The following is a 72,089-nucleotide window of genomic DNA, read 5'->3' as shown; positions in this document are numbered from 1 at the left end:
CCCCTGTTCAGCCACGCTGGCTTCTCTCTGGAAGGGAGGGCTGTCGGGCGCAGCTGGGCTAGGCTCCAGCCGGTCAGCTATGTGGCACTGCTGCTATTGTTGCACAAAATTCTTTCCTTATTACACATCTCTCTTCTCAATTCAATAGAAAGTACAGTTCTTGGGATTTTCTCTTCTTGCACTTGAAGGAAACCAGAAAAATGAAGCTTATTTTCTCCTCATTTGCTGAATCTGTAGCTGGAAGCCACTTTATATAGAGTTTATTGTAAGAACACAGACAAAAGAAAGAGAAATTTGATCAATCACATAGGATGAATATTCAAGCAGAATCCATAATTTACCAATAGAGAAGTAAGTTGAGCTGATTGGCTGATTTTAACGAACTCTAATTATGTGGCAATTTGCTTTAAATTGGTTGTATAAATTTAATGATTAGTCTAATAGTGTTCCTATCATATATGTCAAGGGAAACTTTTGAAGCTGGAACATTAATCTTTTCTGGCAAATTATTAAAATCTTGGCAAGAGCAGAAATGAGACAAGGGTAAAATTCTCTTTAAGACTCTTCTTTTATCTGTACATTGGGGGTAATATTTTCTCAGCCTACATACATAGGATGATGAACAGAACTATTATTTTTGAAGTCATTAATCACTCTTTAAAATCAAGTGGAAAAGCTTTGTAAATTATAAATCAATGAATCTCAATGGAGGTGGGGAAAATGGAAGAACAGGAGTGGTAGTCACCCAGGTTTTCAAGTTAAAGAAGACTGTTGCCAGATTTGAAGACACTGATTCATGATCCTTTCCCTCAGTTTTAGGTTCTGAGGCTTCTAATTCCTGGTTAATATGGCCCCAAATAAGACAGAATTTTACATGATCAATTATCAGTGAGTTGGCTCTCTTGTGTATTTAACAGCTTGAATATTTCAGGCCAAAACAAATTCAAAAGCAAAAATAAACCCTGTTTTTGCTAAAAGCCAATCTGAAAAAAATTTTTTTTTAAAAAGTAAGATGGTGGCCCAAGTTTTCTAAAGCATTGTAGCTGTGACAGTCTAGCCCAGTAATTCCCAAAGTGTGGTACCTAAATCAGTAGAATCAGCATCACTTAGGAAACCTGCTAAAAAGAGAAATTCCAGTCCTCTTCTCCAGACCTTCTGAAACAGCACAGAATGTCAGGATCCAGGCCCAACAATGTGTGTTTTAACAAGCCTTCCAGGCAATTCTGGCACATGTTCAAGTTTGAGAACCACCGACCTAGTCTAATTCTGTTGACTACTTGGTCATATCGCCTGTTTGAGCAATGGCAATTGTTTCTCAGTCTCTATTTCTCTCTCCTTCGAATCCCTTCTTCACATTGTCACTAATTATCTTCCTAAAGCATCATTGTAATCACTTCACCACTCCTGTCCAAGTGTCTCAGAGGATCCCGTTACCTACTGCATATGTTTATATAGAAGGATCCTCACTATCGAGTTTAACCAACTAGTTTTCCAAAGGTGACTCTTCTGGAACAGGGAGGTGAGGTAGGGAAACTTGGGCAAATCAGATGATAAATCCATGACACCAAATGATTGTATTTATATCTGGTTAAAATGAGCAGTTTGGGGAGTTGGGGAAGATATGGAAGAAGGAAATGTCAAAAAAGGAAAACACCAATCTGGGGTGTGTGTGCAGAAGGGGCAAGAACTCTTAGGATCCAAGCCTACGGCTATTTGGGGGTAGTCAGACCCCTTTTTTATTTTCTTGGGACTAGCTTATGGGATGCACTAGTTTTCTAGGGCTTCTGTGCAAAGCATCAGAAACTGCGTGACTTAAACAACCGAAGTGTATTGTCTCCCAGTTCTGGAGGCTGGATGTCTGAATTCAAGGTGTTGGCTGGACTGATTCCTTCTGAGGGCTGTGAGGGAAGGATCTGTTCCACACCTCTTTCCTTGGCTTGTAGGTGGCTGTCTTCTGCTGTTTCTCCATATTTAGTATCGTTCCTCTGTCCGTATCTCTGTGTCCCTTTTTATAAAAAAGACACCTGTCATCTTGGATTAAAGCTCACGCCAATGCCTTCATTTTAACTTGATTACCTCTTTAAAAACTCTACCTTCAAATAAGGTCACATTCTGGTGTACTGGGGGTTGTGACTCAACATTCAAATTTGGGAGATTACTATGTTTTTCTTTGCCCTTGGATGGTCTAATACCTCTCAAGGAGCGGTGTGAAGGAGAGTAGTGAGTGGGACAGGTGCCATTCAGAACTTAAATAAAAATCTTCCACTTGGGAAACAACTCTGATACTAATTCTAGTCTAGAAATAAAAAATACTAGCACTGAAGGCTCTTTTTAAAAAAATTAAGTTTATTGGGGCGACATTGGTTAATAGTATTATGTACGTTTCAGGTGTACAGTTCTTTAACTCGTCATCTGTATATTACATTGTGTGCTCATCACCCAAGGCCTCCGTCTGTCACCTTTACCCTCTTCATCCTCCCTCCACCCTTTCCACCTCTGATAACTACCCTTCTGTTGTGTGTGTATGGGTTTGTTTTGTCTGTTCGTTTGTTGCTTTCTGTTTTATATCCTACACATGAGTGAAATCATATAGTTGTTGTCCTTTTCCATCGGACTTATTTCACTTATCACGATATGCTCAAGATCCCCCTAGGTTGTCACAGACTTCATCCTTTCCTATGGTGCGCTTTGTGAGAACTTCTGGCCTGATTTCATCGTTTTGACAGAAGAGCCCCTGTTGGAAGGAGCTGTATCCACAGTCACAGATCAGGTCAGGCTTCTGATTTCAACTCCTGTGCTTTGGAATGTCCCACATTCTCGAGAGGCGAGGTGACTGGCCCGACGTCAGGGCAGAGCTGGGGCCACCAGCTCCTTTCTTCTTCCAGAACTCGGTGCCCTTTATGGCTAGTGCATTGTGCCGAGGGTGTCCAGTGTGCTTCTGAGCACGGTACATGAAACATTTGTGCGCCTCACTTTCCAAAGCCATCTTGTCACCTGAAACAACGGTATTATGAACTATTGGAGGTTTCAGGTTCTTTCCCTCAAAATGTATTTCCCCCACATATTGACTGTATAATATTTTCTTGACTTCATAATTTCTCTTAACTTGTTGCTTGTTAGAACTCTTGTAACAATGATACAGAAAAAAAAAAAACAAACACTTACCTAAGTCGTTTCCAATCAATAGTCATCTATTTCCTGCAAATTGTTACAGAAAAAGAAAATAGATTCAGTCAGCTTTTAGTCTTTTTTTTAAAAAAAAAAAAATACTCACCTGAGGATATGTTTATTGATTTTAGAGAGAGAGGTTGGAGGAGAGAAAAAAACATGATGTGATTGTCAAGGGCAGGGGGGAAAAAAAGGACACATATGTAATACCCTTTGTAATACTTTAAGCAATAAAACAATAAAAAACAAACAAACAAAAAACATGATGTGAGAGAGAAACCTGACCACTTGCCTCCAGTACATAACATGCCCTGATTGGAGATCAAACCAACAACGTAGGTATGTGCCCTGATGGGGAATCGAACCTGCAGCCTTTTGATGTATGGGATGATGTTCCAACCAACTGAGCCACCCAGCCATGGATAGATAGCTTTTAATCTCTTTATTTTTTTAAGACCCACAGCCAAAGAAAAAGTTTTGCCTTTGAAAAAAAGAGAAAAAACCCTTATTAATTTAGACCTAATTTTGAATTTGTGATTATATAAGTACATGAAATAATATAAATAAGAGCATAAGAGGAAAGATTAATCAAAGGAAAGTTTTTTCCAAGTTTACAAGAAGCAAGAAGGTGAAGAAATAATTCTCTCCTGTTAATCATTCTATCCCTAGCACCTATTATACTAGTAGTTAGTAGCAAATAATATGTGCTCAATAAATTTGTGTTGAAAGAATGAATGAATAAATGAATAAGGGTGTATACTTACAATATAAGTAGATGTTGGCAATACTTGGGCTGTGGCTGGATATGATAATCTAATTTCAAATCTTGCTTTGTTATTTATTAAATTTGAATCTCAATGAAGCAATTCTCAGTCTAGTTTTAATTACCATAGTTTCTTTAAAGCAATAAGCCAGAATTTCATTAAAAGAATTATAATACCCAAACTTCATTAATTCATACTCCTCTTTTCCTTTATTTTGTATGTCATGGTGAAGTCTAATTTCATTGAAATGGCCCAGAGGGAAGTAAGCAATACCAAATAGGAGAGAAGAAAACTGATTAAAGAAAAACTCCAATGTTTACCAGAATCCCTGTCTTTCTTTATGAAAGTCAACTTCACCTGAGAGAAGAAAGAAAACATATTTTCAGAGAATTTAGATAGATGAGTGTGGCTGCCTGGGGTTGCCTGAGAAAATAGTTTGGAAGCACAAAAAATAATCACTGCTTTAAAGATAAGAATCATAAACATCTCCTCTGAAACAGAAAACTCCATTTCCCACACGGAAGAAGCCACTTTTATATCAAGCTGGTTATGCAAATTCTATCAAAATTGTACAATATAGCTTACTCAACTTTGCTTGACCCCAGAAGTGAAATAAACACCTAAAAATGTGGTGTTTTAAAAATTCTTGTTTGCATCCTTTATTTTAAACTTCGGTCTCTTTTATGTTTATGATTGTGTTAGATGAGTCTAGATGAGTCCCTGTGCATGCATAATTTTATTACTTACAGGCAAAACTAAAATTGACATTCTGAGACAACTCCACTTAGTCGCCTCAAATGGTTAAAAAAGATTGGCATTGGCCTGGCCTAGCTGCAGCCTTCCCTTACCCTTTAGTTAAAAGCCAAAGCTAATTATAATCAAGCGAATGGAGGAGAGAGATGGAGAATGGTTTTCTTTCCCTAATTGCGTCTGTTTTATTTAGGTCTACTCTCTGGATATTCCATAAATAATCACTGTTTTATGTCATTCCTGGTATCAGGACTTATTTTTGTGCTTATAAGTGTTGTATTTTTCTCCAACATGTTCAGCATGCTATTGCTTTTATAGCAACTTGTTTCTTTCCTAAACCATAAATACATTGTCCTTGGGCCCATTCTCTCACATTAAGCAAATATAACTTCTCTGCTTCAGTACACCTTGCCTTCATTGTTAGCAATGACATTCTATTGGGCCTAATGGAAAACCTCTATATAATAGTTAGATTTATATGAAGATGATAACCAGCAAGGTTTTCTTGGAATTGCTGAGTGTGATCAGAATGTCATATTTTGCTACTGCAAATTATTAAGAGCTACTCTTTATTAATACTTCCATTTTACCAGGTATTCTGCATGTATTTGTAGTTAATCTTCACCACAGCCTAAAAATGTACTTTTCTTTAAAATCACATAAATATAGATGAGAAAAATCTAAGATTCAGGTCAGATAGCCAATAGGATCCAAATGAATTTTGCCTACCTCTGAATCTCAAGGTCTTTCAATCAAGAGCTACCTCTCATATGGTCTCTAGTTCAGGAGTAAAAATAAAACTTGTAAGAATATAAGTCACTCTAAAATGCCTCTTTAAAATGCCATTTCCCTGAATATTGATAGGAGCTTCTACTCAATGGTGATTACTCCTAATTAAGTGAAAAATAGTAGGAAAATTTTAAAACAAAAATAAGTGCTTGGTAAAAGGGAAAATATTCCCTCCGACTATATGCCTTCGTGGCACTTATAAACTTGCAGTTCTTGCTGAGTTCTGGCCAGAAGTGAACAGGGTAATAGAAATGAAAGCAGAAACAGATGTGGGCAAGTCTAGGTGACCTGCCAAGTGAAAGATAATGTTCTATACAGATGCAAACATGGATATAGTGAACAAAAATCTTAAAGGCATAGTTATCTCCATTTGCCAGGTACCAAACAATGAGAAAAGTACACATCTTCCAGGGGTGGCTCCTTAAAGCTAAGCTCTAAGGGTTTGGCATATAGAATTCTATTTCCATTCCGAAGTGTCTTCAGCTTCCTTTGCTAAGCATTATGGGACCAACGTCTTAACTGATTGCAAATGTTTCTGTGGTAAACTTTTCCATGGGACTCACCAGCTGGGCTGGGCAGGGCTTCTTCTTTTGCAGTAAAATACGGAAAGTGGGAGTGGGTAACAACAGAATCATCCTGGAGGACATCATTGTAAACAGTTGTCAATGAATCTACTTTCTGTATTTGCTAAATTTTAAGTGCAGGGTGCTCAAAAGGAGCAGGTAAAATAAAGTCATAAAAAAAGTACTTGGACTCCTCGCAGCCTGACTACTTCCAGTGGTTTAGGAGTGCAACCCAGAAAAAGTATGAGCCGTTTCCAGAAAAAACAGTCTAAATGGCCAAACCAAGCAATTTACTTAAAGTGGGCAAAGCAGAGCTGGAAGCCATTACGAATCTGAAGCCAGAGACAGTATTCTCCTTCCTCCTCTCACTGGTGGACCTAGGAATTGAGCTTTAATAAGGAATCAAACCCTGAATAGATGGCTGGGGAAGAATTGAGCTCTTAGCAGTTAATCAGTTCTGTCATCTGTTGTGTATCTTCATTAAGAATTGAAATTCTTCAAAATAAGCTTTCCCCATCAGGATTCAAAGACAGAAAATCTATTACGACTATTTCTGGATGGTCCTTTTATATTTCCCAGGGGTCAAAAGTCTTCATTAAGACACACAACCATGCTCAAATTGGACTTTCCTGAGAAGGGCTTTATTTTTTAAAGACATCGTTAGTAGAAAGACAGCAGGGTTTTACTTCACAGAGTAAAATTGTAGACATAACAGGTGGCCAATTAGCACGTTAACCTAAAATATTTATCTGCTTTGGTTTTTGTTTTTACTTTTAATCAAAGGTGAAGAGTGAAATTATTCCTAAGAGAAGTCATTTTTCTTTGTTCTCCAGCTAACGTCAGAGGAGGTCAGTTCCTGTAGCTCAAGCTCCAGGGCTTCATGGGTGAGGTTATTTTTTTACCTTTTCATTAAGAAGGAAACCACAGTGTCTGAGCACAGCAGTGCGTTCTGACTGGCATGGGATGAGCCCTCCCATGTTAGTGTTTGTCACATTCTCTAAAGGGAAGGGCAGGGATAGGCTCAGTCAAGCTGATTTGCCTTTGGTCCTCCCTGCATCATGTCACTTCATTGCCTGTGGTATGTGGAATCTCTCCCTTATCTTGGGAATTCTCTCCAGAGGCCTGAGATCCTTTGGGAGGCCTCCCTGTGGCAAGAATTCACGATCTGTATCTCTCTTATCTTATCCCTTAGGGATGGCTGGTAAAGCTATACATATACATATACATACACATACACATACACATACACATACACATACACATATACATATACATATACATATACATACGGTCTGGGGCTTACTCCAGAGGAATAAATCTCTAATCTCTAAATCTGTTTATATAGCATTTATGCTGAGCTAATTTGAGAATCAGAGGAGATTTAGAGGGTTGAAAAGAGGGCATTTTCCCACTGCTTCTGAAAGGACATCAAGTGAAAGGGTGCTGGGTAAATGGCATTCACCTGCTCAGCTCTGTATTTGGTCCCCGGTGTGACTTACACATTCCTTTGAGAACCACCCTGGCAGACGTGGTTTCTTGGGGATATAGAGGTTGGCAACAACAATCCAATGAATAGCTATGGACATTACAGGTCTGCGGTTCACATCTTATATGTCTTGCCCCATACATCTGAATTCTAATTGGGGGGAAACACACTTGAAAAGGTGAAAATGTGAATAGTGTGGGTTTTTTTTTTTAAACCATAGTTTTGGAAAACTGAAAAAATTTACTGAAGTTACCACCCTCTTCAACTAGTAACCATCTGAGTCTTCAACTCGAGTCTCTATTGGAATCAAGGTTTTAAATGCTCTGACAGCACTTTCATATTCAGGAAGCAAGATCTCATATGTTCCAGCAAACCCTCAGAGTCCCTTTGATGCTGGATTGAGTTAAACCTCTCATCTCCTACTCCCAGCAAGGTATTCTCTATATCACACTGATGGTCAGTCAGTTCAGTAGCCTATCTGAGGACATCACCATAAGGGTGTACATCCTCAGTTGCAGCAAAAACACATTTTACGTATTGAGCCCAAACTGTACACTGACGAAGGTCTGCAGTGCACCTGTGTGCTGTAACCGGTGAGAAGCCATCCCCCAAAAGCCCCCACTTTCTGGCCCTCTCCAGCCTCAACATGAAGGAACACATCAGCAGGCATTTGAGTGGTAAAAGCCTATATCGCAGTGCATCTTTTCTTAACTGATTCTGATGAAGAATTGTGAAGGGTTTGAGATTTTACCCTGCTCTCTAACTAATAAGTAAGACAGCCAGTTTCAGGATTACTGATAGAGGACAGAGATGCCCAGGTAAGAAACAAAGGACTGTTTATTACTCACTAGAATACCAATGGTCAGAGTGTAAGCAACTCTTTTTTTTTTTTTTTTTTTTTTACTGGTTCCCTGAGCTCTCCAGGATGATGCAAAGCAAAAAGGGCCAAATGACACACCTGCATCTGCGGTAGGTTGCATTACAGAAATGAATCCTGAATTTAGGGAACCCAAATATTTCACACTGGGCAGTAAGCACTCCTGTGTTTGCTCTCAGGGAGGCATTATCTTTAACTCACTAGTGCACAAAGTATCTTCCTTTGCTCCAGAGGTTGATGCTGTCTTTTTCCCCATAAGGCTGTTTGCTATAGAAACATCCTTAAAAATATAGTTCAGAATAAAAGAGCAATCAGTGCTTCTGTTGCAAAATGCGCAGAAATGTGAGCCCCACAGAGAATCATCTCTCAATAATTTTTACATGTACAACAGAGCTGGTAGTACATTACTTTTGGATGAAGGAGAGTAGAATTATTTCCAGCCGGGACTCTAATTCCATGTCACCTTTCTGTAGGGTTGTTCTACTTGGAATGGGAGATTAAAGATAAGACAAATGTTAGAAGAGTTCTTGAGTGCTGAATGTATGCAAGGACTCATAACTTGTCAGTTCTTAGTAAATGCTAAGTAGTGGAAATAAATGATTCTCCACTAACTGGTGACCTTTCTTTTCAGGTTATTGCTTCTGAAATCATGCCTCGATAAACTACCCGTGGGTAGTATACCTAGGTGTCATCTTTCCAACATTCAAACATTACCCAACCGCTGTAAGATCATTAAAAATTTTAAATCCTCCTTCTACTACACATCAGGATATTAACCTTACCCCTACAGGTAGATTCTAACTTCAAAAATTGGTCCTGTAATTGTCACTGTAAAAAAAGAAAATCCTTTTATAGACTGAAAAGTAATTATTATTTTGTCGGTTCAGAAGTTTATAAAATTAACCTTTTAACTAATGAAAAATGATCTAATGAGTTCTAAACTTCAGCGGACTAAAAATACAGAGGAGGGGAATGGAACTGAGTTATTAAGGGGAGGCTCATGTGAGGAGTGAAGACAGGAGAATAATGAAAACAGGGCCTCTGATGTAAAAGGGCTACAGGTCACTCTCCTCTCTGGAAAAAAACACCGTTTCCCAGTGGGACCCTTGTCTGGTGAGCAATTAATTTTAAAGTTTTATCTGTTCTGGGAAATGTAAATATCAACACAAACACGATCTCCCTTCCTCTTTCCTTATGTTCTCCTTTTCCAGGATAGATCAGGTTGTGAGGTTAGAATTCAAACAGAGTTCTCTCTGCTACCCAAGAAAGAACTGGTTGATGAATGGCCTAAGAGAGAGAGCGCAGCTTCCGGCAGGGAGAAGGAATGCCAGGGAAAAAATGACTGCATTGCATCGGACTCAGGTTATTTTTCCCCGAGGAAAAGGACAGCCTCGGCCTTCTCTTTTGTGAGTCAGCCAGCCGTGGCTCTTCTGGGTCTCCACCATAAAGTAAACAATTTCCAAGCTGCTTTCATTTTGGAAAACAGGGAACACCCGAAGAGGATTTAGAGAAAATAGCCAGGCTCATCAGAGATACCCAACTTCCCTCTCTTTTCTCTGTGGAATTCTTAGGGAGGCCTTTTCTTTGCAGTCTTAACAGGGATGGACATTCTTATCTTATGCTGTTCTTGTGGAACATACATTAATGTTAGGAATTAAGCTCCATGTAAAATTCAGAGAAAGAAATGCCTAGTGTATGTTGAGATAGAAACTTTCTTTAAAGACACCGTTTTCTTTTCTTTGTTTATATTGCTGGAATAGACTTTTGTCTTCCTTTTAAAATTAGATTCCAGTTGGTTATGAAACTCTTTTTCTAAGGACCATCTTTTCTACATGTTTCTGTCCAAAGGGTAAAATTTATTTGGTTTCTAGAAGGTTATTTTGTTCAATACATATAGTATTTCTCTTCTCTGCTCATTATTTTATATCTTTGGTGGTGTTTTTCTCTTCAAATATGTCTCCTTCTGTTGGTGGTTACTATAGAGCCTTGTTAATGGGGAGATTATGGAGGTGAACACTGTCTATGACTTCAGGAGTTTATAGTTTAGAACTGGGCCATCCAATACAGTAGTCACTAGCCACATGTGACAACTGGGCACTTGAAGTGTGGCTTGTGTGAATGAAAAACTGAATTTTTACTTTGACTTACTTTTAATTAATTAAAATTTAAAATACCTCAAATTTTAAAACATTGATTACAGGTGGAAGTGATTTTTTTAAAAAAGAAAGAAACAGAATCTTAAGATTTATTTCACCTGTTTGGATGGACAGATTTATCAAATAAAAGAATAAGATACCCAGTTTAATTTGAATTTCAGACAAAAATAAATAAATTTTTAATATAAGTATATTCCTGTTGATTACCTGGTAAGTCTGCATATTTTCTTTATGCCTTTTAATACGACTTCTAGAAAATTTGAAATGGCAGATATGGCTCCTATGATATTTCCACTGGATAGTATTGCTCTAGAATAAATATTATTAGTCTGACTTTCCTATAATAAAAACTTCATGAAGCCAAGCACATTTGTGTGTGTGTGTGTGTGTGTGTGTGTGTGTGTGTGTGTTTTTGCTAACACAAATGCAGTTGATTATTCAAATGTAAGATTTTTAACATGATTTTTCCTGGGAATCAAACTGATTGGCTTTAGAAGAGTTGTTTAAAGTTAGAGGACAAAAATGAACTGGGGTTCTCTCCATGAATCCTGAATTCTCTTAATCCATCACTCTTTTCCTTCCCTCCTTAACCACGTCCATGCATTATTATTTCAGTAACACTATGACCAACACCACTAAATACATTCACCTTTGGTTTTTCATTGCACCCATCAGGCCTAAAGTCACTCCCTGATTAACCCAAAGATCTGTCCTTCTGTGTTTGCACCTAACAGAGGGCTCATTGGATCTGTTATAAATGTATAATTTACAACTGCAACTGGACCTTTTAACTTGCTGCATGTTTTTGGTTCATAACCACCAGCATTTTCTTTTTCTTTTTTTAAAAAATACTGTATTTTTTAAATTATTATTTTTTATATACTTTATTGATTTTTTTACAGAAAGGAAGGAAGAGGGACAGAGAGTTAGAAACATCGATCAGCTGTCTCCTGTACCACCCCCCCCCCCCCGGGTACATACCCGCAACTGAGGTATATACCCTTGACCGGAATCAAACCCGGAACCCTTCAGTCCACAGACCGACGCTCTATCCAATGAGCCAAACCAGTTAGGCCCCACCAGCATTTTCTTAAAACAGTTCCAAACTCTCTGTTCTCCATTATCCTCCAATTTCTTTATCCTTTCCACTGCTCTCAGAAGATGATGTTTTCACAGAGAAAAATGAAAATGATTAGACAAGATTGTGATCTCTCATCTTCCCATTTCCAAACCTATCTCTGCCTGAATCTGTATCTAATCTATTCTCATTTCCGCCTGCTTAATAGAGGAGTTGTTTGCATCCTCTGAAAGCCAATCTGCTCCCTTGCTCTTTAGAATTGTACTACATCTCTGTCTCCCTAGCCACCTCCTACCACCACTGTGGAGGGAGATTGGCCTGTCCCCATCACTGAGCTGTGACATTTCTTGTTAAGATCAACAATGGCCTCCATGAGTCTAAATCCAATGGACATTTTTAGGCTGCTTCTTACTGGACTTGCCTGTGGTGTTTGTTATTGTTGATCATTTCTTACTTCTCTTGATTGTGTGGACACATCATTTTCTGCTTACTTTCTACCTCTTTGTGAACTTATCTTCACAGGCTCATCCTTCTCTTTCCTGACTTTATTTATTTTTTTAAAGGTTGACAATAGCATTTTACTCATCTTTATGAGACCAAATTACATATTTTAAGCCAATTGGAAAAATATTTACTCTTTTTCTAATACTGTTGAGACATTATTTGCAGTTTATAAATTCAAAACAAAATAGCACTGTATGCAAAGCATCAGGACAATGCCTATTACTAAGGCTTTAAAACTTTCACTTCTTACCCTCTTTGGCTTATTCATCAGATTTCCCTAATGGAACATTTCAAATCAGAAATATAAGGATTCTTCAGTGCTTGAGGCCCTTTTTTACTTGATACTCTGTCCCTCAGCTCACTCATTATGCCTCTGGCTTTCATTACCACCTATACAGAGATGACTTACAAATGTGCCACTGTCGCACACTCCAGACCCATATTTCCCCTTCAGATTTCAGGATTGAGCTCAATATGTCAAAACTGAATTCATTATTTCTCCTTCTCCTCCAAACTGGTTCTTTTCAGGCATTATCTGGTTCAATGACCCCTGCCCTCTCACCTTCACAAAGTTCAGACTTGCACTGCAGTCTGACATCTCTCTCAGCCTCTTCCGACATTTTCCCCAATAAATCTATTGCACATTTCAGTCCATTTCAATGTCTATTTTTTTTTTACTAATACACAAGGTAAAGAGGGACCTTCATTAGAAGATGAAGTAACAAAGAATATAGCTAATACTATATTCGATCTCATTGAGCGCAGTTCCTTTATTTTCATAGACAAGGATGGGAACACTCAGAAATTTTTAATTGGGATAGAGCTGAATAAGACCTGTCATATTTAAAGTACATAACTGTAACCTGCATTTCACAGCCTATAAATGTAAAATATCCTCAAAGTTAGATCTATTCTGCGTATGTTTGTAGACACTTTTGAAGGTTAAATTAATTTTAATGTGAACTTTAATTATATATATACTTATATATATATATATATATCATACACATAGAAAACTGCATAAATTATGTGTGTCATGCTCAATGACTTTTCACAAAGTAAATACACCTATAGAACCTCCCACAACAAAATACAGAACATTACCTGTATTACAAACGATCCCATGTCTTCCCTTCAAGTCATGAGCACTCCTTCCTCTTTGATGGAAACAACGATCATGACTTCTATCATCAAAGGCTAATTTTTAATTTACCTCTATGAAGTAGCTCAAATCTTGGTTTTTCATAGACTTATATTGCCTTGAACAAGTAGGTGTGTGTGTCTATAGCAATTCACCATGAAATCCTTTCTCTGAAATCATTTGGTTCACTATTTCATTGCTAGAGTCAGGATCCTTTCCCTATCCTGACCTGGTAATATTTTGTAAAAAAAGACATGGTGTCTTTGCTAGAAATTGAGCATATTCATTCTCCTGTGTCACCTCGGAAAAGTTATTTAACACCTCTGAGATTCATCTTGTTCATCTGTAAAATGAGCATAATAATATTAAATACTAAGATGACCATCATCATGGAATAAGTTAATGCATATAAGAGTCAATCATGGTGCCAAGCACACAGTATAACTTCAGTGAATGCTAGTTTTGTGGGAGTTATTAGTAGTAGCACTAATATACAAAAGTTCATACCAGAACCTTTTAGAGACAGTGTGTTAAATTAGTGACTTTCTAGCCAGCCTTTGGCGAAAGACTTCGTTTTTGAGTGTTTGAGTTTCTCCTCTTTTCTAAGGAGGCACAAGGTAAAGGAACAAGTAATGAACTTCTTTTGTAAGTATTGAACTCTACAGAGGAGAAGATAAAGATGTCTTTTAAATATACAAATTATTTTTTTGTTTCAAAGCACAGCAGTGCAGAGGCAAGTCACTATCATCTTGAGAGATGGCCCTTTTTAAAGAGTAAAAGTCATATTGACTTATGCAATTCACTCAGAATATTTGGATTGCATTCTAATATAAAAACCTCTCTCTATCCTAGAAAAAAAAATGATGTTTAGAGCTAATATAATTTAAAAGTTCAAATTTAGCTTTACCTAAAATAATGAAGTCAGAAAGGCACAAATATATGTGTGCTGTTAGTTATAAATTGTAGGGGTTGGGATGTAGATGCTAGAGAGGAGTCAGGAATCCTAGGATGCATTCTCTTTTCTGCTGTTCAACTGTATGACCTTGGGCAACTGTTTTGTGGTTCAGTCAACTTGCCTTTAACATGAAGTTGTTAGTTCAATAACTTTATAATTCTTTTGAGTTTACCACTTTTTATAACATCTTCCAATGAAAAAATTTAAACATATCTGTTAATTGTTGATGGAACAGAGATTTAGAGGATATAGAATCAGTCAAAACAAAGACTGAAAACTGAATTTAAACTCGTGTGCGTGTGCATATGGGTGCATGTGTATTTGTGTATGTGTGTTTTAGAGTGGTTCAGACATTGACTAGAAAGGAGTTTGTATAAAGGGAAAGAGGATACTGTGGTAACAAGGGAATGATTATTTATAATGCTGAATCCTAGATTTCTTGTTTCTGAATATAGTGTGAACCTGAGAGGTCTCAGTTTGGAATTAAGACAGGTGGTGTGACACAGTGGAAATAGTACTGAAATAACACTCAGGAATCTGGACTCTAATAGCTGTACTATGCGATTAGTAGTGTGATATTTGACAAGCCATTTCACCTGCTGGCTATTCTCAGATGAAAAAAGAGGTGGTTGGACATGACTACTCAGTTCCCTTCAAGTTCTTAAAGTGTTTTTGTTTGGTGTGTGTGTGTGTGTGTGTGTGTGTGTGTGTGTGTGTGTGTTTTAAAGAGGAGAATAAATCAATTTTATTGTATAGTGTGGATATTGAGTGGAGTGGCTTCATGAAATTTGGGGATCAATCTAAGGCTTGTAATTAGAGAAGAATCCAGGCAGAACTTTGTGCCTTATTTTTAAAGAATATTTGAGAGCTTTATAACTCAACTGTTGTTTCCATCAGCTATATTCATCACAAGGCTGTCTACCAACCATGGCAAAACTCAGCAGCTTCTAGCAAAAAGTCATTTGTGTCTCACTCATGGCTCTGAGGTCAGCTGATATTTGGCTGATGTTGGCCGGAGTGGGCTGCAGGTTGCAGGTTAGTTTGGGGTGTCCTTAGGGGACCAGTGAGCTACCCTGGGTATGTGGACTATCTCAGGATTGTATAATTGTGCAAAAGGGTAAGTCCAATTGCTCATGCAAATTTTTATATTTATTCTTATGTTGTTTCTGCTCATGTCCCATTGGCCAAAGCAAATCACATGACCAGGTCTGAAGTTAGAGGCTTAGAAGAACATTCTATTTACCATAGACTATGGCAAAGTTACAGATAGATAGCACTATTATAGGAGACTAAAAGACTTTGAACCAATAATTCAATTTATGACAACTTGACACATGTGTGAGTATGTGGATGTGTAATAGATCAAGAAAGACAAAACAGACTTCTAAGTGTGTTGGCCAAGAGAGCAGCATAGGTTTGAGGAGACAGATCTAGGTTCTCCATACCAATAATTGATTAACTGCTATATACCCCAATTCTGTACTCACAAGCAAAGTAGTTTCTTATACTCTTATTGCTGATTCAATGAACTTCCATAGAGAAACTGTTCTCTCATTGTGCTCAGTAATGGCCTCCCTATTGCTAAATCCCATAACTGATTCAATTCCCACCATATTTGACCTATCAGTGGCATTTGACACAGTTAAACACTGTCCTCCTAGTTCACTTTTTCACTTGGTTTTATTTCTGCTCAAACACCATTGGTGAGAGCTAGTCACATGGCTCCCTCAAGGAAATCTAAAAAAGCAAGGAACCCATGGATACTCAGAGAACACCAGCTGCTTCTGCCACATGTTCTGAAGGATTCTCTGAGTCAAATCTATTTCCCTTACTTCCATGACTCTAGGGGTGTGTTCATTGTATCTCCTCCATAAACTGATGACATTCTCTAAAGGTAAGTATTCTCTAAAAGAACACTCAATAAAAAATGGCCCTAAAGGGGACATAAAAGGAGGGAAAAAGAAGTGGTAGACACATTTATGGTGGTCTGTATAAATAATAGGCACTGGGATATGAGTACCAATTACTAGCTGGTGATGTGAGCAAGTTATTTAACCTCTCTGAGCTTTAATTATCTTATCTGTAAACATAGGAGTGATAATAATAGCACCTACCTCATAGGATCCTTTTGAGGACAAAATTAATATACATGAGGCACTTAGAACAGTGCCTGGCTCATGGAAAGTGCAATAAGTGCTAGCTATAATTATTTCATGAATTGCACAATTAAATTCTAAATAATAGAGAACTGAAAGTAAAAGTGATAGTAAATTCATAAAATTTTAAATCATCCCCCATATAAACCTCAGCCTAATGAGGAAGATTCTCATTTTAATCTGTTTTATTACCAGGATTATGGAAACATAAAGAAATAAAAACAGAATGTGTTCTTTCTCTGCACATGTGGCACTTTGGCTAAAGGTAAAATTTTTCCTTGGAAAAGCTGAACAAGAGCATTTTGGAAATGGAACAGAGCCAATGAGTGAGGGCACTTAAGATGGGCTTTGTAATTGCACACCATATTGCTTGATGGAAACTCTTCTCATTCAGTGTCAAGGGATCGTGAGGGGTGTCTCGAGGTGTGAGGGTCTTGTTAGAAACCTGAAGGGACTCAGCCCGGCCCCTGCTGATGTGGCTCTGTGGTGATGGCGTTTCTTCTACATTGTCAACAGGAAGGTGTTCTTGCTACCTGCCTTCTCTCTGCATTTCCAAGAAGGAGGAACAGCTGAAGCAAACGAGGCAGAATCTTTTTCCAATTACATAGTGTGCATATTTCATTTCAGCTACTGCCTAGGAGAAACAGGATACTGAGTGATTTAGTGGAGCTGAGGCAAAACCAGTCTACACAAGATTTGGGGGTACATGGTGACATTTCCAGACGATTATTTGGGTGAAATGATGTGGTACTTTAATTATCAGACTGAAAAGGTTTAAAACTTTTAATTGCTAGAGAGGAGAAATTGCAGCGCTATACATAGTCCCAAACTACTCTTAAGCCACAACATGGCTAAAAAAGTTGTTTTTTAATGGTGACAAATCAATCTGGCTCAGTAGACTGAAATTGTTTTGAAGGGGAGCAGGCAGAGCTTTTAGAGGAGAGGTGATTTACTTGGTGGCATTTAGCTGCTTTTACTTTGAAGAAGGGTATATGTGAATTGATTTTCTTTACTTCACATCATCATATAACTCTTAACTCCTCATAAATGTTCCTGAGGGAAAAGGCCAAGTTGGAATTTTCCCTGTGCTGAACTAAGTAAAACATCAGCCAAATTCCAAGCCAACATTTTTTTTTTTTTTTGCAAAGGTATAACTTCTGAATAAGAGTCTAAACACAGTGAGTTATGTTTTTTGTTTCTATCTTTCTCCCTCATGTCTTATCACTTTGGATCCTCCTCCCTTTCTCTCCATTGGGTGAGTCCTTCTTTATTTTTTTCCTTTTTTTTCTTTCTGTCTCAAAAAAATCCTTTGTCATCATACAATGGAGTCGACACGGTTCAATGTGCTGGGGAAGAGATGGGTAATGGGTGACGGAGAAGGATTTCTGTCTCAAGAAATACACAGAATTCCTCAGTGAACATACTCCTCTCATTAATTCAAGTTGCCTGCATGGGGGCTTTTGGTCACGCTGAGGTCTAGAAGGTCTCTCCTAAGTCTCCTGGTTTAGGGTTAGAGACCAGGATAAATTCCAGCTCTGCTACTTATTAATTGGATGAGTTGAGGCAAGTTTCTTAAACTCTTGGAGCCTTAGTTCTCCTGATCTATAAAATGAGCATGATACTTGATTAGTTGAAGATAATTAATAAGGATGGGATTCGAATACACAGAAAGATGGCTGAGCGGTGTACTGCAATAGCAACCCTATAGTGATGCAGATGTAAATGAGGGCTTGAAATAAGGAAGGATGAATAGCACCAAGCGGGTAAAGAGGAGGGTGCAGAAATATGAAGTTGATAGACTCAGGAGGTCTTGACTACCACCTGGGTGTGAAGGGGGAGGAGAAGAGTCAAAGCTAAGGATGATTTGGAGTTTTCAGGCTTTGGTCTCCTGTGATGCCATTAACTGGGAATACAAATTCAGTACAAATATACTTTGGGTCTTTGGTTTTGAGGGCCTTGAAGAATACTCAAGTAGAGATGCCCAGGGCAATCTAAACATGTCTAGCAAAGTCGTCAAATTTCAACATGTATTTGCTAAGCACATAATATATACTAGATAATCTGTGAGACACTGAATATAGAATGGCTATAAAAAGACTTAATTATCCCTTTGCTTTCCACGGAGGATAAAGATGTAAAATAAATATTAACATGATAAAATATAGAGCTAAAATATGTTATATGAAGGGAAATCACAGAGTGCTATGGAAATATCTAGTAGGAGGTGCTAACTGAGATTGGGAGGTTTGCAGAGGTCTCTCCAAGAGGCTTAAGCTGAGACTGGGGAAGAATTAGAATTAGCTGGGAGTAGTTTACTCCTATACTGTAAAACCATGAAGTCCTTCTCTTGACTTTTCCCCTATGGCTCTAGAGCACATCCACATTTTAGCAGAAGGAATTAGGAAGAGAAGGGAGTGCTGCTTACGTATTGCAGGAACATAAGCACAAACTTCACCTTACATCTAATTGATCAGAACTGCATCACATAACTACCCCAAGCTGGAAGGTGACGGGGGAGAAGGGGCAGGGAATTCAGGTTGGGACAGTTGGCCCATGGCATCTGCTACATTAAGAAAGAATAATGTCTTCAAAATTGAAAGAGAAGAAAGTTTCAAGAAGGTGACTTGGCAACAAAATCAAATGTCACAGAGGTTGAGAAAGATGAGCTCTAAAATGAAACTATGGATTTGACATTTAGAAGGGCAGAGACCTTGCCCATCATGCTCTCTGTTGTATTCCAGGCACCTTCTCCAGCGGCAGGGATAGAGGAGGCAATTAATCACTGACTAGGGAAATTAATCTGGCTGCGGTGTATTAGATGTATTGCATGCATAAAGGTCTGTATTGATCATCCAGTATAAATTAAATTCTAATTTTCTCCAAGTAAATACTTTCTGGAATGAGTGAGCATCTAGAGAGTTATCCTTCATATGAACATCAGAAACCAGTTAGGAGGACTAGACCAGAACTTAAAAAATATTTCCCCAAAGCTCAATGACACAAAGGAAAGGAACTACCTGGAAGAATTTGCTTACCTCTATAATTTTACAGCTCTTTTTTATAGTAGGTACAAGTGGTTTGTAGACGTGGAAAAGCTGTTTATGTATCATGATAGCTATTTATTTATATGCTCTCTTGTGATAGGAAATATAACAGTTTTCTGTCTCATGGGATAGTAGAAAATTTTATATGGAAGACATTTATGTTATCAAATGTGTTCAATTAGTATCTTATATTTGCATAACACACTGGAGTTCACAAAGCACATTTAAATATAACATCTCATCTGATTATCTCACCCATATGGGAGATTATTAGGGCAAGTGTTATTAACTCACCATTTTATCACTGAAAAAAATTCAAGTGACCTTAAGTAACTTACTAAAAATCACACATATAATAAAAGATCGAGCCAGGATTGGAACATAAATTTTTATTCCTAATTCAGCACTTTGCCAAATAAAGTTTGCTTCCTAATATATACAATTAGTTAGGTAGGTAGCCTCACATTATCATGTGAAACCCCAAAATAGTAGCTATTTCTGCCTTCTGCCTTCTGTGTGGTGGGATAGAAGTGCAGATTTGGTATCAGTGGGTAAATACTCCCTTCTTTTTGCAGAGATGCTAGGAAAGCTGAAAAGAGACAGCCTTGCTCCATGGATGAGAGTATTAAATGCAAGGCATGCTTTACTTAGGGGTCATGTCTAAGTGGTGTTCTTAATGTAGGGTAACTATGAGGATCACTTCCTTTTTTCACTGGGGAATCGTGTTTGATCTGCATGGGATTCTGTGCACAGAGTCAAGTATTGCCCATGTGTTATTTTAGTTGGCTATAAGAACGAACTTCACAGAAGAGCTAAGTTATAGGTATGTGAGATATTCTTCTTATTTAAAGTCTGATTAGAATTTAGCACTTCAAGATTTAACATTTTAACTCGTTAGGGAATATGACTTCCCTTGTGGACATTCTGTCTTTTCTTCCTATTTTACATTTCTACCTCAGTTTTAAAACTGAGTTTCACCTGACTTTCCTCCTTTCTTCTGGAATCTTCTGTGGATTGCCATATGTGACTAATCTATGCACTTCTCGCTGTTGGGGGAAATGTTGATATTTTTATTTGGATCTCTCATCCTTGCCCTCTTCTTCTTCTTCATTTTCTTTTTTTATTATTATTTTTTAATCCTCACCCAATGATATTTTTTCATTGATTTTTAGGGAGAGCGGAAAAGAGAGGAAAGACAGAGAGAAATATCAATGTGAGAGAAACACATCAATTGGTTGCCTCCTGCACATGCCCTGACCAGGGCCAGGGCCAGGGAGGAGCCTGCAACCAAGGTATGTGCCCTTGACTGGAATTGAACCCAGGACCCTTTGGTCCACAGATCGACTCTCTATCCACTGAGTCAAACCGGCTAGGGCTTACTTCTTCTTTTTAAAAAGCATTAAATGTAAACCTATTTGTGGTCTATAATTATAGGATTATTTTGTGAGGAAAAAAAGATGGTGAAGAAGAGAAATAGCTCACTATTCTATAAAAGGTACTTACATTGTAAATTATTGCCCATTTGATTTGACAAAGTCTAAGATTGTGGGCCTTGAGGCTTAGAACAGTTCTGAGCTGCCTGATAGATAAATGAGAGCTGCTGATCCAGGTGAGCAATGGAGCTGAGGGGCTCACTTGTCACAGGTGACTTTGGAGATTATGACTCTGTGTGCTCTCAGAGAAGCCTTGCAGGAGGACATGTGCAATAAATCAAAACTGGCCGTATCTTGAAGAGAACAACAGCTGTGTTTACACCCGTATGGGGTTATGTTGACCCTCCTAGTGAGCCTTCTAGAAGTGTTAGACTTGAGGCCTTGCTAATAGTTTATCTAAAACAGCTTTTAAATCCATCTATTAAAGTTTGAAATTTTTATTTTGTATCTTTCTTCCAGGGCTCAGGGTTCAGCACATTCATTTATTCACTCAACAAACCATTTTTAATGTTTCCTATGTGCCAGATGAAGGTGGATGAAATGCAAAGATAGACCAGGTCATATCTTTATGATGAAGAAACTTATACGTTAGTAAAGAAGATAAAACACATAGACCAGCAATTTTCAACTGGTGTGCTACTAAAAAAAATTTTAAAGCAGGCAATACCTGACTGTTTACTCAGGGACCTCTTCTCCTTTACAATGACCTCTTTTCCTTTAGATTGCCAAATTAAAAAATGACAACAGGCAACACAACAATAGCCATCTGATGTGAAAGAATAAGAATTATACCTAATTTTTGTCAGATTGACAAAAAATATATTTTTTGGTGTCGTGCAGAATTTTACTAATTAGTTTATGTGTGCAATGAGATGAAAAGGGTTGAAAATCGTTGACATAGACCATAAAAGAAAATAATGTGGTACAGGAATATTTATTAATAGTACTTTATATATTAGTATTTAATAGAGAGAAAAATAAGAGAAGAAACAGAAGGAGTAGGAATGTATAGAAAGTGTGCGCGAAAGGAAGGGTTGGTACAGATAATGTATTCACATTTTATATTATTGACTGCTTTCATCTGTAAAAACCTTTTTAAAAATAAATGATTGTTTGGTGATGTTCAGCTGAAATTATCTAGTCGTAAGGAATCAAAAGAATAGTGAATTTGTTCAAAAAGCAAGCATAATTACTGTGGTTTACAAATGGGCAAAACCCTGCAATTATAAAGTGATGGATTTGTTTGTCTTTATCTTGATGATTACCCACATTAGAGTCCTGTGCACAATTTTTTGGCATTAGAATTTCAGAATATTATAGAGAACTTGAAAAGATTCAGAATAAAAGTTCAAAAATGTAACAAAACAAAGTCCTCTATAGGGAACTTACCAAGCGGATTGGGAGAGTTTAACCCTCCAAGCTCCCCAAATAAAGATGCAGTAAAAGTAAAACAGTGTGCTCAATATCCACATTCCGCTTCAGGGCAAATGTTGGCAGCCTTGCCAGCCAACCAGATTGTTACCCCCAAGTCCCTTTTAGGTAGTAATTCTGGAACCTCAAAATGTCCCTGAATGATGGAAATAAAATTTATGAGGAACATCTATGGGAATTTCAACATGTCCTTCACCCTAAGTATTCAATAGTAGTTGTCAAATGAATGAAGACAAGGATAAGAAGTGGCTCCAAGTTGGACTTAGCTATTATTTACTGTGCCTTCTTTGTGCCTTATTTGAGTTTTAAATAGAAAATTATTATGGATTTGTTAGCAAAGTAGTCTTCCCCCTTATTTGCTTTCTCCTGTTCCATAGTTTTAGTTACCCATGGTCAATGGTGGCCCAAAAATATTAAATGGAAAAATTCCAGAAACAAACCATTCTCAAGTTTTAAATTGAGTGCCCTCCCAAGTAGCATGATATCTTGTACCACCTTGCTCCCACCTACTGGGGACATGGATCATCCCTTGGTCACATCTCCATGACATACCTGTATATGCTTCTCACCCATTAGTCACTTGGTAGCCATCTTGACTATCAGATTGACTGTTGCAGCATCTCAACGCTTGTGTTCAAGGAACCCCTACTTAGTTAATAATGTCCCCAAAGTACAAGAGTAGTGAAGCTGGTAATTTGGATATGCCAAAGAGAAGCCATGAAAGGTTTCCTTTAAGTGAAAAGGTGAGTGCAGTACAGTAAGATATGTTGAAAGGGAGACCACATTCACATAACTTTCATTACAGTATATTATTCTATTTTATTATTTGTTATTGTTAATTTCTTACTGTGCCCAATTTATAAATTACACTTTATTGTCTGTATGTATAGAAAAAATATAGTATATATAGGATTCAGTACTATCATGGTTTCAGTCATCCACTGGGGACTTAGAATGTATCCCCCGCAAATAAGGGGGGCTGCTTTTAAGAATCCCTCCTCCCACCATTAAAGGATTCAATGTGCAAAAAACAAAAAAAGATTTTCAGGTAGATATATAGATTATTTCCTTACTGACATTGCAGACAAGAAAAAAATATTAACAGATTCATTTTTAAAACCCTTTTTCAAAAAGGGGGTAGATTTTCAGTAGTCTAGGATAGTTTTTAGAGAATAATTTGAGGATCCATAAAAATTCCCTTTTGCCCTACATGTAACAATATAGGACTATATCTATATGGAAAACTTAATGAGATGAAAAAATTATAGATACATGGAATCATTAGGATGAAATCATCTAGTGTTTCATCTATTCCCAAGCCATATATCTTTTCTCCTTCCAACTATCTTATTGTTTAACTAACATCTGTCTCTGAAAGTTTTTTTTTTATTTAACATGTGTTTATTGAAAACCTTCAACATATAAGATGGTAGTGCTAGGAGCTCTGGGGGAACACAGAGATTACTAAGAAATAGTTGCTCTTTGCTTTTAAGAGGCATACAACCTTGTCAGAAAGAAAACTATAATCCTAAAGTGGCTTGAAAATTCAAGCTCATGATTAGTAAGAAATACCTAATCAAATTGTTAATATCCAACTTTTATTATAGTGTATATTCATGTCTCCATTGTTCCCTGCTCCCTCTCCCATGCAAAGAAATGGATAGATAACCTAAGGTTATGGACAGTCTGTAAATACTTCCATTAACTCACTATATGATGTGTGCATGTGTGTGTGTAACTCACATACATACACATCTAAAATTTTAACTTATATGAAGTTCCATGCAATTATTTCCTGACAGCTTAATTCTGAATAGTCTTTCTTCACTTCAGAATGCAGTGGTAAACTAAACTAAACTAAACTTTTTTAAAAAAAACTAAAAAGCATATTTTGGCTTCTCCAAGGGTGTGGGCTTCTCCCTGGGTTTTCACATTTTCCTTTGTGCCTCTTCTGGAATGATTTGTGGAGAAACCAAAAAAGCAGGGGCTGATGCCTTCCTCTTTGCCCCTCCCCCTCTTCCAGCTCATCATAGTCTTATATAAGCCAAGAGAAATCTGCTTTTGCTTAGAATGCAGTTGAGGGAAAAAATAAGATTTTTTTTTTTTATATGAAAAAGTTCCAAGTTTGTATGAAAATTCTGTCAAAGCAACAACTTAAATGGAGGCAGCTGGAAATCATCAAGAAGGCTTGCAGTGGACAATGATTAAAGCAGGATGGAATTTCTTCTCTCTCTCTCTTTCTCCCTCTCTCTCCCCTCTGGTACTGCAGGCAAGTTAGTGTTGCTTTTGAAACTGGAATTAACCCTCTGACTATGAGAGCTGGAAAATTTTTTACTCCTTCACTTTCTAGAGACCACTCCACTGACTTCCAAGGCTGTTACTGCAAATGAATAAATGAACACATTTGGAACTAAATGGTGCTCAGCAGAGGTGTGCCTCATATTTCATGATTATTCTTGCATCTTCCTGGTCTGAGTCTGATTTGAAATAATAACCACTGCGGAACATTAAGAACACTTTGTGGCTACTTTCCTAGTCTTATATGATAACAGAGGCTATTTTTTAAGGCCCCTGATTTTCACATCTCACCTCTCTTCTTTAATGGTTGTGCCACTTTTAATGACAAGAAGTAGTTGCAAATGAGTCATTCCAAGTTCTTTTTTTGTTGTTGTCGTTCCAACTTTCTATGGGCTCCGCTGTAAGGCATACTGGGTCCTCAGTAGCAAAGGCTGATGGGTAGAGGCTGAAGTCAGAGCTGGGAAAGGCTGCGTGGCTGCAGGCTCTTCCCCTGGGTGTGTCAGGGTGTAGGCGGGAGTTGCTATAAAGAGCTTGAATCTGGTCAGTGGGGCAGGGCAGAGGAATTTGCTGTGGATGGAACTTGTTAAGCAGAGACTGTCTAAGAGACTAGTCTGTTGGGAGAGCGACCCTGGCTCATGGCAGGGCATGTGGGACAATGGGTCCAGGTCTCCTGGAAAGTGGATTATCATCATACAGTCAGAAACAAACCGGTCAGTTAGTATGGGGCATTAGAAATCATGGGAGAGAGGGGGTTAAGGGGGTGAGAGAGTGAACTCAGCCTCAGCTGGTATTGAACTCTGGGCAGTAAAATGAATTCACACTAATGTTTGCTTGTCTGAGTCAGAGCTGGTGACAGATGAGGGCTTCCTCAGCAGGACTAGGCTGGAGAGACGAAGAGGGTTCTTTTATGACCTGTCTCTAGCTCTTCTTCCCACTGAACCGTGTCCATATCCAGGAATTAAGTATGTCCTTTTCCTCATTCTTTCTTGGAGTAACTACTACGAAGAACAGAAAACTTGCTGAAATTTTGAAAGCAGAACTTACTGGTTAAAATTAAAAAAAAAAAAAGTATTTTCTTTTTACCACCTTTTAGCAAGACTTGCATAAATGTGGCAAAATAACCTTGCTATAGTGAATGAGCAGGACTTGCAGAGTGGAATTAGAAGACAACGTTAATATTTTCCTCACTTCCCGTTCCAACGGATCAGTGAGACAAATTCTTTTCTGTCCCTGGATGAATGTCAGAAAGGGCACAGTGGCTCTTTTAGTCACTCTTGAATAATGAGAGACCCTTGTGTTCTTCTAGTCACCCAAGAGGTTTTATTTCAGTCATTAAAATGTCTACTCCCACATAATAGCCCTAATATTATTTGAAGTTGAAGCTTCTCATCTCTCCTAGTTTTTACAAGAGCTGATGGCAGAAATGGGGAAAGCAGACCTGGTGAGCTCTGTCTTCAATTCACCATTTTCTGGGTTTGTTTTTTTTTTTTTGCCTCCTCCTCTGCTGGCTTGTTAGCTGTAGTCTCTGACCCCTTCAGCATATGAGGGGGCTGAGGCAGAGGGAGGAGGTCAGAGGAAAGGAAAGGCATTATTTGATCAGTGCTGCAATTAGCTGATATCTGTGTTCTCTGCGCTTGGCAGGTTTTATTTTTTATTTTTTTATTTTTTGCTTTTTTGTTTTGTTCTTAAGCTGACACTTTTTTCCTGGCAAATGTAAGTGCATTTTTTGAAAACTGCCCACCCTCCAACCCCAAATCACTCGGGTATCTAACCTATAGTTCTTTTGACGTCCTTTTGACAGATGGGGAAATTCATTGTTACAGTTGCTTACTTCTATGATTTCTGCCTCTGTACCTGGAATCTAGTAGCACACTCCTTTGTTAGGGTTACTGTGTACCTCGAGGTGTTTATAGCACTCAAGGCCAGCTCTTTTTTCTTGCATTCACAGTAAACCTTCACACATCCTTTTCACCAAGAAAACTCTATTGTAATCTTCCTTTTTCTCAATCTTTCTTTGTCTCAAACAGAGCAGAGTTGCCAAGTCATCCAGAGATGCTCTATATTCCATTGTCCCCTGTCACCTCCCAGAGCCACGTTCCCTGGGCTTGACATGAGGGAAAGCAACCCTAACCCTTCCTGCCATGGGGAATGAATGGAACCTAACACACACAGAGAGTTCTTTTACAAAATTCAATTTTTAGAGTCCACTTCTCCTTTCAGCCCCTATCCTCCTGTATAGGGTGGAGGTAGGTGGTATGGTTAGGGTGAAAATGTAAAAAATAATTTTTTTTTACCACTTCTTAACAAGCCTTGCACAGATGGTATTCAACGTCTCAATGGGTTGAAGGAATGGTTAGCACCCATTGTGTTGAGGCCTCTGCAAAACTAAAGAGAAAGAATCAATTTAAAAAGATAAAATCTGTTAAAACCTGATGCAGACATTAAAAATGTGTTGTGTTCTTGGTGGTAGAATCATCAAGAAAGAATCAGTGTTCTTTTCCCTCCCAACTTTATTAACTTTGAAGACTTAAGAAAAATTAACTTATGCTTTTTATTTTCACAGAGGTCCAAAATGCTACACTATGGTACTTCTGTATATGAATCTATTATTAAGAAGTAACTCTTAAGACTAACAGAACAAAACACTAATTTGGCAGAGGTCTTAAAGCCTGCAGTAGCAGAGATGACAAACTATTAGATTGATTAAAGAGATTTTCACACAAGGACAGTCTATTAATTTGCTGAGCATTGTATCTCAAGGTTAAAAAATCCTGGCTACATTTTAAAGCAGAGAAGATCAATTAGAACATTCATTAGATTGCTATTTACACTTTAATTGTCAACCCTGCTCATTTATTGGAACCCTTTTTTAGTCATTAGTGTCTGTCAGTAAGAAATATGTCTTAATTTTACTTATATTCATTTATTCATCCTCTCATTCAATCAACAAACATTAATAATGCACCAAGTGTTGCTAGCTTTTAAAAATATACTGATGAAAAAGACAAAGCTTACCTTCAAGGACATATTCACCTCAGATTTTCATGTAATCAAAATTAGTATAAAGGCATTAGGTTTTACTCAAGTTAAAAACAATTGCATTTCACGATGGGCATACATCACAAAAAAAGGCCCTAATATACGTCTTAACTGTTCTTTCAGTTTGTGGTTTAATGTCTCTGGTTTGTCTTGGCAGTTTTTGACTTGCATCGGTTGTACGTTGGAGAGCTCTTTGAAAGGACACTATGAGTCATCATTTAGATTCTGTAGGACCACAGAGCCCAGGAGATCTCCAACCTTCTGTCCGGGAGCAGGAGCCGATCTCACCATTGGAATGCAGAGAGTGAAGGGAGTTGAATTTCCCAGATTCTGAAGAAAGGAATGGCTGGCTTTTGCACGTGGTAGGACTCTCAAAAATGTAACTCTTCAGAGGAAGACTCTAAGCCAGTGGTTCTCAACCTTGGCTACACATTAGAATCACCTGGGACTCTTTCTAAAATCCTGATTCCTGGGCCTCATCCTCCGGAAATTCTGTTTCTTTGTTACTAATGTTGTGGCCCCAGAGAAGGTCTGGGCCAGCTATTAGCCACCGAATTGCTGAGTGCATGACTTTTACATTTCTGAACATGTGGCGGTCAGAACCACATGTTGTATGTTGTATGAGATTTCTTCTCTTAAAGCATAATCCCAGTGATAAAGAAATTTTGCATTAGAGGTTTAATGCAAATTGTTCAATTCGATCTCATAGATGTTCGTGCTTGGGATGGTACCAAACATTGGGAAAGATACAAAAGACCCATCAACCATAGTCTTCCCTGTTAGATAGACACATGACAATGGAAGTCGCACAGTGTGGTGGCCAGAAAGCCAGTCCAGGAGCCAAGAGGACTGGGGATCTGTGTCTGCTCTGCCATTAACTAAATATGCAAATTTAGTCATGTAATTTAATTTCTTTGGGCCTCAGTTTCTTTTCTTTCAACAAATATTTATATCATTTAAATAAAATCTGGAACTATTTCAAACACAGAGAAAAGTACAGGGAATACAATAACAAAGACTCATGTAGCCACCCATGACATTTAATAGTTGTTGTCCTTGAAAAAAGGAATAAAATATTGTAGAAAGAGATACAATTCATCCAATCCCATTCTTCTCTCCTTTTTTGTCCCAGAGATTACCACTCTCCTGAAGTGAATGTGTGTTCTTGCTACCCAAATTATTATAATTTTCAAAACCTATAGAGAGTACTATTTATGTGTTTTTAGACTTAAATACATTATGCCATATTGTGTGGGTATTTTTGCAACTTCTTTTGTTCACTTAACAGTATGTTGGTAAGATTCATCTGTGTTGATACCTGAAGCTCCATTTATTCCCTTTATGTGCTTACCATTCAACAAATATGCCTCCTTCTCTTTCCCTATGGATGAACATTTAGGTTGGGTACAATTCTGTATTTGAAACCATGCGGTCACGAACATTGCATGACGTCTCTTTTGCACACATCCAAGAGTTCCTCTAGTGCAGAGCTTTCCAAATTCCCACTTGATGTACCTACCACATCAAAGATGAGCTCAGATTCTCTGTCAGATCAGGTCCTCTGAAGAGCAGATACCAAGATGGAATTAGATGTGCAGGAGCTTGATGTTGGAAAATGCTTATGACGGATAAAGGAGGAAGGAATAGGAGGGGATGGGGGAGCCTTTACATGTCAATGCAACTTTGATTCTGTGGAATAAAAGAGCAAAAGTATGGTTGGGTTGGACAAGTCTGAGCCACAGCACGGTTCTGAGAAAACACCCATCAGGTTTATGGGGACACCTCAAACAAAGGTTGCAGGTTGGAGGAGTCTGCTGTCAGGTAGGAAGGGCTGGTTCTCATACCCCATGCTATGTGGTCTAGGGGCAGCTGGCGAAAATCTGATTCCCAAGAGGCACAGTTGGGGATGTCGGTCAACTAAGTTGCCTGCATAGTTTTCTGGAAAGAGATCTCAGCAATGTACCTCAGTGGCCACTACAGACATTAATCACCCCAGCCCACAGTGGTGAGAGAGAACAAGGTAGCCGCAGGTCTGAACCATTGTGAGGTTCAGAATGTTTATAATCATGGCAGTGCTACTGGAGTTTACTGTTCCCACAGGAATAGATTGCCTTTCTTCTGTTATCTCTGGGGTTCCCTGTTTCTTTCTTTTGAGGCAGGATACATATTGAGCAATTTTTAAAAAGTTCTTTCCAATTTATCATACATACTATGTGGTTTCACATAGTACTAAATGAACTAGGTCACAGATATCATTTAAATGAAATCTGGAACTATTGCTGGAACTCAGCAATTCGGTGGCTAATAGCTGGCCCATATCAGCACATAGTACATGATATGTACTAAATATTTATTTACTTGAGATTTAGGCCTGCTCTTTCAATTAAATACTCAAAAAATTGGAGGGTTTATGTTTCCTCAATTGCCTGTGTTATCAGAATCAGAAAGACCTTATTTCCTTCACCTGTGCAATGGGATGGTAGAGTCAACAATCTCAGGGCACTTTCTGCTCCATTAATCTGATTCTAAATTTTTTAAAAAGGAAAAAATGGGCCAGACAGTAATGTTATTGGACTGATATATCCAGAAATAACCTAAGAGAAAAACTGGGACTATAGGTTTTGAAAGAAAGATGGGAACAGTGTGAACTGTAGACCACCTACATTTTATAAAATAGAAATATCACGTAAGTTTTACTTTCTTGTGACATCTTGAGAGAAGGGTTTATGGCTCAACACTATTGTTCATTATTGAGAGGGGAGTTTAGTTCTGTATTTAGAGACCAGGAATTTGGGGTGTTTTGGAATAGTGAGTATAATAAAATTCTTCTGACAAGGTTATTAAAATGTAGATGTGTTATTGATTTCTTTGAAAAAAAAAAAAACCCAATAGAATACTCAAGCTATTAGTAATGGGCATCAAGTCATTCTCTGACAACAGCCAACAATATCATGAGAAAAGAGGTAAATGGTACCAGATTGACCAAATCATAAATACAAAATTTGTCAAACTCACCATTCTCATTCAACCAGATGCCACAGAGGTACATCTGGACTTTCTTCATGATTGAAATTGCCCCTTACTCAACGGGTCTGTTTTCAAAACAGCATTCCATTTCTGCAGCTGAATTACAAAAGTTTTTCCATCAGTAAATGAACTGAACTTTAAAGACCCGACCGTGGTGGGCCCAGTTTTTTTCATTTAGTAATTGTAGCACTGGCGTTACTGTCAGTATAAGTCTGGTGGTTGTAACCAAAGCAAGAAGTAGCCTCTCTCAGTTGAGTTCACATGAGTTTGAGTTTGCTGATTTAGGGTTCTGGGATTTCCTATTCTTCCCTAGCATTTATGAATTCAACTTCCATTTTCAGATTTCCAAAGGCCGCTGAGGGTTTAAGTAATGCCTTTAATTATAACTTAAAGTATAGGCAATTGCATTTCATGAAGCTAACAATTACCCAGAGTATATTATTAGAGAGTGAGTTATTGAAGTCTGCATAGTTTGTGAAAACCCATCAAAATAACTGGGGGAGAAAAGAGATAAACTAGATTGGAACAATGAAGCTTGAAAACACTTTGATTATGTCTGGAGTTTACATGGTAATGAGTCCTAATTCTCAGGCATTAGGGCTGTTTGTAAAAATCCTTACAGTCTCTCTTATTCGCTCTTATTCAGAAATAGCGGTGTTGGCAATGTTTTCATTAACTTTTAAAATACAAACATTGAGTGCTAATGTGGCAATTGGCTATGCTTTTGCAGACTTCATTGTATGTAATTCTTAATATTTCCCAGTGACATAAATCATAATGCTCCCCAGAGAATGGATTCTAAGAGGAGATAAGTAATTTGCCCTAAATCACATAATTTAGAAGTAGCAACACTGGATTGCAACTCACATCTTCTGTTCTAGAATCTAAACTAAAAAGTCCATTATATGATCAAGTGAATGATAGAGCAATTTTTCAGTATTGAGGTATTTTTCACTATATTTTTAAAAATTGAGTAAGTAAATACTCTTATGAATGACACTGAAACATAAATACATTGATTTAAGAATCAATACAAACTTTTTTTCTACCAGCCTGATTCATTTTTCCTAGTCATGCTCACATGTCCCAACACCCTCATGTTGATGATGATCTGGCATGAAGGAGAGAAGACGTATTTGCTGCTCTCCTCTTGCTTATAATCCTTCCCTAACTTCACTTCAAACAAAGGATAACATATAGACATGGCAGAGCACCTATGGCATTTCAGACTTTAATTTTTATCGATAAATTCAATCATATTACCTATCTTTTCTTCAGATCCCCTCCTATGCTTGCAGATTTTGAACAAATGATTCATTCTGCATGCATCGCCAGCTATATGGCAGACACTCTGCTAGTTGATGGGGGATACAATGGTGATCAAGATAGATATGATCTTGTCCTCCTTGAATATGCAATCTATAGGAAATTCAGGTAAGTCCACAGGTGGTTATGCTAGAGTATGTTAAGTTCTACAGTAGGGAAGATATGGAGTGCAACAGGGAACATAGAAGTGACACCTAACTCAGATTTGGGGAGATCAAAGAAGTTGTTATACCCAAGTTAAGACCAGAAGGTGCTATTCAGGTTCAAGGCTTAGGAGTTGAGGGCAGGGAGTTATTGCTTTAGGCAGGGAGAATGTCACTTGTATTTAGAGAATAAAAAGTAGCTCACTGTGGCTCAAACAGAAGTGGCTGAGGGAGCTATGTTAAAAGATGAGGCTGAAGAGATAAATTTCTCTTAACAATCAGTCTCTTTTAGGTCATTGCCCATGCTATTCCCTTTGCTTGAAATTACCTGGCTGCCCCCTACTCACTCTTAGATCAACTTAGCCATAGTCTCCTCTGCAAAGTGTATCCTGACTTTGCTCAGTGATACTATTTTTATCTATCACATACTTGTGTTTATTACTCACATCACTGTATCTATCTGTCCTACTAGAGATCAATGCCTGGAAGGCAGTGATGATTATTTATTTTTATGTCCTCTCATGTTTGGCCAAATGTCTATTATTAAGTGGATGCTCAATCTGGGACATTTACTAATGTCACACTCTAGAAAAGTATTTTATTTTCCCCAGGGGTAATAGAACATTTTAGTTCATTCAAGTCTTGGGCTTAAGGTTGTGTAGGTGTGTATCACCTTAATTTTTTAAAATATATCCATTGATATATGGAGATCGGAAGCTGCTCAATAGAGTTGTGTTTGTCCACAAATTGAGATAAAAATCATATGTGACAAGAGGAGTGTGGTCAGGGTTGAAAACTCTTTACTTTGAGGATTTGTTTTTCCTGAGATTTGAACAAACAACATTTAGGGGTGAAGGGTATATATTAACTGTCTTCTCTACTGAGGGTCAAGGGTTGAAGCTCTGCTTCTAGTTTCTCCTGGTAGTTGATACCATAAGCCACCTTTCTCTCCTTATAGTAGCCTTAAATCCAAGAAAAGTGGCTACATCAGTGAAACTGAAAAACTGTTATAAATATCCAGGCCAGTCTTAGCATGAAGTATTTGCAACTGAGAATAAATAAAGGGACACTACCACCTTCAACTTAGGGGAATGCCAGGCCTGGGTCGCATAGGCAGAACCCTGCCACTCTGATGAGGGTAGGGATCAGATTATGGGATTTGTGCACAGAACTGGGTGACCCACCTGTGGTTTTCTCAGTTTTTATCAATGAACCTCCAGTTGACTAGTGGTAACAGCTGAGACATGAAGATCAAAAGGGACAAATGCTTCAATCAGAAATGTATCTCTATGGAACTACCAGGTCATTCAGCTCAACTGGATAGTTGTTTAATGCTTCATTTAGTTAAAATATTTATTAAGGATCTACTATACACCAGGTACTTCTCTAAGTGTCTAGGATATACAATTAAAATGGCAGGGAAAATGTTCACCAACATGGAGCTTATTTTCTAGAAATAAATACATATACAGTCGGTCCTTGAACAACAGAAATTTGAACTGCATGGGTCCACTTACAGGCAGATTTTTCCCCCAATAAGTACTTGTACTCTTTTAAACCTGAGGTTGGGAGTGTATAGATGCAGAGGGCCAACTGTATGCACTGATCTATGCATTTATACACGACTTGAGCATCCTTGGATTTTGATAACCATGGGGGATCCGAGAACCAATCCTCTGCATTTACCAAAGATAGTTAAGTTTTGGGAGAGTCAAAACTTATATGTGGATTTTCTATTGCACTGGAATCGGGCCCGTAACCCCTATGTTGTTCAAGGGGCAATTGTAAAATATCATTTCCTGTAAAGATAAGGAGCTGGGATATGAGGGGAGTTGTTTGAGATAGGGTGTTCAGAGAATGCCTTTCTAAGGGAGGGACACTGAGCAGAAAATGAAGAAGTGAGAGTATGAACCACATGGCCATGTGGGTACGAAACCTCCGCCCCCAGGAAGTAGCACAAAGCCTGGGCCTGGGGAGGACATGCTGGAGGGATGTGACAGGCGATGGATGCTGAAAAACGACACAGGTATGGGCACCATCAGCAGGTTTTGAGTTTTAGGTTTCTAAGCAATCACTGGTGCTATAACAGATGGTGGCAGGGCTAGGAAGCTTACATTAGTCCAAGTAAGAAAAGAGAGGCACTCCCATGCACTAATGTGGTAGCTGTGGAGAGGGTGAGAAGTGGCTGGATTAAGCATAAACTCCCCAAGTGGGGCCACCAGAATTAGATTAGATAAGGGTCTGAGGAAAAAAGAAGAATCAAGCTATGGTATGAGAGCAACCCATCTCTCTCTTCAGTAAGATCTAGTCCAAAACTGTCCCTGCAGTGAGTTCTCCCACCACCATAACTCTCCAAGCTCTTAACCCAAACTGACCTGTTATTGCAGGATATTTTAAAGTATAAAAGTTTCTTCTCAGGTAGATGGCAAATCCCATTTTGAACAACAAAGCACATTGCATACAGTCCTCTGGAGGACTGTAACTTTTGGAGAGTTCCTTCAAAAATGACATTCTACTCATTTTTAACTGAGTATTCAAGAAAGATTGTCTTCCTTGCCCTTTAGCCATGACTATGGTCTCTGGGTCTCTACATGAATCCTGATATGCATACGACTATCAGGTGGTAAGATTCACTGGGAGCTAGAACAAACTCATCCCACCGAACTAATTTATTAATGCATAAGTACATATTTATTCAAGATAACCATATGCAAAGTCTTGCTCTGGACTTTGCTTTTTGGAGACCCCAAAATGTAAAAAAAAAAAAAAAAAAAAAAAAAAAAAAGGACGCAATGTGCTTTGTTGTTCAAAATGGGATTTGCCATCTATCTGAGAAGAAACTTTTATACTTTAAAGTATCCTGCAGTAACAGGTCAGTGTGGGTTAAGTGCTTGGAGAGTTATGGTGGTGGGAGAACTCACTGCAGGGACAATTTTGGACTGGATCTTACTGAAGAGAGAGACGGGTTCCTATCTGACTCAGCTCACATGATAGGATAACTACTGGAGATCCATTTGGAACCAAACACGAGCCAAAGTAAACAGCTTTATTTCTTTACTAAGATATTTCAGGACTGTTTCATAGTCTCGCTTCAACATCACACTCCTCCTCCCTGCTGTGGTTGAGAGCCAAGGACAGAACCGGTGAGGGACCAGGACTTGTCATTCGGACAGTGTGACTTTTTTCTGAGTTTGTTTCTGGTAATTTTCTGATGCAATTTGCTGTGGAGCTCCTGTGTATCTTTACTGATTGTAACTGAAAAGTAAATGATTATTAGAATCATACATTTTTTTTGTTTGTTTTTGAAAAATCTGACCAAAGGGTCCCGGGTTCGATTCCAGTCAAGGGCACGTACCTTGGTTTCAGGGCTAACCTCTCATTTGTCAATGAAGAGAGCAAGGTCCTGAGAACTTCTCACATTTCCCAGTTTCCAAATCACTGCTCTTCCCATGATGTTCCACTGTCTTCTACCTAATGGGCAAACACAGCAGACTCTAGATGGATTTTTTTTATGTATCACATTAGATATCACTTCAAGTCCAGTTGTCTTTAAATCATTTATGAGTTGCCAAGTCAGTATTGGAGGTGACTCTGTTATTTCCTCATGCAAATGGTATTAGCGCAGTTTTTTCAAAAGCATGATATGTACTAAATATTTATTTACTTGAGATTTAGGCCTGCTCTTTCAATTAAATACTCAAAAAAGAAAATTGAATACATTTTACTAATATCTGTTTGCCACTGTGGAAATAAAGGAGCATTAGAATTATATGAAATTGGAATGATATTTATGTATGAATTTCAAGAGAATACTGGTTTGCAATGAGTAATGGTAGAAGTTCACCTAGACTATCTAATATGTAACACTTTCTTAAGAAGTTGCGAGTTTCTGATGAGTTTCATACACCAAAATGCCATTCTTGGGAAAGAAATAACCTCCAAACTTTTAAATAGGAGATTTAAGAAATAAAGTCTCCATTAAATCTAGATTTTAAGTTTTCATTTACATATGAGTTTAAAACAATAAGTTTCTTATCTCAATTTCCCAGTTTCACATGTATTTCCAGGTGATGTCTTCCAAACATGGAAAGGAAATGAAATAGCATTACTTCTTAACTATTCCTTTACCCGCCTCTGCATTTTCTGTTCCTCCTCCTTAATTTTAAGAATTTCTAGTACTATCCTGAACGTTCATAAACTGTAATATTCCCGAAGAAAGTGATAACAACCATCTTAGATACTGCGATTTTTAAAATAAAAGCAATATACCACCTCTCCCTAACAAATCTCAAACCCCAAATTAAAATACAGTTAAGTATTTCAGATGATGTTGATATCTGTGCCATTCTTTTCTAAAGACTAAATATTTTTAGAAGAGAATGGTGGGTTCAATTTTGCTGTGACAGAGTGATCTCCCGTGAAACTTTTGAGTAAAACTGATAACTTGAAATTAAATGAAAACTTGTGGCTGTAGTTGTACCGACTTATGAAACACTAAAGCCCTTATGAGCACCTATTAAGTTTCTGAAAAGATCTTAAGCATTTTCATTAGCTTTACAGCGTGGGATGTTTTCAAAGGTATTATCTCATTGCTCCCTGGCCCCTTCGATAAGATCTGAGTATCGTCTTTATTTCACAGAGGAAACTGACATCAGAAAGAACACATGACTTCCCCAGGGTCACACAGTCAGTCACTGGATCCTAGGTTTTCTGAGTCCAAGGCCAGTACTTTGGGGGTGTCAATATGCTAGAAATACACAATAAATATTCCTTCACAGCCCTAGCTGGTTTTGCTCAGTGGATAGAGCATCAACCTGTGGACCAAAGGGTCCCAGGTGCAATTCCAGTCAAGGGCACGTACCTTGGTTTCAGGAGGCAACCAATCGATGTGTTTCTCTACATCCATATTTTTCTCTGTCTTTCCCTCTCTCTTCCACTCTCCCTAAAAATAATTGGAAAAATATCCTCGGGTGAGGATTTAAAAAACAACAAAAAACATTGCCTCACAAACACACAAGTGAACACACACAAACACAGACTGTGTTCTTTCCATGCCCAGCTCTTCCAGACCCCATGCCATCCCTTCATCTCACCCTCCTCTTCTGTTTCTATGATTTTGAAATCTTCTTCCCTTTTGATTGGACTGTCCTGTATCTTCTCTGCCTGTTGAAATTCTAAGCCTGTTATTGGTCCTGTGCATCCTCAGTGCCTAGCACAGTGCAGACAGGAGGTGCTGACAAACATTTGTTGACTGAATGACTAATGCACAACAGCTGAGACTCTCACAATGCGTAGAGCAAAGGGAAACACATGTCCCCCACAGATTGTTTGTCACTGATGCGGATCTGTGCATAAAGTGTTTTGATTTTTAGTGTGTATTTTGGATATTTGGATGGCTTATGCCTTTTGTGATTTTTACCCTCCCATATGCCTTTCTGTTTTTAGTTACCTTTCTACACTGCCAAAACAAAATAAATCCAACAGCTGTCTCCACTCGAGTTTCCTTTAGTATTGTTTTACAATATCCCATCTCCTTTAAATATATCCTAAGTACGTTTCACACCTCCCCTCCCCCAAGGAGAGGCAGGAATCTGCAGAGAGAGCAAGTAAGTCAGTCAACCTTGTCTTAGCACACAAATGTACTCTTAAAAGTCTAGTCGTGGAATTAACTTACCTCCATTTCCTCCCAAAGATTCTTTGTATATTAAGTACCTTCTTCAACACCATTCTACTTATTCATTACTTTCTTAGTTTAAAATGAGTAGGGAGATGTTTTTTCCAGGAAAACATATTAATTACACTCATTTAAATTTTTTTAAAAGAACTGATCCTTAAATCTGGGTGGGAAATTTTTTTTTTAAATATTCTATATGTGGGAAATATAAGTATATTTAAAGAGGGCTAATTTAAACAATTTAATATGTACTCCCTCTAGGGAAATGAAACTTCTGCATATGTGACTCATTAGTGACTTTACCATAAAGATATAAGCCAAAATACTTAATAGGGAAAATTTAATGATTAATTAATTGGTCTTTAAATTGTTTGCTAATGGGTATTACACACTCATGAAACACATCTTTTGTGTATTTTCTGAATTGCTCTCTTAGGGAAAAGGCAAGATATTGCTTAGAGTAAATCAAACTTTGTCAGCTGTTGGTAAGACAGCCAAGGGTCTCATCTCTGAATATCCCAGATTGCGTCTCTTGATTTTCTCAGATCATGAGAAGTGAAGGAAACCATAATTAGATAACAAACAAAAATGTTTTATGTAGGCACTCAGAATAAGGTCATTCTTGGTACAATAACTGTGATAAAAAACACACTCTAATGTACTGTATATGTGCAAGGAAATTAGTTAAATCAGAAGAAGGTGACCTTATGGTATCTTGTTGACTGATTCTATTTTCATCCAGAAAAAAAACAATGTTTCCTAATACTTAGAATCACAGAGAAGCACAATCACAAAGTGAATGTAAATTTAAAATGATTTATTCTTTCATTACGTGTTTGTTAGTTTTTTTCTTAAGTGGACATTGACGTACAATTAAATGCAATTCATGGATAACATATTGTTTGTTTTTTAACTTAATAAAAGGTTTGAAATACTACTGGTGCCAAATATATACTGACAGTTCCCAAATTTTCCTGTCTGGGTTGGACTTCCTTCTACACTTCAGACTTGTATGTCTACCAACATGTTTGACATATCCACTTTCTGTATAATAGACATCTCTGACTTCACATGCCCCAAATGGAACTCGATCTTTCCCACCCCGACCCCCTAGTCCCCTCACTGTCTTCCCAAGTTCAGGTAATGAAAACTTTATCCTTCCAATTGCTCAGGCTAGAAGCTGAGGAGTTACCTTTGAACTTCCCCTTTCACACTAAATCTGTCAGGTTTCAGAATGCACACAGAATCTGACCATTTCTTACCGCCTCATTCTACAACGCAGATCTGAGCTCCTACATTTCTTGTCTGGATTTATTGGAACAGTCTCCTGAGTGATCTCTCTGCGTCAATCTATGTCCCCCTAACCCAACCTGCTCAAAAACCCCCAGTAGCTCTCCATTTCAGAGTAGTTGCAACGTTCCTTAAAATGGTTGCTAAAGCCCTACATGCTCTTGCTTCTTATGACCTCCCTGACCTGAGCTCCAACTATTCGGCATGGTTCACTGGCCCCCTTGCTGTTCCTAGAAAATGCCTCTGCCTGGAAAATTCTTTCCTTATACCTATCTGGCTCACTCCCTTTCCTCCTTCAAGTCTTTCCTCCAATGCCATGCTCTTAAGGAGGCCTCACTGATGTCCTTTGAAAATGACCACGTGTGCCTCTAGAGTGGAAAGAGCATATCTTGTATCTTCATCCACGGGCTCTGTGTGTGTTCTGGACAATGTGTTTTCTCTCTAGGTCTCAGCTTTCCCACTAGAGATGTAGGGATTTAGGCAAAATGTTACCAACAGCCACGTCACCTGCTCTTCCTTTATTTTCCCTTGTGCAATGTCCCATAAAGCCCTTTGTGCTCTAAAATTTAAAGAACTCTATGAGCCCAATGTGACCCTGACAAACTAGTGAAACTTGGGCTTGAAAATCTACTCTCAGTGAAGGGGACAGACCCCACTTTCCTGTAGGAAGCATTAAACATAACATGGGGTGCTTGCTAAGGCAAGTGTTACACTTCTGAAATAAATGGTATTTAAAACCCTGTTTGTTTTTTGCTGGTCCCAGTTTACTTTGATTCACTGAATAGTTGGGAGTCCTTGAAAGGAAATTGAATTCTCTGGGCCTTGGTTTCTTCATCAATAAAATGAGAATATTGTGCTAGATGATGTCCAGGTTCTCTTCTAGATTTACAATTATAGGAGGAAATTACCCATTTTTCCTCATGGTCACGACTCCTCATCTAGTTGTATAAAATATTCATATGCAATTTGGTGACTAGAGATATAAACTCCTTTGGCTTTGTGTAGCATGGCACCATCCCCATTGAGCATAATTGTAGGTATTGCTTATTATAGTTCTGTTCATATGCCTAGCTAGCCTACAGAGTTCTCAGAATTGAGATGTGAGTGAGTGTGACTCTAGGACACATACCATTACATTTATTTCCAGTGTTACATAATTATGCAAAAAGACAAAGTAGAACTTATAAACACAACAGCTGTTTTGTTCCCAATGTCTAAAACTTCTTGTTAGAATTGAGAGTTTTGTTATGCTTGACTACAGTGGTCAGAAAATCATAGATATCTGAATATTGTAATATAAATACTCAAAAGGTTTTTGGAGGGAAGTTTCTTTTCCAGTCTATGTGTTCAACACTTTTAATTCTGGGAAAGATCAATTTTATGTTTTCCTTTACAAATGACACCTGTGAAAAGATAGCGAACAAATTTTCCAATTGAGTCATTTTTTTTCTTAATACTTAAACTCTATTTAAGTATAATAATTAAGCTATAACCTTACTCAATAAAGACTTTCTATATGGAATTGAGGCAAATGATTTTGTAAGCAGTACCTTCTTGGTGTGTGAATCTTTATAGCTTATGCGACTAACCAGAAGGATTATATAAAAAAATATTTTCTGCTATTATTATTTTTTTTAATGAAACAAAAGAAGAAAAGAATGACAACTGAAAGGTATAAAAGCAAGAGTTGATACAATTTTGGTACTTGGGGGCAGAATGCTTTGAAATTTACATTTGTATGGTTTTCAAAATGTTTTTCAGGTGTTACTCAACAAATTCTCACAAAGTTCCTTTAAAAATAAAAAACAGCCCTAACCGGTTTGGCTCAGTGGATAGAGCGTCGGTCTGCGGATTGAAGGGTCCCAGGTTCGATTCTGGTCAAGGGCATGTACCTTGGTTGCGGACACATCCCCAGTAGGAGGTGTGCAAGAGGCAACTGATTGATGTTTCTCTCTCATCAATGTTTCTAACTCTCTATCCCTCTCCCTTCCTCTCTGTGAAAAATCAATAAAATATATTTTAAAAATAAATAAAATAAATAAATAAAAAACAAATAAGATTGAGGTGACCATTCTTCCCCGGGAAGAATCTAGAAAATGAAACAAAGACCATTCATCTTATTTCCTATTAAGTTACGTGACTAATTTTCTTTCTTCCTCCCTCCCTCCCTCCCTCCCTCCCTCCCTCCCTCCCTCCCTTCCTCCCTCCTTCCCTCCTTCCCTTCCTTCCTTTCTTCTTTCTTTCCTTCATCTTTGACTTATATATTGTTTTAATTTAGGCCTTGTTGAGGCTTTGGGAATGTGATTATCTTGTCACTGGAAATCTATCAGGAACAATGCATTAAAATGCCCAAAGGATAAACCAAGGTGTCTTTAGTAACAATGGTACCTATTCTAGTTTTTTCCATTTTGTGGCAAGGCTATTTTGTGGAACTGTGAACCTAATTGAAATCATATGTCACTCTTCTTGGTGTTTCCAGGCAGGCAGATCAGCATCAGCTGCACTACAGAAACTCAACACTCATAATGGTTTTTTTCTTTATTACTAGAGAGGTTTTTAAGTAGACTGAAAGCTCATAAGTAGTTGTAGAGTCTGAAAAACATTTTCAGTTATAAATTCCTAGGATTTTGTATGCTTTCTTTATTGCTAGAACTTAATTTTATTTCTTTTAAATTTCCTTTCTCCTGGTAAAAGTCATTTAATCCCAATACACACAAACATTGTCTTGAAATAATGGAGTTTCTTCTCATTTATGATCAATCATTTGATGTCATATTCTTGTCTCCCTCCTACAATTGAGGTGGGATGGCACCCAGAAATTAGAGTTATTTGATCTTGCTTGTCCAGAGCAAGCTGTCTTGTTCTTGGTAGTCCCCTTTTGCCAGAGGTCACACACTGTCTTTCTACCTCATGTCTCCTGGTTCTTGTTGCAAAAGGCAAACTTTCTAGAAAACTGGCAATAGCCCTTCTAAAAGGATTAAGTGACCTTGATTTTAACTGTGCCAAGGCAAGCTGATAGGGGAGGAGAAGAAAGTCCAATCTTTGAACATCTCCAATAAGGTTTGTTTACCATCACTTAAAAAAAAAAGTTTTCCAAGCATAACTATGGAAATGAAAAATAACAGAGGAAATTGAAAAATTACTCATTTGGAAGGAAGGAAATAAGGGAGGAAGGAAGGAAGGAAGGAAGGAAGGAAGGAAGGAAGGAAGGAAGGAAGGAAGGAAGGAAGGAATAAAAATGGGGGAACGAGGGAAAAGAAAGGAGAGAAGGTGACGTGGCTGCTGGTAATGTTAGTCTCTGAAACCAGCTGGAATATTGTGTGTCTCTCCACTTCTGCATAATGAATAAAGGTTTTTCAAATGACATAGGTTTGGTTCCAAGAGGGAGGAGGCCACTTCAGCCCTCATCCCTTCAGAACCACAGTATTGCAGACTACACCAGCTCAGCGCCTGTTTTCCCTGTTTACCAACGGGAAAGCGGGTGGAGTTGCCTTTAATTATTAACCTTTAAAATATCCTCTTTATTACTTGTGGTCATGGCAAAAGCAAAACTTGTATTTATAGATAACCTCATTCTTTATTTCAATCTTTACTTTTAGCATTTCCCTACCCAACTTTTCACCTGAACCAAACCCCAGATTTAAAGGATGTGCAGCAGTTGGACCAAAGGGAGAGATAGCAGAAGTGAGGTCCTGTGTGAACTCGACCCCTGGTGAATGCAGAGAGAAGCCCTGGGAATGCCCTGTACTTACATCTGGGGCACCTCTCACTGGCTATCAGAGGAGGACACTGTCCCAAATGCTGCATTTTATTTCAGTAATTCCAAGGAGACGAGATAAAGTTTATTCCTCTATCAGATTCCTCACTCATCCATGAGCATTTTACATAAAGTTGAAGGTTCTTAAATAAAAATCTAGCCGAAACCGGTTTGGCTCGGTGGATAGAGCGTCGGCTTGCGGACTGAGGAGTCCCGGGTTCGATTCCGGTCAAGGGCATGTACCTGGGTTGCGGGCACATCCCCAGTGGGAGATGTGTAGGAGGCAGCTGATCGATGTTCCTCTCTCATCGATGTTTCTAACTCTCTATCTCTCTCCCTTCCTCTCTGTAAAAAATCAATAAAATTAAAAATTTAAAAAAATAATAATAAATAAAAATCTAAAATGCCTTGTTAAGGACTTGGGAACACTAAATGTTGGGAATGCTGACAAAATGTCCTGAAATCTTGGGTTCTCTCATGCTTAATTTTTAATGGATTAACTTTTAAATCTTTATGTCTCCGATTTTCCATGTGGGACCTACAGTGTGAATCTGAGCCAATGATAACATACATCGAGGTCCTTAGAACAGTTTCTTTTTCCTCTTAGAACTAAAGGTAAGGAATTGTAGCGTTATTACCAAATGATGGGGGAAGAACACTTCTTTTTTAGTAGTGAGATAAAGTATTGACTTTGGAGGGTCAACATCCACTATTTAAATATTATAAACCATATTTAATATTGTCTTGATATGCATTAGGCATCCAGATTTTGTTTAATGAATAAATGCCAATTGGCATGATAGACAATATAAAATGAAAATAATATATGAGACATAGTTGCCCACTAGTTCTCAGATTACAATGTCAAAAAATAGTAAGTCAAATGAGATGGATTTTTTTTTCTCTTGGTAATTCAAATTGACATGGGACTGAAGTGATTATTACTTTGACACATAGGACACATAGAAAGCAGCAGTCCCCTTACCTGGCGATTAGGTTAGTGAATACTCTGCTTTTTTTGTAACATGTGGAGACCAGACACGTATAGACCTCGATTAATATTCATGTTTTGGAACTAATAGCTTGCGTGATATTTAGAAAGGTATATACCTAGGGCGGGTATAAACACTAAAATTCAGGCAGTCATTGAAATATATATTAAAATGAGCATATTCTAGAAATTATATTAAAAATATAATTGAAAGCTAATATTGTATTCGCATGAGACTAAAGAAATTAATGTTTGATAAAACGCAATAGTAAACCATTTAGGTCTTTCTTTGCTGGCGCAGGAAAAAGTATTTGACTCAACGTTTATGCTTTTGAGGGCATTTGAGTTAAAGGGCACAAGGAACAGCATTTGTGAAGGCTGGAAGGGAAAAGGTTTCAGGCTACATTCCAGAATCTTGATTGCCTTGGGCTTCAGGTAGGATGGGCTTTTTATGGGAGGCAGTATTCCTGCGTTTGTTTTCTGGGTCATGCTTCATCCACATCAAGAAAATTTTGCGGTCCGCTTCTACTCTTTTTGATGCTTGTTCGCTGGTGGGATTCCACCAGAAATCTAAGTCTGGTCTCGGGTATGAGTTGGAAGAAGGGATGTGGGCAAAGCTCTACCTGGGCGATCTTGTAGGGTTAGGTCTCCAGGATGGCAGGGCTCTAGGGGAGACGAGGTGGTGATTGAGAGTGCAAATTCTGACATAAAAAAATCAAAAAATCCTAGCTTAGAAATGCATTTTTTAAAATTTTCCAAACCTATGACTTTGAACAAATTAACACAAATTTACAATTTATCTCCCACATAGATTTAACATTGACACTGTAATTAAAATGTCTTCCTGTATAGGTTTGTTATAATAATGATTCAAAGAATTAGTGACAGGAACACCTTAATGCACTCACTAAGTATTAATTGTTTGTGTTGTTATTATTCCTATCTCATCTGATTCCAAAGAGCCAGTTTAGCCATCATTACTAAAAACAAAACAAAAAACAAAGCCATCACTCCTTCTCTGTTCTTTAGATTTATTTCAAATTATGGCATCTTGTTCCAAATCTTTGATTTTACCTTACCATGCCAGCCACAGGCAGTCCATAAGTTGCCAGATGTATAGCTCTAATTTAAAACCCCTGGGTGTGTGTTTGTCACTAACTTGGGAGAATATTTGAATATTTGGAAACTCCAAATCTAATTAGCATCTGGTGAGGTGTACGTGTGTCTGAGAGCATAAGGCTGGGATACAGCTTTCCCCCCCAGTGTGAGAGAAGATGGGAAGCATGTCATCAAAGCATCCAGTGACAGTCATGATGACATCTGCTCTTTCGACCTGGACCCTGTGTTCTCTGAATTGGGATTTAATGCATTATACTTTTTTTTTCCATTGAAGGAGAATAGTGAAAGCAGACCTAAGCAGACCAGAATTCTGAAGTACTGATTGTTTAAAAGTCAGAAAGGTCATGGAGGTGTAGGAAGGGAAAACCACATGCTACAATCAGTAATTCTAAGTTCCAGTGGAAGATGAATAGGCTCTATTTATACACACTGGTCTGAATTCTGAGACTACCTAGGATAAGAGGGAGAAAGGCCCCCATTTCAAATTACTGGGCAACTGTAGCTAATGACTGTGTTCAGTTACAGTGCATATGGCAGGTGACTGTTCCCCTCCCCAGCTTGTTCCTGCTATTATCCAGATAGCAACTCTTGTTTTCTTTTTTGCTTTTTTTTCTCCTGCTAAAATCACAGAATTGAGCTAGTAGTAGCAAGCCGTCGAGTCCTACTAATCAATTCTGAGAGACCAGGGCTCCAATCTCAGCTCATCATATGACTTAAGAGGCCCCCATTTTGACAGGATCTGAAAAGTCCCTTCTAAAGCCTTTACAAAGTAAGAATAATCTTCATTAAGTGCTACAGATTTCACAGGAAAAAAATGTATTAGGGGCTTTCTACATAAAAGATAATTAATGTGCTGGTGAGAAGTATAGGCAATAGAAAGAAAAATTTCTTCATAATAGGAAAAGAAAAAAATTACAACAGCTAGGGTGGATAATGATTAAATGTTAAGAAGCATTTCCTGCTAGCTTGATTTTTTTTTTTTTTTACAGCATAATTAAGAGAGAGAGAGAGAGAGAGAGAGAGAGAGAGAGATATTTGGGGTGGGAAGAGACACATGCACATACATACAAAGAAATCACACACACACAAAATATAATCTCAGGATTAAAAGATATATGAAAGGGTTTTTGTTGTTAGGTTGATATTTATTTATCTTCCCTGGATCTATAAAAATTATATCTTTTATTGTGTTAAAGTCCTCTAAAACATCTTTCTAAATTGCCTTTCAATATATTCTTGGTCAAAATATTGTTGTGGGCTGAGAAATTATTTTGAAGTTATTTTATAGCGAAAGAAGTCTTAGACAGCAATTTTTCTCCACTGCTTAATTCAACTATCTTGCTCTCATAGTTCTTGCTGAAATTGGTGTTATTTCAGGCCCTGAAGCAAATGGTCCTTTGCCCCTTTTCTCATTTCCTCCTTTCCAGACAGCAGGACTTGGCTTTTTATCAAGGAATCAAATGCCCACCCAATGGGCCTGCTGGGACTTTTTCCAAGCAAAACACATTGCTTTGCTGTGAATGTGTAATCATTTGCAAGTGAGTACACAGCCAAAACCTGTTGAAAGAAAATGCTGGAAAAGCCAGTTCTATTTTTTTTTTCCAGTGCTAGATGTATCTAGGACACCGTTTATAACTATGACTTGCTAATTTATTTAATTATAATTGCAATGAAAATTAGAAGAAGTCACCTCTTTCTTAAGGAGGGTGACATTTGATATCTATTCTTTGAAGGGATTGTGCTGAATTCAGAATCAAGTACTAAGGTCTGCATTTTATTTTTGTTATTTCCAATTGAAATATATATTGTATAACTATGATGTATCTAGCTCCATGTTAGGCATCGACACACAAAAACTCTAAAAATGAATAGAATGATATTGCCTCATGGTTTACTAGAGTAAACAGGCACAAATAACCTCAATAAGATGAAATAGTCATAATGCAGGATGTATACAGTGCAATGGCATCCTGGTAAGACTCTCTGAATGCTGCCTAGGGGTGTGTATAACTTTGGATTCCACAGAGAAGGTGACTTTGGAGTTGGTGCTTAAAGAATTGAGTAGGAATTCACCTGGCAGAAAGGTAGAAAAGGATTTCACTGCCACCCAAACTATCTTGTGAAACAAATGTGATCATGACATTCTTTTTTTTAATATACATACTAGAGGCCTGGTGCACGAATTCGGGCATGGGTGGTGTCCAGCCAGCCGGCTCCATTGGGGGCCCATTGGGCTGGGCCAGCCCTGGGGGGTGGGGGGGCACAGGCAGTTGGCTGACTGGCCCCACCCCTGATCAAGGTGGGGTGGGGCAATTAGGGGTGGGGTCAGAGGGGGTGCGGGGGGGGGGGGGTGATCAGGGCCTGGATCAGGCCTGTTGGCTGCCACAGTGTGTGTCATAGCCACTTGTCATTTCAGTTGTTCTGGTCATTCAGATCACTGGGCTTTTATATATACACAGATATTTTTATTGTTTTTTGTTTGTTTTATTTTGTTTTGTTTTGTTTTAGCGAGGAAGGGAGAGGGAGAGAGAAGGAGAAACATTAATGTGAGAGTGAAACATGCCTCCAGCATGTGCCTGACCGGACCACAGCCAATTTGGTATACAGGACAAGGCCTAGCCCACTGGGCCACACTGACCAGGGCGATCATGACATTCTTTTGCTTCAAATATTCTAATGAGCCCACATTATTTAAAGATAAAAGCCCCAAACACTTAGACCTCATTAATTTAAGTCTTTTATAATCATGTGTCTATCAATATGAGGTTTTTCTAGTGTCCTCAAGGGCATCTTCTATGCACAAAAAAGACTATTTGTGGTTCTTTCCCATTTTCAAATTAATATTTGACATATCACAGATCCAATGTAATATTTCCTTACTCTTTTACATTCAAATTAGAAATGTTATCATTCTTTTAAAAATGTAGCATATTTCAACAACCACTCTCAAGGGGATCTTTAAATCTAATTAATTTAAATTGTTTTAAAACTTTAAACTGAATTTATAAATTTAAAATCTTGATTTTTTAAAATATCGACCTAACCTATCTAGTTAACAAGTAATATTTTTCTAAGTACTTAAGTAAATATCAAGGAATCCAATTAATTACACTTTCAAATATGATGAAATTTAAGTTATTTTTAAATGCATTGGTATTATTTATAAATGTAGTAAAATTCTCATGTGCCTTTGAAAATTCAAATAAAAAGCTTAATAAGTTATCAAATTATACAATTTAACTGGAAATCACAGAATTAATCCATTGGATACTCCAATGTGCCAAATTGTCTTATGTATTAAAAATATAAAAATACCAAGTATACACAGATTATGTCTATATATAATTCCCACATTAATACTATGAGTTTAGTTTACTTCATTATTTATATACAGGAAGTCCTCAAATAATGTTATTTCATCCAATGTGTCATTGTAACATTACTGAGATGCAATAGGAACTTAACTCTTTTTCATATTAATTAGCATATGATAAAACTGGTTCTGTTATACATCATTTTGCTTAAAGTTACAGAGGTTATCCATGACATTAAGTGAGGACTTATTATATTTATTTCCAAATTTCCTAGGATTATATGACACTTACACATTGTAGCAGAGATTGTTAGCTGCCAAAAAGTTTCTAGTCTCTTATTTTTCCTCAATTAATACTTTCTAGGTTTTATTCAGGGCAGCAGTAGGCCAAATAAATTATACTTCCCAGCCTGTTTTGCTTCTAAACGTGGCCATGAGACCAATATCTAGACAGTGAAATGGAAGTGTTATGTGTGACTTATAGGAGACCTGCTTAAATGAAAATGACTTATTTGGGAATAAAGTTGTTGTTTTTTTATCTTTTTGCTTTTCTTCTTTCTTCCAGCTGCGACCTTGGGCTAGAAACGTGACTTTGAAGATCAGAATAGAAAGGACCTGGGTGATTATATTAGTTTGCTAGGGCTACCATAACAAAATACTACAGATAAGTGGCTTAAACAACAGATATTTATTTTCTCACAGTTCTAAAGGGTAAAAGTTCAAGGTCAAGGTACCAGAAGGCTTGGTTTCTTCTGAAGCCTCTGTCCTTTGCTTAGAGATGGCAGGTTTCTCATCGTGTAGTCACATGGTTGCCCCTCAGTCTATGTATTGCCTGTGTCCTGATCTCTTCTTTTTATAAGTCATATTGAATTAAGGCCCACCCATATGATCTCATTTTACCTTAATTTCTTCTTTGAAGGATATATTTCCAAATACAGTCACATTCTGTGTTATGGGAGTTAGGACTTCAATATATGAATTTAGAAGGGGCAAATTTCAGCCTATTATGGTTACTATGAATTGCATGTTTGTGTTCCCTCAAGTGCATATGTTGCAGACTAATCCCCAATGGTGTGGTATTTGGAGGTGAGGATTTTGGAAGGTAGGTAATTTGGTCATAAGGGTGGAGCCTTTATGAATGGGGTTAGTATCCACATAAGATAGATACAAAAAGCTTGCTTCCTCTCTCCCTACTCTCAACCATGTGAAGACAACAGTGAGAAGGTGGCTGCCTGTGAGCCAGGAAATGAGATCTCACCAGACACTGGACCTTCCAGTGCCTTGATCTTGGGCTTCTAGGCCTCCAGAATTGTTAGAACTAATGTTTATTGTTTAAGACTCCAGTCTATGGTATTTTTATTATAGCAGTTTGAACTGACTAAGGTAAACAGTGCTGTAAGAACTGACAGAATTTTACCAAATCATAGAGGTCAAGGATGGCTTCACAAAAGTGTTCAATAAACAGATTTAAAGACTAGAAATTAACAAGTGAAGCTATGGGGTTAGAGAAAGGTATATTCCAGAAAGAGAAAGTGGTTAGAACAAAGGCATATGGTACAAAGAAAGGCATATGTTTGGGTTCCTCGAGTGACAGTGCACTTACTGAGAGAAATGGCCAGACAGGAAATGGAGTCAAACAAGACAGGAAATGGAGTTAGACCAGATAGGTCAGTTATGTTAGGGATTTTTGCTTTACCCAAGAGCAACAGAAATATTTTGATTGTTTGAAATAAGCTCAGCATGATCAGATTTGCATCTTGAAAAGGTCACTTTTGGCTTCAGTTTGGAGAACAGATTGGAGGGATGCCAGAATCAATGTGGGAAACAAAATAGAGAAAAGGAAAGAACAAGGCAAAAGACTGAGTCTGGAAGAGTGCCAACATTTAATGGTTGGGGAAAGAAGGATGAGCCTATGAACAACTTTTCCCAAGAAGTTGTTCTGAGAGGAGGTGAGAGCAAGATCAGTAGCTGAAGAAGGACATGGGGTTCAGATTTTATTTTTGATTGGAAAGCCATGATGAGCATGTTTGAAAGTTGAGGAGAAGCCACTGTGGAAAATAGTTTGATGAAAGTTAAATATAGAATTACCATATGACCCAGCAATTTCACTTCCAGGTATATATCCAAAATAATTGAAAACAGATGTTTAAACAAAAATTCATATACAAATGTTCACATCAGCACAATTCACAGTAGCCAAAAGGTGGAAACAACCCATATGCCCATCAACTGATCAGCTGATAAAAATTTTTTTTATATTCCTAAAGTGAATATTATTCAGTCATAAAAAGGAATAAGTTTTGATAGATACTACAATATGAATGAACTTTAAAAATACTATGCTAAGTGAAAGAAGCCAGACACAAAAGGTCACATATTGTATGATTCCATTTATATGACATGTCCAGAACAGGATATTATAGAGGTTGCCAGGGCTGGTGAGGAAGGGGAAATGTGGAATAATTGCTTAATAGATATGGGGTTTCCTTTTGGGGTGATGAAATACTTGGAAATAGAGGTGATAGTTATATACTAAATATAACTCAATTATACACTTTAAAATAGTTAATTTTATGTCATGTGAATTTCACTTCAATTTTTAAAAAAGAAAAAGAGAAGTTACTGGGAAGACTTCAAATTAAAAGCATAGAGAAACATTTATAAAGAGTGATAGGTTTTTGAGAATTTGTGAAGAGAGAGAACTAAAGCAGAACAGATTTGCCTAAAATGAGTTTGTGGAATAGCTCCTTTATTGTGGAAGGAAGGAAGGAAGGAAGGAAGGAAGGAAGGAAGGAAGGAAGGAAGAAAGGAAGGAAGGAGGAAAGAAGGAAGATGGGCAAGCATAAAAGAGTTTGTGCATTTGCTACCAAGAAATTTAGGGTAGCCCCTATTATAGCATGTATTTTTTTTAATGAATTAACATGTAACATCACCATGTGCTGTGAGCAAAGGGACTGAAGGATGGGTTAAAGATTTAAGAAAAAAATTAATAACATTGTGAAAAAGTCATTGAAGAAAGTGAGAGTGTAGACCAGAGATTAGGTTCACAGCCTGTTTGAGAACAGACTTTTGAAGCTATAAAGGTACTAACCAATCTGCCCTGTTATGTGATTTATTTTTCCTAGCTATGTTTAGCTACTCAGGTATAGGCAGGAAGAAAGAGTTGGTTAACTCAGGACTGGGGCGTTGCTGGACTTATATGGTGGAAATATATATATATATATATATAGCAGGAAAGTTAAGATATTGACAACAGTACTACTGAAACAATGAGTCATGAAATGAGATTGTGTCAGGAGGGAAATTAGGAAGGAAAAAGTAAGGGTTGATTAAATAGGAGGAAATAGAGAGATCAATACAGTGGAAGTGCTGATGAGGTTGAATAAAGGCCAAGAGATACTGATCAAGCATGCTAAACATAGGAGAGTTTGTGAGTAAAAAGGTGGTATGGGAATTAGTCACATTGGTTACAGAACAGGTAAAATAGGGTGATAACATGAATAAGCAACTGAATGAAGAAGGACCTGGAAGAGGCCAAGAAGCTGAATGCTCAGGATGTGGGATGGGTCAACAGGTCATCCATGTAGACACTGAGACATCCAGACTTTCAACAGAATTTGGATAAAAAACAAAGTTTGAGGCTAGATGCCAAAGTTCTTGATTAAAGAAAGGGAATGACAGGGTGGTGCTTGGGTAAATATGGGATGGCTAAGTAAAGTCAGATGTACCTGGTCTAAATGAGCAGGACTTGACAGACCGGTTGGGAGAATGCAGCAATAGAGATGAGAGTACTGACACTACCTCCTGGCTCTAGACTAGCTGGGGCATGAGATAATGAACAGCGGCCCATGAGTGTGTTGCAGAGAAACTGTCACTACAGAAGAGTTACATTTTCATAAGGCAGGTAGAGGGAGGAAACCCTTTGAAAGGGAGTTAGTGGAAGGTGGTGACTGTGTATCAGACAGGGACTAGTGGTAAACAAAAAGGAAAGAAAATATTCTGTCTTTTATGCCATGGGCATTTAATTCAATGAATTGGTTACAAAGCTTTAGGAACAAAAGGAAAGACATGAGATCCCTGAAGAAGCATAAAGGGAGAAACAGATACTCAGGGATCAGAAGCTCCTAATGCCCATACACCAGTCTTCACAGTGTGCTACCAAAGAAATGGTCACCGTCAGTTCGGGGTCCATCTCAGCCAGGGCTAGAACCATTAAGAATGTGTTGCCTTGGCTGGCATGCCTGAGTTCAGAATTCTGAGATTCCTACTGTCACTACCACAATTGCCAACAACTACCACACCTTGGAGCCAGAAGCAGGAAACTACTCCCTCCCTCCCACCTTCTGTTCTCCACTGTCTTCTATTGGCAGAAGGAAGCCACCTGGCAAGAGGCCTGCAAAATATGTTTGCAATCTGCTAGCCCCCGCAATGTAGATCCAAGTGTAAAAAGCGTAGGTGTGGGCTGAAAGAAAACATTGAATAATTGGCAGGAGGAACACTTGCTGGTTATGGATAAGCTATTCTAGAGGGCACCGTGGAAGGTTTGGATGGTGGTGGGGAGGTGACAACTGGGTCAGGGAAGAATTATGGGAAACATCCCTTACCCTGACCATCCATTGAAAATCCAAGAAAATGGAATTAAATGGAGGAAAATTTCTACAACTTCTCACCACCACCTCTACTAACACATCGGAAGCTCTGTCCTCACTTCTATTACTATAATTGAACCAAGACCAGTCCTTCCTATCCCCTCTCTCCTACTCAAGGACATTACTGGAGCAAGTGTTTCCTCATCCTCTAACATCATCATTTTTTTCTATCGCTATTGGATCATTCCCATCAGAATATAATCTTGGTGTGATTTTTCTCATAAAAAAAAGAAGGAAGGAAAAAAGGAAGGACTCCATTGTATTCTGCATCAGATAAGTGTCAACTCTCTCTCTCTCCAGTTGCTCAGGCCTTGGAATCATCTTTTACTTCTTTCTCTCTCTCATTGCCTCCATGCACTGCCATCCTGTGCACCAATCTATCTATTGAATCATGGCAGCTTCTATCTCCGAAGTACTTCATTACTTATTACTGCTTTTGCCACTAATATTTTAGTCTATTCTGTACACAGCAACCAGATGATTCTTTTAAAAATATTTAAGGCCATGTCCCTTTTTTGCTCAAAGCCACCCAAAACTTTCCCATCTCATCCAGAGAGAAGTCCAAAGTCCATTTGTTTGATGACCCCTAACTGGCCTCTACAGGATGCGTATTGTCTCCTATTTGATCTTTCTTACATCACACCTCTCTTTCCTCTCTCACTCTACTCAGGCTTCCCTGGTCCCCTTGCTGATCTTGAAACATCCTAGATAGGCCCCTACCTCAGGGCCTTTGCACTGGTTTCCCCTGTCTGGAATAGTCTTCCTGCAGTTATCCATTTGACTCGCTCTTTCCCTCCCTTCAGGTCTCTGCTCAAAGGTCATCTATTCTGTGCAGGTTTTAAAAACTAACCTACTTAAAGCAGCAACAGTTCCCACCCTCTTACTTTTCACTGTAGGCCATAACATTTACCTGTTTGTTTGTGTATCCTTGTCTGTCTTCCCCCACAGAAAGTAAGGTTTGGAATGTCCAAGACTTTGTTTTGTTCTCTGCCAGGTTTCCCGAGTGTGAACAGTGCCTAGAATGGTACAAACACTGAATAACTATTGAGTTAAATGAATACAGGGGTGGGCAAAAGTAGGTGTGCTTAGTACAAATAAATCATACCATAATTAATAAGTAAATAATAATATAAGAATAAACTGTGTTTTGCGTACTCATAGCTATAAACCTACTTTTGTCTACGCCTGCATATGAAAGCATGGCAGATAGATAAGTAAATTACATTTTAGGGGGCTCTGTTCTTTAGCTTTGGATACAACTCTGTGATGCCCTTGACACTTGTGAGGACCAGTAAAACCTGTAAATTCACAGGGGAGGCCACTGTCACTTCATTCTGAGCCCCTACCTTTCTACCTTAAACCCAAATCACTCACACTTGCAGATCAAGCCTTTAGTTTTCATTTTTGAGGGGTTGAGGATTGTGTTTGATTTATTTTCTTAATTTACTCCTGAGAAAGAACCTGAAACAGATAATCCTGATGAAGGAGACTATCTTAATCTATGAACTAGCCCGATGTTAAATAAATTTCTCTTGGACGTGACGACTGTTTCGGTTAGGAATATGGAAACTGAGCTCTAAACTCTGAATTCCACGCAGGAAAAACTAAACTTCTGAAACACTTTGATTTATATCTGGTAGAAGTTTCTGAGGCATATGGTATTTTCCCCTAAGCCGTGTACTTTTTTTTTTTTAACCTCCTAAAGGGTAGGATAATTTGTGTGCCCTTTTGAGCTGTTTGGATAATGTATTTACATGTTTCTTCTGTGTTTAATATGTGGATTGTGTTGGAGTGATTGCTAGTGAATTCTTCTCATGCTCACTGAGGACATGGGTGTGTGCCAGAATGGCTGTGCTATGCACTCACACCCCTGCCTCCCTCCGTGGGACACGCTGGTGAGGAGGAGCCGGGAGTGAAAGGGTGCAGGCAGAGAGAGAACAGGGAAGAAAGAGCAATAACAGAGCTGGAAAATATGCCTGAAGGCTGGGAGGAAGGGTGGGAGAAAGGCACTGGGAGAAATCTGAGAGGCCAGCTTCGGGGTAGAGAACAGCTGTACTGCATATTGCTTTCTGACAAAGCAGTTGAAATGCTTCATAAAAGTCTTCAACCCTTTCAGCAAATATATATATTTTTTGTCTTTTCTGTTTGAAAAACATATAATAGGGTTGAGAAGACAGTGTTTAATTAAGGGGAAAACAGTTCAGTTCCTGTGAGTAAATTAATATCCACCTTTAGGCAACTTCGTGAAGTACTTCATAAGACAAATGGAAGACTGGAAAATAAAAAAAAAATAAAAATACAAGGGCCTGATCCTATGAAACCAAATTAAGCTCTAGGATTTCTTTTTGTTAAATCTTTGTTGTTGAAAGTATTACATTTGTTCCTTTTTTCCTCCCCATTGACCCCTTCTAGCCTGCCCCGCCCCCCACCCACTGCCCCAGGCTTTCGCTGCCTTATTGTCTGTGTCCATGGATTATGCTTATATGCAGACAAGTTCTTTGGCTGATCTCTTCCCACCCACCTCCCCTCCCCTGCCTTCCCTTTGAGAGTCCTCAGTCTGTTCTGTGTTTCTGGATTTTTAAAGGAATAAACAGAACATTTTTGGCCCTTGCAGTAAACCTGTTTTGTATCGATTAGGCAAACCAAATCAGACAAATAGACACGTTTGGTCAATTCAATTTTCTGAGGCACATTGACACAGTTGTTTGGTGTGGTGGTGGTCTGGGGCCCTGGTGAGGAGGATTTCTGGGAATCCGCTTGATATGATTATTGGAGTGCTTAGTTTACTTGACAGTTCTGAGTGGTTGAGACCTAAAGCTTTGCTTTGTTTGTATTACAATGATATCTGTAAAGGCAACTGATTCTAGCAGATGATTGAGAGGAAAAAAAAATTAAATTGCTGCTCTGGTACTTTTTGTCTTGCTCATTTGCGGGGGCAGGAATTATGTTTGTTTTTTAAACATGGGAGTTATGCTAGGTATAGTGGGGGTATGATAATGAATAGGACACAGAAAAGATAATCTACGGAGGGGCGTAAGAAATACAAATAGCCACAAGAAGGTCATATTTTGATCACTGTATATGAAAACCCAGTTGTAAGAATTTAAATACATGGCAGCAGAGGATGTGTAGGATTGAAGTGAGGGGCGGGGTGGGGGGTGTAGGGGGAAGGGAGTCATTCCAGAAAAAGAAAACTGTGGGGGAAGCTATCAGTAGATAAGTAGAGGGGTTCAATTGGCTCCAAGTTCATAAGGACATTAGTAAGGGGGGGGGGGGGCGGGGTTGGAGGGGGAAGGGGAGAGAGAAAAACAAAAGAAAGGTTGTGATCAGATCATTATAGGCTTTGAATTTCAGTCTAAACTATTGGTTGGATAAAGAAACCCATGAAATCTCTTCAGAAAGAAAATGAAATCAATAGTACATTGCAAGAGTTTCTCTATATTTTCATATTATTACTAATAGGTTTGATCAGTGGATAAATTTACGACTAAGTTAAGATCAAAGAAGGTCACACTTTTACAAAAAAATATAAGAAGTTGTTAAAGGTTACAACTTCTTGGATTACATCTTTAATTAAGAAAAAATTATTAGCAGATCTCTGATTGCCATTTTAGCCTGTCAAACTTAAGTCAAATTGCTGTTACAGCACACAAACCAAGTAAATATCAACACCAGTTTACAAGCTAAGACTGCACTAAACTGTCATGAAACAAAGCTCAAGTAAACTATAAATTTTGCTTTCAGGAAAACATTTTACTTCTGTAAACAACCTATCCCATTCCCTCAGGTTAGCATTCAAAATGAGGTCCCATGTCCCTTAATCTGTGTTGACTTCAGTTGTTCCTTTGTATCGAAGAAGCCGTTCCTGTTTGGGTTTTGTTTGTTTGTTTCTGGTACTAGTATGCACATTTGAGCACGCAGCCACCCCTCTACCTCTCCTGGAGCTGGGGAAGGAGAGGAAACAGGCCGGTGCTATAGGGTTCATTTTCAGAGGTCAGGGTCACAGGCTAGACCTCCTAGGGCTGTTATCGCGGAAAGTTTGTCATGTGTCCATGCATTGTGCTCCGTGGGCCTCTTAAAACTTGCCCTTGGAAATGTCAGCAAAGTTGGAAGCTGCCCAAATATCTGGAAGTGTGGGAGGAAGAGAGAGGGAACTTTGTTTTGAATGTTCTTTTAGTTTATCATCTTGAGCTCTCTCTCCTGCTCACTCTCTCCCCTCTCCCTCCCTTGCCCTTGTTCCTTTACCCTTCACCCCCTTCCTTTCTTCTCCTCCTCCTCCATTTTTCTCCTCCTCCTCCTCCTCCTCCTCCTCCTCCTCCTCCTCCTCCTCCTCCTCCTCCTCCTTCTTCTTCTTCTTCTTTCTCTCTCTCTCTCTCTCTCTCTCTCTCTCTCTCTCTCTCTCTCTCTCTCGAAGGAAGAGCTGTAGTCCCTCCCACAATTTCTCTTTTCATCCTTGTCTTGAAACACTGAGACAATGATTTATAGTATGGGTGTGTGTGTGTGTGTGTGTGTGTGTGTGTGTGTGTGTGTGTGGTAAGTCCTGTGGAATGACTAAAAAGAGAGTTGGCTGTGGTCGCCTACCCCCACCCTGAATCTGGCACTAGCCCAGGTCTGTATTTTCCCCAGGTGGTCCTTCGATGATGGGGGGCAGGAAGGAAACATTTGCTTGTGTCAAGAATTGCACTTTTTAAATTTCACAGGCTTTTAGGACACTCTGGCTCTCTGAGCTGGAGGGTCAGGGCAGCAGGGGAACTTTTTCCCTAGGCACGCTGCTGTCTTCTGGCGGGGGAGGCCATGGGCTCTCACAGGGGGAGATTCCATCTGTCTGAGCCTGCAGAGGCTGACTCACTGCCCAGGGAGGGCAGAGTTCAGCCCCGGGTTGGGAGCAAGCCCCTGCCTTAAAGGCACAGCACATGGATTCTGGCTTAAGAGGGAAGGAGAGTGCTGGCAAGTAACTGGACTGCTCCTCTCTGTTTCCAGCTGACTTGTTTATGTGGCCGTGATTGGTAAACATACATTTCAACGAAAAGGCAATAATTTGCTCAAAAGCCCCCTCACTTAGGAATGGAGAAATGCATATTGGATTTTACATGCCCTCGTGAAATTGAAATCACCTGCATTATCCACATGGCTGAATAAGAATATTTATTGTTATGATTCACGTTCTGCTCCATAAGGGGAGAAAAAATCATTTGCACGTCACGATTTTTCCGCCTCCTTAGTTCTCAGCCCACTCACTTCATAAATTAACAACAGGTAGCATCAATCTCTCTTCAAAATATGTAAGACACATGTAACCTGGGGGGCTCAGGCTTTGTGAGTTAGTCATTAACTTGAACGCCCACACCTTAAAGTTTAAGATCCTGCTGGCTTGATTGCCGGAAGTTCAGTGTTTTAAGGATACTCCTCCAAGTGCATTTCCACAGGCTGTGCACAGATGCTGTATTCATAAATCACTCCTTGTCCTTTCTGGCTGAAATGACCAGTAGCCTAGAACTTAACAGCTAGAGCCCTGACAGAACCAGCAGTGCCTTTGGACTCGGCATTCTGGCTGCGTCCTGGGTATTGCCATGTGGCTGAGCTGCAGCCCTGCGGGGATTGGTGCTACAGGGACAAGGGCTCAGAGCTGCTCCCATGCAGCTGGAAGGATGAGGCTGCCACTGTACCCTCAGGCCACTCCTGGAGGTGGAAAGCTGCCAGTTACATCTGTGATCTGCTCCGTTAACGGGTGGGGGTGGGACAGATTATTTTCCTCTGAACTTGACAGGTTTTAGATATGTACGAAGGAGTAACTTATATTTAACATTTTTATTTGAGAAACTTTGATGTGTACTTCAATTTACTAGCTATCACCTTTAAAACTCCTTGACACGCACAAATTATCCGCTTGATTTATCATTGTCTTCTGAAGGTTGACTCATTTAGAAATGACATGACATTTGCATTTGAAATCAGTACTGTATTTATTTCATTGTTCTGAGCCTTTCCAAATAAACCTGGGTGTTTTTTTAATAATTGTGAGAAAAATAATAATGTAACAACCATTTATGAATTTATGGGTTATCCATAGTTCACAGCTCTTTCAACTTCAATCTTCACAAACTGCTCAGAATTGCAAAATGACCATGTTCCACCAATGGGGAAATTAAGTTCCGGCACTGTGGCTGGAGCTAGATTAATAATAGTAACAATAAAAATCTTAAGAGCAAGCAAAGTAATTTTGTCCATGTTTCTTCACTCCTAATATCTTTCATAAAGAAAATAATAAAACTGATCTTCTATGTAGAGACATAAAAATCTTCTTCATGAGGATAAAGATAGGGAGGTCAAGATGGTCTGACCTTGGTTGAAACTCTTTTGTGGCTTAGGATAAGCATAAATATACACACTACACTGTGATTTTTTTAAGAAGATGCTATTAGTAATATTCTTAATATTAGGATCTAAAAATAGGATGGATACTGCATCCAGGATTTTTAAAATTATCCTTATACCCACGGCCCCATTAGATTGCTATATGTAGAATTTAGACTACCATTGATCAGAAAGAGAGAAGTTTGAAATGAAAACTGGAATGCTGTTCAAAAGTTCCAATGCCAGCCATCATACCTAAATTCTCAATATGGGAATGAAAGACAGTGAGATAATTATAGTGAACTTTTATTGAGTGTCTACTATTTATCACACACTTTCCTGATTCTTTAAATGAATTTAGTCACTTACTCATCCCAACTGCTCCCTGAAATAGTACCATTATTATTTCCAAGGATAAGGAAACAGGCTCAGCACAGTGGAAGAGCTTGCCCCAAATCTCAGAGCTAGTTAGTGGGAGGACTGGGTACAAACGCAGCAGTCTGGCTTGGAAGCCAGCATTCTGAATCACCACAGGGTATCATTTGGATGTGAGATGTGCCTGCAAGGATAAAAATTCAGCAGAGAAAAGAACCGGAGGTGGCAATAATCTCCTAACTGAGAAAAAGTGTCCTGGAGAACCAGTCTTCCTACACTTTATTTTACAGATAAAGAGACTAGAGCCAAAGCAGCTCAGATGACTTGCTTGAGGTTATGAACACCTTGTCTGTGGTAGAGGTGAGAGTGGAGACTAGGTAGTTTTTTCTGACATTCATAAATTCAGCCAATGTTTGCTGTACCAAGCACGTTTTCAGGTATTGATGATACAGAGCAACGTAACAGATGAGGTCCCCGACTGCAGGAAGATTATATCATGACCAGAATAATGATTTCAGTTTAATGTGATTTCACATTAAACTGGATTACCGAGGGAGACTGGGGAGCACCCATGTTAAACTATTAGAAAGTTAGGACTAGACCAGTGATGGCGAACCTTTTGAGCTCAGCGTGTCAGCATTTTGAAAAACCCTAACTTAACTCTGGTGCCGTGTCACATATAGAAATTTTTTGATATTTGCAACCATAGTAAAACAAAGATTTATATTTTTGATATTTATTTTATATATTTAAATGCCATTTAACAAAGAAAAATCAACCAAAAAAATGAGTTCGCGTGTCACCTCTGACGCGCGTGTCATAGGTTCGCCATCACTGAACTAGACCTAAGGGGGCAGTGGGCTTGATATCAGTTCTACCCCATTTTATAGATAAACTTACTAAGATTCATGGATAATAACATATCCAAGTCATAAGTGTTACAGACAAGCATTATTTAAACCCATCCTGATTTTCCTCACAGTGGAGGGAGAGAGAGAGAGAGAGAGAGAGAGAGAGAGAGAGAGAGAGAGAATGTGCATGTGTGAGAAGGACATTACTGCCTCCTCGTTAGGGAATAGCTCTTTAAATGAATCAGTAAAGCTGGTTGGAGCAAAATGCCTAGTCAGTTTGCCTGGAACCACAGAGACCCATTTTTCTGGCAAGACCCACACTGTCTAACGAACCTCACCTCCCCCCCTCCCCTCCCCGCTACTCAATTTCATTAGAAATTCAAACCCACTACTGTGCATCTGAAACTCGCTGCTGTGCATCTGGTTCAACTTCTCTAGGTGGAGGAGCCTGTGATGTTAGGAGCATCCAGCATCCTGGCAGCTGCAGAAGAGGTGGTTCAAACCCCAAAGCTGGGGCCAGTGTGTCACCTCCTCCCCAAATTAAAACGTAAGAAGTTAATCATTCTGGTGTGTGAAGATCTACTTCACTCTGCAGGACCAGGACAGCTGTGCCACCTTGGAGACAATTAGCACAAGGGGGCTCCTCCAGGCGGAGTGGTTAGAAGATCCACCACTGGAGGAAGTCTGTGAAAGGCATTCCTCCCCAAAGTCTCCTCAACGAGAAAAGGGAGCCCAGGCTAGATGGGCGCTTGGGCGAGTGGGTCATACCCTTGTTTCTAAGGGTCTTGGTGCCTTAAACCTGGGGGAGCCCAGATGGGCGTGAGAGCTGAAGGACTCACTCATTTGCTACGGTTTTCTGGGCATGGGAGGCCCTATCCTCTGGCCTTCCTGAACCCACAGCTCACCCATCTCTCTGTCAGAGCTAACGTGGCAGAGGTGGCTGGGCAGTGGTTGGGAGGTGGTTACTGGCTCAGGGCCCTGAAACACTGAGTAATTCCTAGGATTGCTGGGACTGAAGGCACTATTCCAGACACTTCCACGTTGTCTAAAAGTATAAAAAAAAACCTCCGCCACCACCCAGCCCAACGTGTTGGAGGCAGATCCCTTGGCTCTGAAACAAGACCCATCCCTTTTATGGAAGGACGTTGCTGCATAGTTCCACCATACAGGAAAGCCAGGGTTCTTTTTCTATTTTTTTTTTTTTTTTTATATAGAGCAGGGAGGGACAAGTCAGGAGTGAGGGACAGAGAGGGATGACTGAAGGGAACTACATAGCTTTTCCAAAAAATTTTGAATCTGCATTAACACTCTTGGCTTATAAAGACTAAAATTTGAGCTTCCTTCCACCTTCTCCAGTGAAACAATCGACCACTTTTATGGAGCCCCTGGTGCAGTGTTAGTGCTGTGGACTTACCGAGGAGTCAGAAAGTATGGGGTTTATGATTTCAGAAGGAACAAGACAAGATATATTGCAGATTAAATTCTCTAAACAACAACCCAGTAGGGCCGACAAAATATAGGCCTTTGCAACTGTGCTTGGGCTGAGAGTTTGTTTACTGGGGAAGAGAAAAGTACAATCAAGAAAAAGGGAGATCACGTCAGGATGCCAGTGGAGTCAAGCAGATGGACTGACTGCCTGGAGTGACATCCCTGACTGCAGAGCAGCGAGGCCAGAAGTTGGGTCAGGGACAGGGGAACCTTTGAGGCATGGATGGAGAGCCTCCAGATCGATTTTAAATTGGATCCCCTGGTTTTGCTGCAATTGAAAGCTACTGCAAAGTCTTAAGAGAAATGGTATGATCAAATTATTAGAGCAGTATGGTTTTTATTTTAATTAGAACAAACCACAGGCACCGGGGGATGAGAGGATCAGCAAGCGAGGTAATTCACTAACCGAGTCAGTTTAGGAGCTGACAAGGTCTTTCTGGAATCCACAAATTAAAGTTACAGCCTGACACTAGAGACAAGAGGTGGTTTTTTTTCCCTCTTTAATTTGATCTGATTCAGTTACCTTGTTAGTTCTGACAGACTTGAATTGCCAGCTTCTTAGCTCCCCTCTTATATGTCCATAAACACTGAAATCATACCGTTTCACCCACGCATGTCTTTATTCACGGTCACGGTTTAGACAAAGTGATGAGGAAAACATGTCCAGATCAAGAATATATATTTTATCTATCCTATTTTGAAAAAAAAGAAATTCATATTTTTCATACTTTCTCATTATCAGCCTATTCCTCTTGGAGGATTTTAGTCTGAAATCTAAATGTGCTTACCAGCTGGGAAATATTTGACATTTACTTGATTTTGTCCCTTGGAAGTAAAAAAATAAAATAAAAATTGGCAGCCTTATTAAACAACAAGTCTGCTTATTTATTCCCTCCCCAGGTTGCAGGTTCTTTTCAAATGCGATAGACCTCTAACCAGTTTTCTAAAGAGAATTTCCCGAAGTGCAGCCTCTGGGCCTGGAAAATGCCACGTTGTGTTCTGGGTTTATAAAGGCTGAGAAAGCCATTTGGTTACATTTGCAGTTTTTCCTGCGGTTCTGGGTGGTAACGCCCTCTTGCCAACATTATTCTTTCCTTCTTCTGGGAAGAGCCGTAATTGTACTTGGCTTGCTTAACACAAAGGCTCTGAAAAACATGGAGCTGATCCCTCTAGCGTTCTTTTGTGAAGACTACATACGACAGAATGCCCGGACGAAAGGCGGAAAACGGCAGCGGAATAGCACAGACAATAGCGCCTGAAGTCAGTCTGTTTTTCAAATGACACTAATAAAAATGACTTACCATGACAATTTCGTGTGTGGTGTAGCATAGTTACAAAAGAAAATGTTGGCACTTTCCTGCAATCCATCCACATATTGGCAGAGAGCAATTGGTTCACATTATTGCAAGATGTGTGGCATTGAGAATTATCTGGACAAATAGTAAACAATTCAAATAACACTGGGCAGAGTTATCAGAGGTGCAGAGGCGATATAAACGAGCCTCGTTTTCAGAAATGAATTTACTGCACTGGTTAGGATGCTCTGACTATATTCATAGGCTTTTCCTGGTCAGACAAAGAGAAGAGTTATCACACATTTTACATTCTTTTTCCGATGCTCCCCAATGTGCAATAAAAAGACTATGCTATCTTCTTCATGCTTTTCTTTGGCATTTTCTTCTATATTCAAACATTTATTAAACAGCTATTCTATTCCAGGACTGAAGATAACAAAGATGATAAGGTAAAGTCACTTTCCTCAATAAACTGCATACTCTCACTGGGAGACAGGGTCTTAAGCAACTACAGTAGAGATGTATATAAAATGCTTGGGACTTGGGGAGAACACTATTAATTATTAATTAGGAAGGAGGGTGAAGATATTTAAACTGGGTTTTGAAAAATGAGCAGGATTTAGAATCCTCATCGCCTTTGACTACTTCCCAATATCCAGAGGAAGCTGCCACTTGGAGGGGGGGGGGCAGCTAGTGTTGGAGCTGGGCAGCCTCAGTTCTGCAGAGGGCCTCCAGGCTAGTGCAGTTTTTCTTCTGATGGCTCCATTCTTTATATTAAATACAAAGAGCTATACTGTAAGAACGTCAACTTTCAGTTTAATGGAATAAAATTTGGAAGCATCATAGGGATGATTGGATTGCTGCTTTCGCTCTCAATTCTGAGCAGGAAGAGGAACTACACAAGCAAAGCCAAGGGAAATCATGAGAGGAGAACCAGATGAGTTGTGTGGGCTGAAGCAGGTCCTGATAGAAGGCATTGGGCTACATCAGAAGACCTCTAAGAGCCTTTCCAGTTGTAAGAGCCCATGAATAAATGGTCAGAATTATTACCAAAAGGGCAGATTGCCCCCAAAAGAGTCTAGGTAACTGCACGGCCACTCGGTGATATTTCCATCAGACATTGCCTAATGAGTTCATCTGCAAAAAAAGCCCCCCACTGACAAGATGATATCAACAGTGACATTGATAAGGAAGTTAGCTGGCTGGAGAACATTGAGATAGTTTTCAAAGGTGTTCTTGGCAGTAGTTTAGCACATTGAGATCATTTGGTTCATCATGTAAGCCATAACCTCTGCAGTTACTATATTTACAATTTACCTGCACAGTCAAAAAAAGTTAAAAGCGTATTGAGGGGCTTAAGAAATCGTAGAATGCAAAATTGTGCTGTAATTCAGTGTGGATGCCACTATAGTAAGCAAATTGCATTTTACACGCAGTTAAAGTGATATTATTTTGTAAAGACTGGTATTTGGATATTGACCTTGTGTCTTCAGCCTTTTTATTTCTTCATTAATCACAATACACACTGTTGCAGTCAACCTGCCAATGGCACAAGGAAAGTTTTATACATATTCTCAGAAGAAATGGAGTCCTAAAATAATTTGGAAATTAAAATATTGAAAAGGAAATCTGCATTTTATAGGTATATCCATTAATTATAGAAGGGGTAAGGGCGGTGGAGAACACACGTTATGAGGTGGGACACCAATGTATTATGGCCTTGAAGTCTAAGAATATCTTCACACTTGAATTACCCTGGGCTCTCTTAGCCTTTGCAGCGGCATGAGGTCATACAAATGACCGTCTCAAATTTCATTGGTTCATTTTATTTATGACTGATGTTGAAATTGAGATGTTTCAAAATGCCCATCTTTCTACCCACTATTTGGAAAAGTGTCTACTGGAGATATCTCCTATGTGCAAGGATAAGCAACTTCCCTTGAACCAGTGCTATACTTCTGTACACCACAGTCTCTCTCTGCTTTGCCCAGCGTTACTGTCCCCCATCCAGTGATGCTTACATAGATACATTAACTACATGCTGACACTGCTAATTGTTACTTGGTTGACACACATTCTTTAGAATCCTAGAAATGCCAACTCTGGGTAAGGAAAGAAGAGAGAGAAGGTAGAAGGATGGGAGGGACGATGGAAGGGAGAGAACATTGTTCTCCCTGATTTTGTGTCATGGTTAAAAGTGTTGCTTATGCTTTGGTTTGTTAACAGAGTAAAGCAGCCTTTGAAGGTTTATCTTTTTCTTTGAGATCCAGGAATGTATCAGTGGCAAAAGTAGGTTTACAGTTGTGAGTACATGAAACAGAGTGTATTCTTGTATTAATGTTTATTAATTATTGTATTTTTTTCCATATGAACAACTGTAAACACACTTGTGCCCACCCTGTATGTATGTATGTTTGTGTGTATATATATATATATATATATATATATATATATATATATGTATATTTTAAAAAGATAAAAAGTTAATAAATCTGGGATTCTGCATTATTTTTTATTTTCTTCTCAATACTTGATATTTATAAAAATTGGGTAGGTATTAATTTTACATACAAAAAAAGGAGAAACATCTATAACTCAAGGTTCTAAAGACTGCAACATAAAGGGGGGGGATAATCAGTTTAAGATTCTGAGCTAACAATTTTAATAATTATTTATTGTTGCATATGCCATTGGTGTATAAAGAAAATTTGATGGCATCTAAGATACCTAGACAAAAGCCAAGGTTAAAAATGAAAGATAAATTACAAAGAAAAGGAAAGTAAAGCGAGTGCTTGGGGAAGAAATGAAAGTAATTTACTGTGGTAAAGAGAAATCTAAAACGACTAATGGAAAAAAGACCTTGTCACTGAGGAAAATGAGAAGGAAGGAGGCCTTGTCTCTGTCACTGGGCAGCTCTGCGTCTTTATAATCCATGGCACTGTGTTGTTAAATACTGCTAGCTCTTTGAGAGCTAACCTCGAGGGCTAACCTAAGAAATCCAATTACTTTTCTAGAAACCGTAGTGATGACCAGCTAAACTGTGGCCCTTGGGGACAGTATTTGTATCCTTTGACAGCAATTAATGAAACCAATAAATCAATTAGTTAAATTAAATTAAGGTCCACCTAGCTGTTTCCACAGCTCATCAGTGTGTAACTAAATGTGATTATAAGGGTGCCCTTGACGAGAAAGGGATACAATTCAAGTGATCTTTACTTGAATTGTATGTCTTTATGTCCTTAACGTCTCCCGTTTACAAAATTATAGTTATTTTACCTTCGTGTTGACTCTATATTGGATGAAGTTTGCTTGAGGGAGAGTTCTTGATAGAGGCAATGGAAACGCTCTTTGTATTGCTAAGCAAAAACTGATAACACTGGATACCGCAGTTCTTTCTATTTATTCCTTTCTTGAATTTAAGATATCTAATTTTTTCTTTCCAAAAAATCACTGTATCCAGATCTATTTTCTTTTCCAAAGATTTGGCTCTTCTCTTTTCTGAAAAAGCTACCTCCTTTAACTTTTACCTTTTCTACAACCATTCTGATTTCCTTCTTCGCCTCTCTGGACTGGACGGCTCCTCTGATTAACCTCATTATATTCCCTACTTCCCAACTGTTTCAGTTTCTTCTGCTTCCTTCCCACCTCCTCCCACACCAGCATTCTAACTTTTCCACATTATGAATATATTCTAACGCTTGCCTCCTCATCATTGAATTCAGTGAGCTTTCACCACCTTTGATTTCTCTTCAGACTTGGACATCATCGACCAACCCATCCTTCTTGAACTGCTTTGAGATTAGTCATGCTACATACCGGGCCTTCTCTGTGCATCTTGTATGTCTTTTTTATTGCCTTCATTAATTCTTACCTTCACCAATCCCTTCTGCATATGCATTAAATATTTATCAATCATCCACTTTGGGAAGGCATTGCTTTAGGCCCTAAATGTAAAGATAAATGAGGCATGCTGTTGAGCAACCTATAAGGAGAGTGGAAGTGGCAAAGATAAATCGCTCTAATAGGTGAAACTGTAATAAAATTCCCTGCTAAAAGAATATAAAGGGTAAAGAGAATGAGGATGGCACCTATGTTGAATGACCAGGGTAAAAAGAAGAGAAATGTCATTTCAAACATAAGAAACAGTATGTGAATAGACCTGGAGCCCATGACCTGATCTGAAATGCCATCTTGTGACTTTGAGAGTATTATTTGTGATTGATCATGTTGAAAAGATAGATTGTGGAGCTTTGAATGCTGAACAGGAGAGTTGAAACATTTTCACTGGAAATGTGTGGGCTAAAAATTGGGGCTGATGCTTATGATCTTACAGAGCTGCAGAGGACACTTGTCAGTAATAAGGGGAATGGATTGGAGCCTGGAGTTCGTGAGACCATTGAGAAGCTGATTTCAATGTCTCAGAGAAAACCGATTAGGACCTAAACCAGGGTAGCTGCAGTGGGAATAGATAAACGATACCCTGTGTGGGCAAAATGGGTAAAAAATAGTGTTGATGTGATGTTGAGGATTGGGGATAAAAGAGAAAATATTTAAAGATGACTCTGATTTTTCTGAAATAACTTTTAGATAATGTCAACATTTCAATACTTCCCCACTGCTTCATTTTAGTGTTTGAAATACACTGCCTATATCGATTAAAAAACATTGGGTTATAAGAGAGAAATCAACTCTGGTTAGCCAGTCAACAAAAATAAAATAAAAGGATATTGGAAGGATAGTAGAGTTATCTCAAAAACTATAAGAAAGAGTTGAATAATCTAGCACCATCAAGAGCAGAAATTAAATTAGTAACAGATACCTGAAAATAAGGAATTTATGAATATTTTCTCCAGAATTCAAATTCCAACTCTCCTAGCTTCTGGGTTTCTCAGTTCACATCTGCATCCCCTCAGGATGTGAGTTGGCTGAGCTGGGTCCATTGTTTTCCCAGATTCATTCAATTGTGACTATTGTGGCAAAGTCAGATGGTATAGCTCTGACTATTAGAAGCCACATCCTTGTATGTAAAGGTCAGTTACAAATCCCCCCCAACCCCTCCCCACCTCACCCCCAGAAAAAGAGAAGCTTCTGTAAGCTGGGCAGATACCTTATCAAAAGTGTGTTCTCAATTGTTCTGAGTTACGGACTCACTTGAAAATCTAATGAAAACTGATGGCTCTCTTCCCAGAAAAAAGAAAAAAAAAAAGCACAATCACAAAAATACGTAAGGAGTTTTATTGACCCCTTGAAAATTATGCACAAACACATAAGGAGTTTTATAAATCCCTTGAAAATTACGCACAAACCCAGATTCACAAACTTTTGCCTGAAGAATTAAGTCTACATTTCTTAACTTTCCAAGGCCTTCATGATGTGGTTTCTAAGAGCCTCTCATCGGTGTTGCATCCCACTCCTTCTCTCCTCAAACACTCACAGTTAAAAACAAATTATCTTCTCAACTCTAAACCTTTAATCATGCCATTTCTTCTTTCTGTAAAGAATGCCCAAATCCTCTTATCAAAATCTGATTCATCCTTTAATGGTTGAACTGAAAACCCGTTCCTTTTATGAGGTCTTCTTTGACTCATCCATCAACACAAGGGCACTCCCCCTCTTCTTGTCAAATATAATACTTTAAACCTATTTCTCTTGCAACATTCATTACTTTCTTCTTTCTATATAATTTCTGTATGGCTCATCTCTGCTCTTAGGTTCTAAGATTCCTGGAAATGGGACCTGGGTGCCATTTAGCTCTGTGCCTGCACTTCCAGTGTTCTCTGCAAGCACGGAGCACTCAGGAAATGTTTGTCAAATGAATGAAAGGCTACTTACTGGGGAGAAATGGTCTCTTTCTAATTTCATCTCGCTTGTATTTTTACAAGTTCTTCTTTTCAAAGGAATGAGTCCTTTTCTTATTTTCCTTTGTATTAATACTCATTTTCTTGGGCATTATGTTTTATCTCTACTACCCCCCTGGTAAATCCCATCTGTTTTCTTATTTTCTCTTAGAGAGAAATTTTCCCCTCTCATCAAAAAAAATTTAATTTGAATGACTATTTGTTTTCCTTTGTTCTACCGCCCATAGCATTGACTTTGGCCTCATTATTCACAGGAGGGACAATTCCGATCAAATCAAGAAGCACTCTCCCTTCCATGAAATGCATTGTTCTCAGATTCACTAATGGGTGCTGAAAATTCACAGATGAGCAAACAGTGTCTGATATTTATATTGTAGGCAGCAAAATTCAGTTCATTACCACTCCAGTCCAGTATTTTTATTTCCTTAAAAAACAATAAATTGAGAAATTATTTAAATGAACTTTGGCAGAATGAAAGATTCCCTGTTCTTTGTTTGAAGTGCAAAACCATGCTTACAAAATGGTCCAATAGGAAGTCTTTCCCGATGTGGACTGTGTTCCGGATGGAATTGGGGTGGCTGGGGGGGCTTGCTATATGCATGGAAGAACAGCATCCTCTACTGGTAAGACGGCTATGAGGCTTTTGAAGCCTTCTGAGTGTGGATAGCCAACAAAGCTCTGGAAAATTCTTGGCTGGAATATTCACAGATTGAGAATCAACTCAATATTTCTTGTGCTCATTACCCATGATATTACTGCAACTTATTTAACTTCATACCATGGAGAATCAGCAATAAGTCTTCCTTTCTTTCTTTCCCTTATTTAACAGGACTTTTGTAATTGTTAAGAATTAACTTTATTCTTAACTCTTTAGGAAATTCTCATTATGTAAAGTTTTTATTATGATTTCATAATAATGTATGTTGGTTCTCATGGAGTGACTTGATGTCATCATTATTGTCAAATATTTCACTAGAAACCAGCTCTGATGGTGTTCTTGGAATCTCTACGTGACTGCTTTATTGGTGAGGCCATCTCATGTCATTATGCCTTCTTGGTGTGTATAAGCCTTTGGCCAGGGTCCACAATCAACCATCGTTAAGTGAAATTTCCATCTGTAGCAAATATGTGTGAAAATGAGTATATCTTGTATTTATTTCTACAATGTGGTACTTGACATTTTCTTCTATCTAGTTGGCTCAGTTTGCCTTCTACCCTGGATACCTAAAGAGGAACAAACTCACCCCAAATTATAAGCTTTCTCATGCTATTTGAGGAATTTTTACAAAGTAGCATCTTTCTGGGACAAGATGGAAAGTAAGGTGAGATAGAGGTAAGGACCAATAATCAATGGGCAAGTAAACTGTTTTTTTTTTTTTATTGTAAATGGATTTTTATGATATTTACGAATTGCAAGACCTCACCCATCTATCTCTGTAATAATTGACAGACACACATACTTCTTTGTTGTCATAAGATTAAATTCCCCAGGGGGCCCTTCTGCTGTATGAAGGGACACGAAATGAGAGCTTCAGGAGTCTCTTCAATAGACATGGTCCTAGGAAGTTCCATGTTTAAGTATTTTCATATGATTTTAATGGCTAGGCAGTTTCTTTCAGTGTGCATCAGGGACAATGGTCAATGGGGTTACTTTCTATCTTTGGTCCACTTAGAATAAAAGAAGTTCCCAATATCTTATCAATACATTCCCTAAATTTAAAACTAATTTCAGTGGCAAGGCACTTAGTTTCAAAAATGATACCCATATTCCACCCCCTCAGGAGGCCGAAAGCAGATCTGAACCAAGTTTAGGTTTACCAAAACTTTTCTTTTCTCTATTTTCATGGAGAAGGCTAACATCTAGTGATTAATATCCACATATATAATATCTCAAAAAATGTATAGATACACCTTGAATAATTATAAAGGCAGTGTTTATTAAAATACATTTTATTTTCAAAATTGAGCTGTCAGCTGTTAAAGTGTGTATACATTTTTTGGGACACCCTGTATATCCTTTTGCATTGCAATCATAAGTATATCCACTTACAATTCTATATTCTGACTTCTTTATGATGGAGCAATTAGCATTAAATCATCCTTGAGCTTATTATGATTACAATGGCTGCTATAATCATAGTTAGTCATAACTATAATTATCATCACAAATATAGTGGCTATTAAGCTAAATTTTAATAACTCACTCTATCATTAATATAATTGTTATTGTTAACTTCATGCCCTTTTAGAGGCTGCATTATAATGAATGACTGACAGAGACATGAAAATATGAATCACAAAGAACAGAAGAAGAAATCTTATTTCCCATGTTAATGAACTAAGTACCAAAAGTTTACTTACAAATTTGTAGTTTGATGGCTGGCAGGGAGGGGGGTTGGGGGGGTGGGGCGGAGGGAGGAGGAGACATGTGTAAAACTTTCAATGATAAAGAATTTTAAAAAATTGTAGTTTGAAACTCAACACATTCTTCATTCTTCTTAGTATTAATAATTTTATGAATGATGTTGGGTTTTCCAACTAGCTTCTGCCTCCAAATCTCTTCAAACCATAATATGGTTTAACATAAAGCGAATTGGGACAATCAAGAATTGGAGGTTCAGGGCAGAATCAACCCTTGTGGTGCAATGGGTAACCAGAGAAAGAATTTTTTTTTTTCCTTTCTTGGAAGCCAGGCTGATTGTAGGCAAAATTTAGTACTATGAAATTTTCTCTCACCTTCAATCTTTGGCATGCCTTTTAGTTACCTTCAGCTAATCCTCTACAGAGGAATCCCGCTGGAAAGTGATGCCGGAATGGTGGGAAATGGCTACTTGACTTCCACTTGGGATCACTGCACAGAGGAAATGAACGTGAACGTTGGGAACAGGCCTTCACCAGCATGCCCACAGCTTGTCCTTGACTATAGCTGGTCTCCCTTTCTCCTCTG

This window comes from Myotis nattereri (genome assembly GCF_964212035.1).
Source record: "Myotis nattereri genome assembly, chromosome: 11".
Classification (NCBI taxonomy): Eukaryota; Metazoa; Chordata; class Mammalia; order Chiroptera; family Vespertilionidae; genus Myotis; species Myotis nattereri.
The sequence above is the reverse complement of the archived record's forward strand: the minus strand, read 5'-3'. Positions refer to the sequence as shown.